At 43.1% G+C, this 72089-nt stretch overlaps 1 protein-coding gene across 1 annotated transcript; it reads left to right on the top strand.

Annotated features, from left to right (window-relative positions):
* Positions 1 to 2248: 2248 nt before the first annotated feature.
* TMEM178B (transmembrane protein 178B) lies at positions 2249 to 59817 on the top strand. The gene is made up of 5 exons (XM_030200926.1): positions 2249 to 2471; positions 3087 to 3248; positions 50022 to 50135; positions 52254 to 52391; positions 58028 to 59817. Exons 1-5 carry the CDS (start codon positions 2249 to 2251, stop codon positions 58270 to 58272), a joined length of 882 nt encoding a protein of 293 aa, XP_030056786.1. The 3' UTR covers positions 58273 to 59817.
* Positions 59818 to 72089: the final 12272 nt, after the last annotated feature.

Consider the following 72089-nt stretch of genomic DNA (forward strand, 5'->3'; position numbering starts at 1 on the left):
CGGGGGGCAGGGCCGTGGGAAGGGAATAAGGGCTCTGCTTCCTCCAAGGCTTAGGGCATCGTCTGATCCTCGGAGGCATTTTTGCCTTCCCTCCCACCCTCGCATGTACGGGATGTGAGGAGGCTTATATGTGTGGTGTTTTAGATGTTGTTTTTCAGGAATGGCATTGGAGTTTGTTGCAGCGGCAAAAACCTGAGCTACAGGAGCAATGGCTCATGGGGGGGCTGAGCCAGGTCATTAAGATGGGTCGGGTGACCCGGAATAATGTGTGGAGGTCCACACGGGCCGGGGCTCTTGCTGTGAAGGCGGAGTCGCAAAGGCGAAGAGTTGCGGTGACAGCCGGAAGAGGAAGTTGCTGCTTTGCTATCATGGTGAGCGGCGGAGGGGGCAACTGTTGGTGTTTTTGTTATGACAACTGTAGCTCGGGGGTGGGGGTTATCCTATACGGATGTTAATTGGAAGTTTAAATGTTAATAAATCAAGCTGCGGCCTATGGTTATCCCACAATTGTGTGCAAAGAGTTATTGATTGAAAGAGTACAGGTGGGAGGTGGGGTCATGCCTGGTAGAACGGGTCCCTGCTCCAAGGTTTATAGGCATTGCCAAGCTTTCTCTTGTTCTTTCCCTCCCCTGTTTTTCCCTTTTTCTGGACATTGTAATCTTTCCCTCCACCATTTCCCTCTTGTGTCCTATTCTTTTGCATGCTATTTTGTGTAATCCCTGTTTTTTCTTCCCCGGTATATCAAATATAATTGAACTTGAACTTGACAATCATTGGCTTTTTAACAAGCAATTATTGCTGCTAATTAGATTTAATTGGGACTTACCTGTGTAAAGGTAGGTGTGGGATATGCGCCTAAAATTTATGCACAGTGCAAAAAAGGGGTCGCAGTAATGGGAAGGTCATGGGCATTTTGGGGCAGATCAGGGGTGTGGTTTTGAGTTACACATGTAGTTGTAGACTAACAGTGCTCCATGAATAAATATAGACACAGACATTTGCACCGCTTTTTCGTTGGTGCAAATGGCCATGCCTAAATTTATGTGCGACCTGCCCAAGTAAGTGTTAATTCTATAAACTGCACCAAATTTCAGGTGTTGCTTATAGAACACCACTTATGGGGGGAGGTGGCGCCAATTTTTTAGGTGACATATATATATATAATCTAGCCCTTTATGTTTATTGATTTGATGTACCACCCAAACAAGACAGTGTAACATGGCATGTTAGTTCACACACTGAACCCCATTCTGTATTCAGTGCCCAATAACGCGCATATACTCCGCGTAACCTTGTGGCAGAGCCTGCGGTAGCATTCTGCATCCAGCCTTCTGTTGTAAGAAAAGGTTGATGACTCTCTTTTTCTTTTGTTGACTAAAAAAAAAACAATTTTCATTATTTTTTAAAAGTTTGGTCTAGGTCGGTAAGTTGTTTTTTTTTAAATATTTGTTATTTAACTTTCATATATATATATACCTATCACATAGGTTGAATGATTTGGGAGATGATATGTACACAGACAGATAAATGCATGAGCATCTTTGGACATTTTTGAAACTGGCAAATGCATAGGGGTTAAAATTAGCTGCCTAGTTTACTCACTGAGTATATGAAACTGACCCCGAGCGTTCAGGGCTTTGATGTTCTCACTCCTTCACATTTCAGCTGACGTCCCTATTCTGTTTCTGTTTTACACGGACAGATGGGAGCATTAGCAGAATCATTTATTTCAGCCTTTGTTATGGGCTTCGTGTTGCTAGGGAACAATTTGGTTTCCTATTTGGGATGAGTTTTCAATTCTCTATTTAAAACAACAACAACAAAAAATCTGTTTACATTCTAAGCAAGCTTGCAGTTCTTGTTTGTCTGTAAAAAGCAAAGGTCTTGGGCTGTGGGAGCTGATCTCGGATAGCAGCAGCCGTTCCTTCTGTAAACCCCCAGTCTGCCCCCTCCTCATCCTCTCAGTCAGCCTCAGGAGGACAAGAAGGGAACTGCATCGCTGCCGCCGCCGCCCTCTCTCCCCCTCCCTTCCCAGCTTAGCTTTTTCTCCTGGAGGAAACGGAGCTCTGGAATCATGCACAGGAGAATCCTTCTGTTCCTGCACGGGAGTCCTGCTAGAGGGTCTTAAGCCCTTCCTGTGATCTTAGTGCTACCCAGCCCTGCTGGCCTTTCTGTGCCGGGCACTGAGCTGCCTGCATGGGCTGTGAGAGGTGGCGGCTGAGGGAGCTGGAAGAGGCTGAAACAGAAGATGGCTGCCATGAAGCTGCTTACCAGCACAGGGCTCTTTCTGGCCTTCTCTGCTTTGGGACTGCTAGCCATGGCCATTTGCACGGATTATTGGTATGAGACAGATGCCCGAAGGCACCGAGAACGCTGCAAAAACTATGCCAACAAAAGGAATGATCCTGGCTATATTTACATCACAAACCACAACCTGCCCCTCCGAATGCCTCCACGGGATAGGAGCATGAGCCCAACACAAGAGGACAGCCTGAACCTAGCCAAGGAGAACAGTCTTAATCCTAACAAGGAGAGCAGCCTCAGTCTGTCTAACGAAGACAGTCTGAAACCTTTTAGTGAGGATAGCCTGAGCCTGGCCAAGGGAAATAGCCTAAACCCTTCCAAGGAGAATGACATGAGCCTAGCCAAGGGGAATAGCCTAAACCCTTCCAAAGAGGATGGCCTGAGCCTGGCCAAAGGGAATAGCCTAAACCCTTCCAAGGAGGGTGGCCTGAGTCTGGCCAAGGGAAATAGCCTAAACCCTTCCAAGGAGGGTGACCTGAGTCTGGTCAAGGAAAATAATCTTAGTCCTTCTATTGGGGACAGTCTGAACCTAGCCAAGGGGAATAGTCTAAGCCCTTCTAGGGAGTATAGATTAAGCCCAACCATGGGGGACAGCTTGAGCCTGTGGAAAGAAAAGAGTCTGAGCCTAGCCATGGAAGACAGTCTATCCAGAGAGATCAGCCTGAAACAGGACAGAGTGAATGATTTAAGGCTAATTGTGGCAGTGAGTCCGAGCCCAGTTAGGATGACTCTATCTGTGGAGGGCATGCCGGGTTCAGGGAGCACTGGGAGGCTAAGCCCAGCTTGGGGAGCTGTTCTGCCACGAGCCAAGCGCTACCTTATGCATGCCAGCTCTGCTCTGGAGTCCCACTGCAGTCGTCAGTACAACTCTACCATCTCTGGGCTCTGGAGAAAGTGTCATCGCCTAGGCTTCGACCAGGATACCGAGGAGCTCATCACTAAAGGTTAGTGCAAGAGACTGCAGACGAGGGAAGAGGGAGAAAGATAGGGAGAACAGGGAAGGGTGTGTGGGGTAAAGATGGAAAGGGCATCAGGACTTCAATATTTTGCTCCTTTAGCTGCAGTAACACATGGGAAAAGAGGGGAATCATGTACACATCAGAAGGTAAATATATACTCCTGAACTGATCAGACTCCGTCTTGCCCTTTAGAGGCAGCAGGGGTTCATTCTAGCTGCTATTATGTCTTAATGCTCAATTTGGTCAGGAGGAGATCCAGCGAAGCAGCAAATCCCTGGAATTTTGCCCACCACCTTCTGATTTTTGTGCTGAAAGGGGTTAGGTTTGTGTGAGATGTCGCCACCTTAGCTGTACCAACCAGCTGATTTTGTTATTCAATGTTATTCAGTGCTTTCTTTTAAAATAATCTTGAGATGGAGGCAGCAAGGGTGATCAGGCCATAAAATGTCTGCTTTGGAATCGGAGGTTCTTGGGTTCGCTCTTTTCCATTCTTTCACTTCAGTTTTGGTGCCGGAGGAAGGAGCTAGGGAGAGCTTTGGCTCTGTGCCTCGATGGCTCCTCATTTGGCAGTTGAACGAGTCAAAATTCAAGAAACTTTCTTGGCATGACAATATTGTACCTGTGTTGTCAAAATAATATATTAAGGACCAGATGTAGTAAGCATTTTCTCATAGGTGGTAAAGAGCTAGTATTACAAAGTTCAACAAAGAAAGCTAGGTTCTGGTTATGCTTCATTTTGTCTGTCAGGTCAGGCTGGCTGTCTGACTGGATGGCGGGTCGGGACATATTTTGCTGCTCACTACCATTTCTCCTGTTTCTATGAGGGATTGTGGCTTTTCCTGCTCTTTCTTGTGTGGGAAATCTTATTTTCATTGTCAGGTTTGGAAAACGTGTCTGTCTCTTATCTTGCTATGCAGAAGGGAAAGCATGTGTTTCTATTTCTCCAGTGTTGCATTACATACAGTCTGGTTTCTTGTGGTTTCCATTTCAATTTTTATCTGCACATTCTAGTTCTAATATCTGGTCTCTTCTGCAATTGGTGAGGATCTGTGTTTTGCATGACTTAGGTGAGGAATTCTGCTAGCAGGCCAGCTTGTTTTGTTTTCCAATCTGCACCTCCCAATAGGAGATGTGTTAGTATTCTAGGGCCTGTTATAATATATGTGGCACTGTGTTGTCATAGATAGGGTTGTTGTTGTTGTTTGTGTCCTGGATGTCAGTGCAGTTAATATAAAGGGGGTTTGCAGCCTGTGTGCTGAATATTTATTATTTTTGCTGGGGGGGGGGGGGTGTTGTTTAATTTACTCAATGCCTGGAAGGGAGTTTTTGTTGCTGTTACTAAAGTTATACTAGAAAGCTGGTTTCCAAAATGTGTGCCCTATTTTCAGCCAAACTTAGAAGATAAGTGGTCCTTTTACTAAGGTGTGATGAGCGGTTAATGTGCGAATTTGAATGTGCTAACCACTACCCCACAAATCTAACGACTGTTAGCGCATCATCATACCAGTTAGCATGCGCAAATTCGTGCATTCACCGCATGCTGAGGAACCTAGTTTTGGGAGTATAATTGGCACCTTTGAAAACTGATAAGGGCTGAGTTCCTAAATTAATTATCCTAGTTCACGAAATTTAGGGACCTAATATGTGGGTGGATATACAAATGGCCTTAGAACAGGGGAAAAAATTAGGAGCTTATTTTTAGCATTAGAAAAATAGACCTAAATTTAAGTGAATTTCTGAAAAAGGAAGCCCAATTTTTTTTTTTGGGGGGGGGGGGGATTGAAGAATTTAAGGTACTTAGTTTCTACTGGGGTACTGTCACATGCTGTATAGGTTTATGCTAATCATATGCCCCAAACATTACTCCCATGTTGGATAATTCATTGAATGATGCTACTGAATTGTTAAGAGGTTTATTTTATTAGGTGGCTCAAACTATTCATAGATTTCATTTTTTTTGTTTGTTTGTTCAGGAGAACATCTGTAGTCACGTTCTTGATTATTTAGGTAAAAATAGTGTGGTTACAATGTTATTCAATTTGAAAGATTGACAAACAAATAAACAATAAGGTGATACATTTTTTATTGGACTAACAATACATTTCTTGACTAGTTTTTGAGAGTTGACTCTCCCTTCTGCTGTTTTTGGAACTGAGAAAGAGAACATCAGCTTCCAAAAGCTAGTCAAGAAATGTGTTAAGGGGTTGTTTTATTAAACTGTAGTAAGGGTTTGCACTTTCTACATGGTAGCAGCCCCAAATATAGTGTGGGAAGTGCAAAGCCAATGTGGCAAATGCAGGGAGCCTGCCCAACATTTGCCCTCCATGTAATGCACGTCCCATGCAGGCACTATATGTAAAGTGGGTGAAGATCCAGGACCAAGGTAATTAATAAATATTACAGTTGCAGCCATGGCGGCATACCTCTGCCAGAACCCCCCACTCCCTCCACCTGATGGTGATGGTTGCCCTTTCCCCTTCCTATGACTGCCCATGATCTCCCTATACTACAGACTCCCCCCACCCAATGCCCTGGACATACATAGCCTGATCCCTGACATCCCAGTCCTACCCCTACAAGAAAACCCCGCTTCCCTGGTCATCCTTCCTTATATGGATGGATGACCCCCTAGTGGTAGTACCACAAGACTACCACTAGGGCAGGTATCATTTTGGAGGACATCACCAACCAGGGCAGCAGTGAAAAGGATCTCCTGCCACCTGGTTGCCCTGAATTACCATTGCAAGACCCCTGGGTGAGACCCGAGGGATCATGGGTGGGAGTAGGGTAGGGTTCAAGGAGTAGGGTTTTCACGGGGAGAGGGACTTGGACATGGTCTATCTTGATGTATCTTAATTGTTAACTTGGGTCTGTATTAACATTTTAACATGAGGTAAAACCTGCACTAGCTACTTAATGCAACTTGGTGAAAGAGCCCCTAAGTTAGTCCAATAAAAAAAACATCACCTTATTTTTTAACAGAGATTTCCAAATACATGAGGGAGGTCTTTTACTAAGGCACACTGGTGTTTTTAGCGCACGCTAAAAATAGGTGCGCACTAAACACTAAAGATGCCCATCTTTAGCATTTAGTGCACACCTATTTTTAACGCGTGCTAAAAGCGCCAGTGTGCCTAAGTAATAGACCTCCCAAGTGAATAAACAAGAGAGCAATCACAGAACCCCTACTGAAAATTACCAAAAGAGAAAAAATTATACATGTATACAAAAACATGATTTGTGAACAGTACATAGCAGGAGAGAAAAGAAAAGGAATAAAATTCTTTATAAGGCAAAACATATTTTCTGTAAACTTTTATTTCTGTTGATTATTTAGATGACATTTTAATTATTTTAATTTTTTTCTTTTTATAGTTATCAATAGAAATCAAACAAAATAAAACATGGAAAAGAAAATAAGATGATACCTTTTTTATTGGACATAACTTAATACATTTCTTGATTAGCTAATCAAGAAATGTATTAAGTTATGTCCAATAAAAAAGGTATCATCTTATTTTATTTTCCATGTTTTATTTTGTTTGATTTCTGTTGATAACCTTTAAGAGTGGACTAACACGGCTACCACACCTTTCTTTTTATGGAAAATCATTTTTTGTTGTCTTTTTCCAATTCACCCGCTTATAATTTTCAGTATTTCACTAGGTTTAGACTTACTTGCAAACCTTCTGGAGTAGAAGAAAAATTAGAAGATCGTCTGCCCACTGGCATTTGATGTCTAGTCATTTGTTTTCAGTATTGTAGCAGAGGATCTCTCTGGGAGTGCTGGGAGAAACCCAAGAAGATGTTAAAGTGGCTAGAACTGAAAAATGCTGTCCATGGTACTGAAACAGCACTTTGCTTATTTTCTAAGCTTGTTTAGGATGAGGGATTTAAAATAGCAGGGCCAAGGACCATTAAATACAGAGGTAAGGATCCTTAAGACCGGGTCTGACATTCATTCTGAGAAATGTCAGGGCTGCCCTTAACTCCTTTCTGCAGCTTACCAGCACTGTTCATTTGTGCTATATGGATTCCTCTTCTTTGAAACCCTCCTCACTGTGAAAGAGAGCAAAAGAAGAGTAAGGAGATCCAACATAGGTCCAGGAGTCTTTAAAAAGTGTCTTGAGAGATTTAGTACAGCACCAGGAGACCAGAGAAAGGGAGAAGACTTAGGAGAAAAAAAGAAAGGCACAGGAGACCAACAGAAGGCTATAAACACAGAGCACAGGTAGTGAACATCAAGCACAGAATCAGAAACACTGATGAAGGATGAACTTAATATAAGACTAACTAAATTGGGTCAAACCATAAAGATTCATATAACCCAGTATGCTGTCTCCAACAGTGGTAAGAAGCAGGTGCTCAGAGGAAGTGTACACAAATTAGGAGACATATAAGCTTGTTTATCTTATGTTAGACCTTTTCCAGTTTCTAGCAGTCATGATTTAGAGATGCTCAAAACCCCACATGATCTCCTTGATTGTTTTGTTAAATAATCTGTGAGTTTCTATCATCCATAAATTTGTCTATTCCCTCTTTAATCCAGCTATTTTATTTGCCTTCACAATACTCTGTGTCCTGAGTTCCACATGTTAAATCTACATGTTTAATTTTGTTTTTGTATGTGATACTTGGAACATAAGAACATAAGAGTAGCTATACTAGGTCAGACCAATGGTCCATATAGCCCAGTATCCTGTTTCCAACAGTGGCCAATCCAGATCACAAATACCCGACAAAAACCAAAATCTTGGCAACATTCCATGCTACAAATCCCAGGGCATGCAGTTGGTTCCCCATATCTGAATCAATAGCAGACTATGGACGTTTCCTCCAGGAACTTGTCCAAACCGTTATCAAACCCAGATATGCTAACTGCTGCTACTACATCCTCCAAAAACATGTTCCAGAGCTTAACTATACGTTGAGTGAAAAATATTTCCTCCTATTTGTTTTAAAATTATTTCCATGTAATTTCATTGAATGTCCCCTAGTCTTTGTACTTTTGGAACAAGTAAAACATTGATTTCTTTCTACTCATTCTACACCACTCAGGATTTTGTAGACCTCAATCATATCTCTTTTCAGCTGTCTCTTTTCCAAGCTGAAGAGCCCTAACCTCTTTAGCCTCCCCTTATATGAGAGGAGTTCCATCCCCTCTAACATTTTGGTTGCTTTTCTTTGAACCTTTTCTAATTCCGCTATATCTTGTTTGGGATACGATGACCATAATTGAATGCAATACTCAAGCTGAGGTTGCACCATGGAGGGATACAGAGGCATAGTAGTATTTTCAGTCTTATTCACCATTCCTTTCCTAATAATTCCTAGCATCCTGTTTGCTTTTATGGCTGTCGCCACATACTGAGCAGTGTGAACCTTCTGCTAAATGGTGTTAAGGGTGTTAAGTCCTTCACTCACCACTGATAAGTGCAAGATTCGCTTATATGCATGGTTTAAGACCGCTCCCCTATAGGAAAGACTCCGCATAAGCGCACACATGGAATATGGAAGCCAATTGGCACGTGACAAAGAGGTGATAAATTTGAAATCTCATTGGTTACCTGCCACAGGCGGTAACCAATGAGAGTTAATTTGTTAGAATAAGCGAAAGAAAGTTGTTAGAGTGTACAATGGAGTCATTGTCGTCGCGCAACTGTAAGACTTTAACACTGGCCGAACGAATAGAAGTTCTTTAAAAATTAGAAAACAAACAAAGTCAAGCATCAGCTTCTGGAAGACTGGCAAAACAATACAAATCCACATTGGAAACGTAAATGGGTGGGAAAAGCTGAGGATGTAGAAGATGCTCTTCTTCTGTGGTTTTCTCAAGTCAGGAGCAGACAGTTTCCTGTCAGTGGTCCACTGCTTATGGGGAAAGCTAATCAGCTAGCTGAAAGTCTTGGACTAACTGAATTCAAAGCCACTGTTGGATGGTTGGAAAGATGGAAGGAGAGGAATCAACATAAAATTCAAGAAACAGCATGGTGAAAAACAAGACGCTGATGACTTTGGTACTGAAAATTGGGCTGTTTCAGTTCTTCCTACCATCTTGAACGAGTTTGCACCTCGTGACATTTTCAATGCTGATAAAACCGGTCTCTACTGGCGAGCGATTCCTGATGGAACACTCGCATTCAAACAAGCTGAAACTACAGGAAGTAAAACATCGAAGGACCGACTGACGATCCTCCTTTGCTGCAATATGGATAAGTACATAAGTACATAAGTAGTGCCATACTGGGAAAGACCAAAGGTCCATCTAGCCCAGCATCCTGTCACCGACAGTGGCCAATCCAGGTCAAGGGCACCTGGCACGCTCCCCAAATGTAAAAACATTCCAGACAAGTTATACCTAAAAATGCGGAATTTTTCCAAGTCCATTTAATAGCGGTCTATGGACTTGTCCTTTAGGAATCTATCTAACCCCTTTTTAAACTCCGTCAAGCTAACCGCCCGTACCACGTTCTCCGGCAACGAATTCCAGAGTCTAATTACACGTTGGGTGAAGAAAAAATTTTCTCCGATTCGTTTTAAATTTACCACACTGTAGCTTCAACTCATGCCCTCTAGTCCTAGTATTTTTGGATAGCGTGAACAGTCGCTTCACATCCACCCGATCCATTCCACTCATTATTTTATACACTTCTATCATATCTCCCCTCAGCCGTCTCTTCTCCAAGCTGAAAAGCCCTAGCCTTCTCAGCCTCTCTTCATAGGAAAGTCATCCCATCCCCACTATCATTTTCGTCGCCCTTCGCTGTACCTTTTCCAATTCTACTATATCTTTTTTGAGATACGGAGACCAGTACTGAACACAATACTCCAGGTGCGGTCGCACCATGGAGCGATACAACGGCATTATAACATCCGCACACCTGGACTCCATACCCTTCCTAATAACACCCAACATTCTATTCGCTTTCCTAGCCGCAGCAGCACACTGAGCAGAAGGTTTCAGCGTATCATCGACGACGACACCCAGATCCCTTTCTTGATCCGTAACTCCTAACGCGGAACCTTGCAAGACGTGAGAAGTTGGAACCACTCGTCATTGGAAAAAACAAACAGCCCCGTTGCTTCAAGAATGTTAAGCGACTTCCTGTGTCATACAAGGCTACGCAAATTCATGGATGACTGGGGAAATTTGGAAGCAGTGGCTAAAGAAGTTAGACACTAGAATGCAGGCACAAAAGCGTCAGATTTTGTTGCTTTGTGATAATTGTGCTGCACACAGTGATGATGTCAGGCTGACTAACGTCAAGGTGGTCTTCCTGCCACCAAACACTACCTCTCTGATTCAACCTATGGATCAGGGCATAATAGCCAATTTCAGAAAACATTATCGGGGTCTTGTGCTATGTCATCTGATGAGCGTTATAGATGACCAGACTGGCAAGGATAAACATGCTGTTGAACTGGCTCATAATCTATCACTGTTGGATTCCCTACATATGCAGAAAGAAGCCTGAAATCATGTTACACAGGTAACCATTGTGAACTGCTACAAGCGGGCAAGCTTTGTTAAGGATGTGGAGAGGAACGAAACAGATGCAGCTGTTGCAAATGCGTCAGATGAACAGGGTATTGACATCCCAGCCAGTGTTACTGAAGAGGAGTTTCATTACTACGTAGCTGTTGATTATGATCTACAAACAGCTGCCGACAACACTGATGTCGAGATATGTGCCTACACGCAGGCAACGGCTGATGTTGAAACAGATGATGAAATGAGCAGCGAGGCACATGCTGACGAAATTCAACATCCTCCTGTTACTTTTGCAAGAGCGCTGGAGAGTCTCACCACTGTGCGGGCCTATCTGTAGGCCACTATGACAGTTTTTAACCGTCTGGCAAACGTAGTCTATGGAACTCACAGACAAAAGAGTATACAGAGGACTATGACTGATTATTTCAAGTAACCCTAACGTCAGTTAACGGAGACTGTATACTGTACGTATGATAAACAGTACATGTGTTTTTGTCAGATTTCAAGCTTCTTTGGGTCACAATGGTTAAGTGCACGCTCCGGTTAACTGCATGTATTTCTTTGGTCCCAGACCCTTGCACTTAAGCAGATTGCACTGTATTGGTATAAAGGCATATTGACATTTGGGGCCAATATTCAGACCGCGGTCAGCTCTGTGCCTGGATATTCAATGCTGGGCCATTTCTGGTAACCAGCATTTAATATCCATATTATTTTTGGCTGGTTTCAACATAGCTAGCCAATCCAATATCCAGCACTAGCAGGTTATGTTTAAACCAGCCAAAGATATACCTGCTATTTGCTGGCAATGTACTGAAAATTTGCAGATAGCCGGTTATATCATACATACATTTTTCCTGTAGATTCCTTCTTAATAATTTCTAAAATTCCATCATCCCTTTTGACCACTTCTGCACATTGGGCTATTGTTTTTAGAAAACTATTCACATTGACTTCAAAATCTCTTTCCTGAGTGCATAATTGAAGTCTGGATTGTTTTTTCCCATGTGCATTATTTTGCACTTATCTGTGTTGAAACTCTTTTGCTGCTTTATTGACCACTCAGCTTTCTATGATCCTTTATAGTTCTTTGGCAGCAGCTCTAGTTATTTATTTTATTTGTGGGTTTTTCTAATTCACTTTTCATGTTGATATTCAAAGTGGAGAACAGAAGAACAATTATGTATAAAATTAATGACCAAATGTAATTACATGAAGCATCTACATACGTTAGAGCTAGGAAACTTTGGGCCTCAAATGTCACAATCCAGTTGGGTTTTAAATAAATCCATGCTGAATATCTGGAATATGCATTTTTCATTCTCTTCATTGTACACAAATGGATCTAATCTATATTCATTGTAGATATACTAAAACCCATCCATCTTGTGGCATTTGAAGGCTGGTACTACTTAGTCTGACTTTAATTCTATAATATGTCAAGATACTTTTTGTAGTTTGTTTGTCAGGCCTGTGGGTAGAAGATACTGTGAATGCACATGCCAAGGAACATGGTATTGAATGGCCATGTAAGCTGAAAACAATTAAGATAAGCAGGTTGGCATAGCCAAGGATAGGGGGCATTTGATAGCTGTACAGGCTGGAAGGAGGCCTATGTACTGGCCTTCCACTTGCATGGCCAAAAGTCAGTAAAGGGGGAAATGGGTTGATGTGGCCAAAAGACAGTTGCCTATGGAGGCCAGAAGACAAAGCAAGCATCTCTGATACCTGAATTGACCTGGGCTGGCTGGAGGAAGGATGCAGCAACAACAGTAGAGAAATAGGGATGGTGGTGAAGTGGGCAGTAGAGAGAGATTACGGAGAGGAGGGAGAGCATACTGGTTTGAGTCTTTTGAGGAGGGAATTATTTATTTACTAAAATGTATATACCACCTGTTTAAAGAAAAACCCTATGGGCAATGTAAAACAAAATTGCAATATGCATGTAACCAATAAACAGTATACAACATCACAATGGCAATAAGAGCAAAGAATATCTCAGACAAATATTAAAGTTAAATAAAAGTATATAACAATACTTCATTTATTTTTGTTACATTTGTACCCTGTGCTTTCCCACTCATGGCAGGCTCAATGTGGCAGGTGATGGAGGGTTAAGTGACTTGCCCAGAGTCACAAGGAGCTGCCTGTGGTGGGAATTGAACTCAGTTCCCCAGGACCAAAGTCCACCACCCTAACCACTAGGCCACTCCTCCTCATTTGAGGTGAGAGTTATCAATGTGGACTATTGTTAAGACATGTTATTTTACTGTTAACCATAGTTATTAGTATCTAGATCTCATTGCATAAAATGGAACCTATACTAAAATAGCACCAATCAGTGGTAAAATAACACATCATAATGCTATCCTTCATTGATAACTATGCCCCTTCAGGGTTGGCTTAACCTGTGGACCAGGTGAGACCCTGGCCCAGAGCGCTGGAGATAAAGAGGGGCATAATCGAAAGGGACGCCCAAGTTTTGCTGAGGATATCCTCTCAAAACATCCTGATGGAGGGGCGGGGAAACCTGTATTATCGAAACAAGATGGACGTCCATCTTTCGTTTTGATAATACGGTCGGGGATGCCCAAATCCTGAAATTTAGGTCGCCTTTAGAGATGGTCGTCCCTAGACTTGATCGTTTCTGATTTTTAGCGATAATGGAAACCAAGGATGCCCATTTCAGAAACGAACAAATGCAAGCCCTTTGGTCATGGGAGGAGCCAGCATTCGTAGTGCACTGGTCCACCTCACATGCCAGGACACCAACCGGGAATCCTAGGGGGCACTGCAGTGGACTTCAGAAATTGCTCCCAGGTACATAGCTCCCTTACCTTGTGTGCTGAGCCCCCAACCCCCCCAAACCCACTACCCACAACTGTAGACCACTACCATAGCCCTTACGGGTGAAAGGGGCACCTAGATGTGGGTACAGTGGGTTTCTGGTGGGTTTTGGAGGGCTCACATTTACCACCACAAGTGTAACAGGTAGGGGGAGGATGGGCCTGGGTCCACCTGTCTCCCCTCAGCTTGAAGAAGAGACGGCTGAGGGGAGACATGATAGAGGTATATAAAATAATGAGTGGAGTGGAACAGGTGGATGTGAAGCGTCTGTTCACGCTTTCCAAAAATACTAGGACTAGGGGGCATGCGATTAAACTACAGTGTAGTAAATTTAAAACAAATCGGAGAAAGGTTTTCTTCACCCAACGTGTAATTAAACTCTGGAATTCATTGCCAGAAAATGTGGTGAAGGCGGTTAGCTTAGCAGAGTTTAAAAAGGGGTTGGACGGTTTCCTAAAGGACAAGTCCATAAACCGCTACTAAACGGACTTGGAAAAATCCCAAATCCCAGGAATAACATGCATAGAATGTTTGTACGTTTGGGAAGCTTGCCAGGGTTAGTGACCACTGGGGGAGTAAAGGGAGATTATCCCCAATTCTCTCCGGTGGTCATCTGGTCAGTTCGGTCACCTTTTTGTGCCTTGGTCGTAAGAAAAACAGGACCAGGTAAAGTCATCCAAGTGCTGGTCAGGGATGCCCTTTTTTTTCCATTATGGGTAGAGGATGTCCATGTGTTAGGCATGCCCAAGTCCCACCTTCGCTACGCCTCCGACATGCCCCTGTGAACATTTGTCGTCCCTGCGACGGAAAGCAGTTGGGGACACCCAAATTCGGCTTTCGATTATACCAATTTGGGCGACCCTAGGATAAGGACACCTATCTTCCAATTTGTGTCGAAAGATGGGCGTCCTTCTCTTTCGAAAATGAGCCTGATAGTGCACCAAATGTCTGAGCCTGTGATGTCACTGGTCTTATAGGTTAAGCTGGCCCAAAGCTTACCTGGCAACATTGCTTGTGCAGGGAAAAAAGAAAAGCCAGCAACCCCCTTCCTCCATCCACCTTTAAAGGTAGTTTTCTTCTCCCAAACACAGACAGCGTTTCACCTAACCCTACCCGCATCAGCCCCGGTGTCTTCCTTCTGCTGCTCCCTGGCCCCTCTTTTGACATAGCTTCCTGTTTCCACAGGGGCACGGAAGGGGGAAAGGGGCTGATTCAGGTAGCATTAGATGAAACACTGTCAGTATTCAGGAGGAGGAAACTGCCTTTAAAAGTAGGCCAGGAGGAGGATGGCCTGGGGGCATGTGCAAATGGGGGGGGGGCACACCAATGGGAGCCACCAAACCAAAAGTTGGCTCAGGGTTCCATGGTCCCTTGAGCCAGCCCTGTATTCCTTAGTCATTTGTACAAATCCTATTCTGAAAAAAGCTATTTTAAATAATCAGGTTTTACACATCTCCCTTCTTTGTTCATGAAGTCCAGAAAAACAGGGTAACAGTTCCTTTTTTCTTACATTTGTACCCTGTGCTTTCCCACTCATAGCAGGTTCAGTGTGACTTACATATTATATACAGGTACTTATTTGTACCTGGGGCAATGGAGGGTTAAGTGACTTGCCCAGAGTCACAAGAAGCTGCCTGTGTCTGCAGTGGGAATTGAACCCAGTTCCCCAGGACCAAAGTCCACTGCTCTAACCACTAGGCCACTCCTCCACTGTGTGGAGCCTAAGAGAAGTGATTGTGAGGTATCCTCAGATGAACATAAAGAATGGGTGGGCTGGCAAAGGCTCAATCTCTTTCTTGGATATTGAGGACCCATAACAAATAATATTTTTAAATTATCAATAAAATCTTTATTTTAAAAAATTCTTGGGAACTACTGGCAGACAATGCAAATTTTTGAAAGCTCAGGAAACATAGTCATGAAGTTTTAACCACAAATCTACTCAGGACACTATATTTTGTACAGATGGTAATTAAATCAAGCAGTGAAGATGTAGCCTAATAGTTAAAGTAATAGACTGAGAACCAGGAAAGGCCAGTTCAAACCTTTTTGTGATCTTGGGTAAGTCACTTAACCCTCCATTGCCTCAAGTACAAATTTAGGGGGTCTGATACTAAACATTAGTGCGCACTCATAGAATTACTGTGCCCTAAATGCTGGGCATCCTGTTTTATACCTACTACTACTACTACAAATCATTTCTACAGCGCTACCAGTCATACGCAGCGCTTCACAATTGAACATGAAGAAAAGACAGTCCCTGCTCAAAAGAGCTTACAATCTAAATCAGGACAGACAGACAGGACAAATAAGGGATAAGGGTAGGACAGACAGGACACATAGGAAAAGGGGACTATTGAAGAGAGGAAGACAAGATAAAGGTTACGAGCAGGTGACAAGTTAGGAATTAAAAGCAGCATCAAACAGGTAAGCCTTTAGCCCGGATTTGAAGGCGGCCAGGGATGGAGCTTGACGTAATGGCTCAGGAAGTCTATTCCAGGCATAAGGTGCGGCACGATAAAAGGAAGGGATACCTATGGGCCACATGAAACTTAGCGTATGCTAATGTCCATTAGTGTATGCTAACCTTTAGTAATAGGGCCCCTTAGGTTGAAAGTCTATAAAACTGGCACCAGTTTTTAGGTACCCCAATGCCATGCACTTAGCGCCAATTCTACAGTGGCATCTAGGTACCAAGATTCCATTATAGAGTGATAGTATAAGACAGCATTGGCATATCATGAGAACATAAGAATAGCCATACCGGGCCAGACCAATGGTCCATCTAGCTCACTACCCTGTTTCCAACACTGGCCAATCCAGTTAGGCACCTACAGTTACGCCAAGTCAATGACAGTTGTAACTTTTGGCACCTAATTGTGCCCTGAAGTGCATGTAACTCATAGCGTTCTGTAAGTAATGCGCATATCTCAGAGAAATGCCCATGACCTACTCATACTCCACCCACATTTATGCCCCCTGTGTACTTATTTCTAAGCGACGTTGGAGGGTACGTGATAGAATAGATCCTAGCACGTATGTGCATAATTGTGTGCAGAAGTGCTGGTATATAACGCACACACATAATTGGCTCCTATTTTGCGGGGCCACTTTATAGAGTTGCTTTTTCAGATTTTAAACCCTTGAAATACCTTCTGTACCTGAATATAACTCATCTTGAGCTACAACTGAAAAGGACTACGGTAAGGTGGTATACTTGGGCTTAGAAGAAGGGAAAAGGATTTTAGATTTAGCTCCTGCTTAACTGGCCCGTAATTAGGATGTAGATTACTGTGCAAAGATTACAACCATTTTTTTCACATGCCAAAAATATGTTCAGAACATAAAATAATTGAATATCAAGGGGCCCTTTTACTAAGCTGCATAGGTGCGTATGTGCGTCCTACACACGTCAGTTTTAAACTACCACCTGACTACTGCGTGGCCCAGGCGGTAATTTCATTTTTTATGCGTATCCACTATGCGCGCCAGAAATTGTCTGGCATGTGGCGCTAACCGGCGGTAATCACCATTGTATGTGCGTAGACCATTACCACCTGGCTAATGTGTGAGAATTTACCGTTAGGTCTCAGACCCAAAATGGATGTGCACCAGCTTTTATTTTGCCGCACATCCATTTTTGGCAAAAGAAAAGGCCTTTTTTGTAGGTGCATTGAAAAATGGACCTGCGCATGTCCAATAAATGAGTCTACACCAGTACAAGCCATTTTTCAGCGCACCTTAGTAAAAGGACCCCTTATCTCATACTCAGAGCAGCTCAGTGTTTTTGAGAATTTAAGACTAGTTTTCGATGGGTAACAGCTGGTAAAGTTTTTGAAACAGTTTTAACAATAGGCCTTAAAAATAAAATTAAAAATGGTTAAAATCAAAATAACAAAGCACAATATAAAAACCAATGAATCAAACAAATAACAATCATACAAAATATCAACTGTGGCTTTAGTTTTGATTGTCTGAAACAATTTTATGTCATCTGCAAATGTTGACATTTCACTGAGATTAAGCACATCTGGCATCAAGGAGGAGGAGGAGAAGGAAATTTGGATACTGGAGAAAAGCGAAGAACAACCAGAAATATGTAACCTGTGGAGACGGGAAAAGCCCCTTTCACTTCAGCATGGGACATGGATTCAGTGACAGGAGAGAAAGAGACTCAGGGGTGTGTCTTGGTATCCTGATCCACTGAGTCTTGTTAAATATCACCATTGTTGAAAAAGGAGCTGATTTCATTGGAAGGCGTTGTGGCATTATCACATTCCAGTGAAGGGCTGCAACTGCCTCTAGCAGTGGATCAGAAACCATTAGGCAATTTAGTAATTTTAATTCCGTACTTACTTTACCTCTTGCTCCCCCTCCCCCACCCCCTTGGCCCCAGGGATGGCATGAAAGCATGGTGATGAAAAATAAATCTCCTGGCTGCATTTCTAGCTCTATTCCATTTCCTGAATTCCAACCACCACAAGAAAATTATTCTAACCATGATGCCCATAGTGATGGAAAGGCAGTACAAAGAGCCACCATGGTATTGATAGAAGGCAGAGCACAAAGTCCAGCAGCACAGGAACTAAGGACCCCTTTTACAAAAGTGCACTAGCATTTTTAGCGCACTCTAAAAATTAGTGTGCGCTAACTGTGTAGATGCCCATAGGGATATTATGGGCTTCTACATGGTTAGCATGCTTTAAAATGTTAGCACATCTTTGTAACAGATCCCCTAAAAGAGGTACAGAGGAGATAGAAGGGAAGAGACAAGAGTGTGTTCCAGTGTATAAGAGATGAATCTGGATTGTACCCTGATTGGTATAAGGGCTGTATTAGTCCTGGAGAAAATTGGATTACTTTCAGATTATGATATATTCTCTTAGATCCTCAAAAATTATCTAAAGATGCAGTTATTACATCATATAATAAATTCTTCTTAAGATGTTGAAAGGACCTTTCTGGTCTCAAAAGCTCTTTTTGGATATCTTTAGCTAATACTTAAGCTAGTGTAATAAAATGTGTCTCAGCCTGTGGAGAATTTTGAATATTATAAAAGATAAGCCCCATTCTGACTGGTGATTTCATTTCACTGGTTCCTGAAGAAAAGGAGCTAGTTCGTGAGGTGCAATATATCAAAGGAGCCTACAGGAATTTTGGAGACTATCCTTTCTATCAAAACAAATATTAAGAAATGGGGCTGGAATGGTGTCCTTTAAGATTATGGGGCAATAAATTTACCATCTTCAAAAGAGGGGACTTTATTATTCAAAGAATGATGAAATTTTGGAACTTTTGCCATAAAAAGTAGTTATGACTACTCTACCAGATCAATTCAAAATTAAATAGGGACAAAAATAATGGTGAGTATAATAGTATATGTACACACACATACTAATAATTAAAAAAGTGCTAATCCAGCAATTCTAAACTGATCACCATATCTGGGATTGAGAAGGAATTTGTTACACTGTTGCAGAACTGGCTAGGGAGGCAGAAGATTTTTTTTATCTTCCTCTAAAAAGTTATTATGTATAAGCAGTTATTAGGTAATCAGAAGATGGCTAGACCTATTACAGCTACTATTTCTGATCATTTCTTTAGTGCTGCTAGTGACATGCAGCACCGTAAGAGACACTCCCTGCTCAACAGAGTTTACAATCTGTTCAGGACAAAAAAGGGATTAGGGAGTTACATTTACTATATGGATGATTAAAACAAGATGGATATTGAACAGCTGAATAAGGGGTTATGAGTTAAAAGTAGCCTCAGAAAGGTGGCCTTTTAGCTGGATTTGAATTGGTCTAGGGCAGCCATTCCCAACCCACATGAGTTGAACAATTAAAGGCAGTACAGAGATGGGTTTTCCTTCTACTTTTTGGAGAAAAGCACCAATTGTATTATGGTGTACCCTAACGCAGTTGGTTTTCAAACCAGACTCATAAATGTAGAAGGTACTCAAGCAGTTTTTACTGTACATAGGACAGGAAAAGGTATCTAGGGCTCGTCTGTTATACTAAACAGGAAACCTCTTCCATGTAAATTTGTAAGCCCTTCTAGTGGAATCTTTCCTGGAAACCAGAAATACCTGTGACACACTGTCAAGCAAGTTCAAAGGAATCATTTTTATCCTCTCAACATCCACACTGTGAGGATGAGGGACTGAATATAGGGGTGCAAGAGAAACCCTTGAGCTTGCATGTTCAGTAATGTGGAATTTTTCAGTTTTTGGGTCTTCTGGAAAGTTCTAGGGAACCACTCTTACCTCGTCCAATGTGAGGTGGTGATAATCAAGGTTCCCCTATCCTGTATGAGTTTCAGGAGAGTTATCAGTATGAGGGGTGTCAGAGGATACACATAAAGAAGACCACACCACCACCACCACCATCACCAATCTAGGAGGAAGGCATCTAAGGCTAGTCTACCATGTGCCCCTTATCCTAGAACAAAACTGAAGTACCATTTTTCTGAGAAGTGGTGAAAAGATCTATTCAGGCAGTGCCCCACTCTCCAATAATATTTTGAGAGTGGGGCACTGCCTGAATAGATCTTTTCTATCTTCATCCTATCTTCATCCTATCTTCATCCAAGGACCTCACCTGTGATCTTGGAGCACAACTCAGCTTGCCTGTCAAGGAGTTGTCCTTTCCTGCTAGGTAGGGAGCTCTAAGAGTAATGGTCTAGCTCCTCATTCTGTCAGTTTCACAATACAAGAAGTACAGTTTTGTTGATTAGACCATTTATTCACAAATTTGTTTGTTGGTCAATCACATTTCCGACCCATTTATCTTTGTACTCTTATGATACTGCACCATGGTCCATCTGCATATATTATTTTTGTACTTTTTGTCTCTTGCACCACATGTTGGTTTGCTCTGATATTGACTTTATTGCTACACTTCTCCATATTGTTATATGTTCTATTATTATTTTCATTAGGACCTCTGATGAAGGCCAGAGGTGCCAAAACTCAGCCTGTGTTGGGTAGTGTTGTCAAGTACATCCCGTATGTTGGATTTGAAGAGTGTGTTTTGGGCATACCTTTCTGACTTTGTGAATAAATTGAGCCTTTTGGACAACCTGGAACTTTTGTCTTGGTGTCTTCCACCCTTTTTGTTTGATTGTTCACTTGCTGTGGAAGTGCTTGTTTCCTTTTTTTCTGTTTGTGTGACCCTTTTTTGGATTTCTACCACTATCAGGGGCATTTTCGAAAGAGAAGGGCGCCCATCTTTCGACAGAAATTGGGAGATGGGCGTCCTTCTCTCAGGGTCACCCAAATCGGCATAATCAAAAGCTGATTTTGGGTGCCCTCAACTGCAGTCTGTCGCAAGGACGACCAAAGTTCACGGGGGCATGTCGGAGGCTTAGCGAAGGCGGGACTGGGGCGTGCTTAAAAGATGGGCATCCTCGGCTGATAATGGAAAACAGAAGGGCGTCCCTGACGAGCATTTGGCCGACTTTACTTGGTCCCTTTTTTTTCACAACCAAGCCTAGAAAAGGTGCCCGATCTGACCAGATGACCACCGGAGGGAATCGGGGATGACCTCCTCTTACTTCCCCAGTGGTCACCAACCCCTTCCCACCCAAAACAAAATTTAAAAACATTTTTTCCAGTCTTTATGCCAGCCTCAAATGTTATACCCAGCTCCATTACAGCAGTATGCAGGTCCCTGGAGCAGTTTTTAGTGGGTGCAGTGTACTTCAGGCAGACGGACCCAGGCCCATCCCCCCTACCTGTTACACTTGTGGTGGTAAATGTGAGCCCTCCAAAACCCACCAGAAACCCACTGTACCTACATGTAGATGCCCCCCTTCACCCATAAGAGCTATGGTAGTGTTGTACAGTTGTGGGGAGTGGGTTTTGGGGGAACTCAGCACACAAGGTTAAGGAGCTATGCACCTGGGAGCAATTTGTGAAGTCCACTGCAGTGCCCCCTAGGGTGCCTTGTTGGTGTCCTGGCAAGTGAGGGGGACCAGTGCACTACGAATGCTGGCTCCTCCCATGATCAAATGCCTTGGATTTGGTCGTTTTTGAGATGGGCATCCTCGGTTTCCATTATCGGCGAAAACCGAGGTCGCCCATCTCTAAGGTCGACCATCTCAACATTTAGGTTGACCATCTCTAAGGTCGACCTAAATGTTGAGATTTGGGCGACCCCGACCATATTATGGAAATGAAAGATGGACGCCCATCTTGTTTTGATACTATGGGATGCCCTGCTCCTTCGCGGGGACATCCTCAGAGATGGGCGCCCTTAGAGATGGTCGTCCCCATTTGATTATCCCCCTCCACAGAAACTAGATTGGTGGTCATTGCCTTTGGTAGCAAGGCTGCTGTCTGAATCATATCTAGCAGAGCTCCAATAAATTCCAATTGTGGTGACAAGCTATTTTATAACAAACTAGTAAATCTGCCACATGGATGGTTGTGTACACTGATCCTTCTACTCCTTTAGATTCGCTGTTTACCAGTCAATTGTCCAATTAGGGAAACTTGTGCATTCCCAGTCTGTGGAGATATGCCACTATGACCACAAGGCATTTTGTGAATATCCAAGGAGCATTCGCAAGGCCAAAAGGCAGTACACAGTACTGGTAGTAGTGTTTTTTATGATGAATCTGAGTGACTGGGACATACAGTGGTGGAAATAAGTATTTGATCCCTTGCTGATTTTGTAAGTTTGCCCACTGACAAAGACATGAGCAGCCCATAATTGAAAGGTAGGTTATTGGTAACAGTGAGAGATAGCACATCACAAATTAAATCCGGAAAATCACATTGTGGAAAGTATATGAATTTATTTGCATTCTGCAGAGGGAAATAAGTATTTGATCCCCCACCAACCAGTAAGAGATCTGGCCCCTACAGACCAGGTAGATGCTCCAAATCAACTCGTTACCTGCATGACAGACAGCTGTCGGCAATGGTCACCTGTATGAAAGACACCTGTCCACAGACTCAGTGAATCAGTCAGACTCTAACCTCTACAAAATGGCCAAGAGCAAGGAGCTGTCTAAGGATGTCAGGGACAAGATCATACACCTGCACAAGGCTGGAATGGGCTACAAAACCATCAGTAAGACGCTGGGCGAGAAGGAGACAACTGTTGGTGCCATAGTAAGAAAATGGAAGAAGTACAAAATGACTGTCAATCGACAAAGATCTGGGGCTCCACGCAAAATCTCACCTCGTGGGGTATCCTTGATCATGAGGAAGGTTAGAAATCAGCCTACAACTACAAGGGGGGAACTTGTCAATGATCTCAAGGCAGCTGGGACCACTGTCACCACGAAAACCATTGGTAACACATTACGACATAATGGATTGCAATCCTGCAGTGCCCGCAAGGTCCCCCTGCTCCGGAAGGCACATGTGACGGCCCGTCTGAAGTTTGCCAGTGAACACCTGGATGATGCCGAGAGTGATTGGGAGAAGGTGCTGTGGTCAGATGAGACAAAAATTGAGCTCTTTGGCATGAACTCAACTCGCCGTGTTTGGAGGAAGAGAAATGCTGCCTATGACCCAAAGAACACCGTCCCCACTGTCAAGCATGGAGGTGGAAATGTTATGTTTTGGGGGTGTTTCTCTGCTAAGGGCACAGGACTACTTCACCGCATCAATGGGAGAATGGATGGGGCCATGTACCGTACAATTCTGAGTGACAACCTCCTTCTCTCCGCCAGGGCCTTAAAAATGGGTCGTGGCTAGGTCTTCCAGCACGACAATGACCCAAAACATACAGCCAAGGCAACAAAGGAGTGGCTCAGGAAGAAGCACATTAGGGTCATGGAGTGGCCTAGCCAGTCACCAGACCTTAATCCCATTGAAAACTTATGGAGGGAGCTGAAGCTGCGAGTTGCCAAGCGACAGCCCAGAACTCTTAATGATTTAGAGATGATCTGCAAAGAGGAGTGGACCAAAATTCCTCCTGACATGTGTGCAAACCTCATCATCAACTACAGAAGACGTCTGACCGCTGTGCTTGCCAACAAGGGTTTTGCCACCAAGTATTAGGTCTTGTTTGCCAGAGGGATTAAATACTTATTTCCCTCTGCAGAATGCAAATAAATTCATATACTTTCCACAATGTGATTTTCCGGATTTAATTTGTGATGTGCTGTCTCTCACTGTTACCAATAACCTACCCTTCAATTATGGGCTGCTCATGTCTTTGTCAGTGGGCAAACTTACAAAATCAGCAAGGGATCAAATACTTATTTCCACCACTGTACCTCTTTATGGGTATGTCCTTTAAGTCCAGAAAACATAACTACTCTCCCTTTTGGGGCTAGGGTATAACCATTCTGAACTTTTCTCATACTAAAACTTGTTCTGGGCTCTTAGGTCTAGGATGGGACAGAATTCCCCTCCCCCACAGAAGTAGAGGAGTAGCCTAATGGTTATTGCAGTGGGCTGGGAACCTGGGGAAATGGGTTCAATTCCCACTGTAGCTGCTTGTGACTCTGGGCAAATTACTGAAACCTCCATTGCCCCAGGTACAAAAGCTTAGATCAGTGGTTCTCAAACTTGATTCTGGAGGCACCCCAGCCAGTCAGGGTTTCAGGATATCCACAAAGAATATTCATGAAAGAGAGCTGCATGAAGTGGAGGCAGTGCATGCAAATATCTCTCATGAATATTCATTATGGATATCCTGAAAACCTGGATGGCTGGGGTGCCTCCAGGACCAGGTTCAGGAATCACTGCCAGACTGTGAGCCCCCACCACTGACAGAGAATGTACCTGCGTATAATAAAATATAAACTGCTTTGGTTGTACCACAGAAATTGAAAGACGGGGCGCATCCAAATGGCAGATGAAATTTAATGTGAACAAATGCAGTGATGCACATTGGAAAGAATAATCCAAATCATAGTTACCTGATGCTAGGGTCTACCTTAGGAGTCAGCACACAAGAAAAAGATCTAGGTGTCATTGTAGACAATACCCTGAAGTCTTCTGTTCAGTGTTTGGCGACAGCCAAAAAAGCAAACAGGATGCTAAAAATTATTAGGAAAGGGATGCAAAATAAGACTAAGAATATTATAATGCCTCTGTATCACTCCATGGTACAATCTCACCTTGAATATTGCAATCAATTCTGGTCGTCATATCTGAAAAGAGATGTAGCGGAATTAGAAAAGGTTCAAAGAAGAGCGACCAAAATGATAAAAGAGATGGAACTCATCCCATATGAGAAAAGGCTAAAGAGATTAGGGGTGTTCAGCTTGGAAAAGAGACAGCTGAGGGGGGATATGATTGAGGTCTACAAAATCCTGAGTGGTATAGATTGAGTAGAAGTGAATTGTTTTTTTACTCTTTCAAAAAGTACAAAGACCAAGGGACACTCAATGAAGTTACATGGAAATACTTTTAAAACGAATAGGAGGCAATATTTTTTCACTTTTCTAATAGTTAAGTTCTGGAACTTGTTGCCAGAGGATGTGATAACAGCGGTTAGCGTATCTGGGTTTAAAAAAGGTTTGGATAAGTTCCTGGATGAAAAGTCCATTTTCTGCTGTTGAGATAGACATGGGGAAGCCACTGTTTGCCCTGGGATTGGTAACATGAAATGTAGCTACTATTTGGGATTCCGGAATCTTGCTACTATTTGGGATTCTTGTGACCTGGATTGGCCACTGTTGGAAACAGGATACTGGGCTGGATAGACCATTGGTCTGACCCAGTATGGCTATTCTTATGTTCTTATGATCAATCCTTGGGGTACACCTAGTCCCATCAAGTTTTCAGATATACACAATAAATATGCATGAGATAGATTTGCATGCCAATAATCATATTATTGTTGACCAAGTTAAATACTCTTTTTCTCCAGTTGTTAAAATATTGGGAATTCTTTTAGATCAATCCTTTTCATTAGAACTTCAAGTTAATTCTATGGTTAAATTTCCTTTTTTCTTATGAGGAATTTGAGAAGAATTAGAAATTTTATTGAAATTGAACAATATATATAACTTGTTCAAGCTATACTTTTGTCAAAATTAAATTACTGTAACTTGATTTTTATAGGGACTTCTAGGTATAATCTTCAGTGCTTACAGACAATTCAATATACTGAAGTCAGATTGATTTTACATAAATATGATACGATTTCTAAATTTTATAATTTTATATGGACCTCCATTGGCTTCCTATGGAGGCCAGGATTTTGTTTAAATTTTCTTGTACACTATTTCACGTTCTACATGGTAACTGTCCTGAAACTTTACTGTTTCATTTTGAATTTTCTAGTTCCTCTAGGAGTAGAAGAACTATAAATTGTTCTCCTTTTGCCATTCCTTCAGTTAAGGGTGTTAAGGGGATCTTTCACTAAGCCGCGGTAGCATTTGTAGCTTGCAGTAGAAATCAGCTGGCAGTAATATATTGGGCATCTCGGCAGTTACTGCTAACTGATTTCTACTGTGAGCTAAAAACATTACTGTGGTTTATTAAAAGACCCCCCTAAGAGATTTAAGGTCTGCGATATGCTTCTTGCTTATCAAACCCCCAAAACTTGGCGGTCATGTGCTACTTGTTTTTTGAATAATTTAGAGTATGCACATTTTGGAAAGATTCTCAAAACTGCACTTTTTAAAGATTTTCCTGCTATTTCTGATTAAATTCTTGTTTCTTTTTAACTTTTATTAAGAGGATGTTGTGATCTTAATTTTATTGTAAACCACTTTCAACCGAATTGGTTTTAGTGGTATATAAATTGTAATCCATAATTGATTGTTTGCACCTAATTGATTAATTAGCTTATGTGTGCATCACTACTACTACTTATCATTTCTAAAGTGCTACTAGACGTACACAGCGCTGTACACTTGAACACAAAGAGACAGTCCCTGCTCGACAGAGCTTACAATCTAATTAGGACAGACAACAGGACACTTGTGGTGGAAATTGAAAGCCCTCCAAAGTTCACCATAAACCTACTGCCCTCTTCACTCATTATGACTATTGTAGCGGTGCACAGTTGGGGGTAGTGGGTTTTGGGGGGGGCTCAGCAGACAAGATAGGGGAGCAATGGTGAGATGAGTACCTGGGAGCATTTATTTGAAGTCTTCTGCAGTACCCCCTAGGGTGCCCTATTGTTATCCTGGAATGTCTATGTGGCCAGCCTACTAAGAATGCTGGCTCCTCCTACATCACAATGGCTTGATTTTGTACATTTTTCACTTGGACTTTTTTTTTTTAATGGACCAAAAAGATAAATGCACAGAGTACAAAAACATCTAGCAAATAGCTATTTTTTTTTAAAGGATAGACATTTTTCTGTTTTGAAAATGGCTATATTCCCTACTTGAATTTTGATTGTTTTTAACAAAACGTCCGAAGTTGAACTTAGACGTCATATCGAAAATGCCCCTCTATGCTTTTTTTTTATCAAAGGATGGACGTATACAAAATAACTTATAAAGTATCCATAAAACATTGAGGAATATGTGCATTGGAGGGTCGAAGCATGATCTAACAGCCCCCCAAAACTGCCTCATTTGAAGCGAGAATTCAATTTAAGCTGTCATGTTTTCTCAATAAATTTTTATATGGGTTAGTACCATTATATTTTTATGATCATTTTAAGATACTACTACTATTTATTATTTCTACAGCGCTACAAGGCATACGCAGCGCTGTACACCAAACACAAAAAGACAGTCCCTGCTCAAAGAGCTTACAATCTAGATAAGACAGGTAAACAGACAGAACAATTAAGGGTAAGGGAATAATAGGTGAGGTTAAGGACAGGGCAAGTGAGAAGTGGTTAGGAGTCAAAAGCAGTGGTAAAGAGGTGGGCTTTAAGTTTGGACTTGAAAACGGCAAAAGACGGGGCCAGACGCACAGGCTCGGGAAGTCTATTCCAGGCGTGGGGTACAGCAAGACAAAAGGAACGGAGTCTAGAATTAGCAGTAGAGGAGAAGGGGATGGATAAGAGAGATTTATCTACAGAACGGAGTACACGAGGGGGGGGGGGTGGTAAAGTTACTAAAAATTGCAGAAAAGGGAACATTATTTTTTTTCCTTTCCATAAGCAAAAGGTATAAAAAGGTTAAAAATATTTGAATCCCATTTAGCCTTCCAGACTGTGAAATTTGGTAAGGAGATCTCAGTCATGATTAGGACTTCAAACTCCTATGTAGGTTTTTGATGTAATTTAAAAACCTTTCTTTTTCAACAATGTGTCTTAAATTCTGTGTAATTCTGTTTGAAGGTTCACGATGTATGCTTACTGTGACCTACACTCTGATTGCAAGTATATTGATTGTCATGTATCTGTGTAATTCCTGGAGTTGACCAGTCTCTTCTAATATGAGCCACTCTGAACTGCAAGACCTTAGTGGGTTATAAGCTCTGTTTATTATTATTATTTTTTTAAATTATTATTACTGGGCCAGGCATCTGTTTTCCAGACTAGAGTTCTACAGAGGCTGTGTTCACATCTGCTAGGAACTGGGGATATGGTCTGTTAGAGATAAGTACGCAAACAGGATGAAGCCTGTACGTAACTCTAGCAGGAACCAAGAAGTAGTAGAGGATGGCATCTACTGGCCAGACTTAGGTGGCACCTGTTGGCTTCTTTGTTCGTTCGTTTGTTTGTCTTCCCTTAGTCTGCTTAATCCTTTGCCTGCTATGTTTGCTTCCTGGCTCTTGAGCTCTGTTTCTGCCAAGTTCTGTTCCTGTTGTGTGTTTGAGCCAGGTTCTGCTCCTGCTTTATGTTTGAGCTAGTTCTGTCCCAGTTCCCTGCTAAGCCAAGTCTCTTTCAGTATCCTGTTCCAGCCAAACCAAGTACCTTTCAGTATCCTGCTCCAGCCAAGCCAAGCCCCTTTCAGAATCCTGTTCCAGTCAAGCCAAGCCAAGTATGTTTCAGAATCCTGTTCCAGCCAAGCCAAGCCTATTCCAGAATCCAGTTCCAGCCAAGCCTGTTCCAGAATCTGGTTCCAGTCAAGTCAAGCCCGTTCCTGAATCCTGTTTGAGAATCCTGAATCCAGTTCCAGCCAAGCCTGTTTGAGAATCCTGAATCCTGTTTGAGAATCCTGAATCCTGTTCCAGCCAAGCCTGTTTGAGAATTCTGTTCCAGCCAAGCCTGTTTGAGAACCCTGAATCCTGTTCCAGCCAAGCCTGTTTGAGAATCCTGAATCCTGTTTGAGAATCCTGAATCCTGTTCCAGCCAAGCTTGTTTGAGAATTCTGTTCCAGCCAAGCCTGTTTGAGAATCCTGAATCCTGTTCCTGCCTTGTTTATTGTCTTGCTTCTGTTATTCTTGTTGCCTAGCTCCTACCCTGTCTTGCCTGTCTAGTTGTGCTCTGTCTTGTCTCTTTCAGTCTATGCCTGTCTGGATCCAGTCCTTGCCTTGTCCTTGTCTTGCCCTTTTCTGGACCCAGTTTTAATCTACTTCCGTGTTTTGCCTTGTCTTGCATTTCTGGGTCCCAGTCCCAGTTTTAATCCAGTTCCAAGTCTTGCCTTGTCCTGTCTGGGTTCCAGTTCTGGCCCTTTGCCTTCTTTTCCTTGCCTCATCTGGGTCCGGTTCTTGTGTTGTCCATTGTGTTTAGTTACTTCTGTCCTGCCTTGTTGAGTCTGTTAGTTTATCCTAGTCCAGTCTGTTCTGATTCCTGCCTGTGCCAGCCCTGGTGATTTGTCTGCCAAAGCTCCGGCTTTGGTCCATGGGCTCACCATTCCTGACAGTTGTGACACTGTGGTCTGCTACCTGTAGCTAAGGAGTATTGCTGCAATGGCAGGGCTAACTGGAGGTTATAAAGTAAAGGAAAACACCATGGGTAATTATACAGGTCAACATTTTTGCACATACCTCCTACTAGGACTGAATTTAGTGGGTAATTCTATTACTAGGTGCCTGGTAGGAGTCCATGCATAGGTGCCTAATTTCCTTTATAGAATATTAGCATAACTGTGAAATACAAGTTAGGCATGAGGGCTTACACTAGCCACAGAACTGGCATGAGCGTGTTTGCCTAAGTTACATGCATCACCAGAACTTATAGTATTCTGTAAGATAATGTGCATAAGTGTGAGTCCTTCCTATGTTCCGCCTAGATTCTATGTGCCCACCTACTTGTGAAATATGTGCATATTTACAAATAAGGCATAGGTGAAGTTTTGCAATTTACTTGCATATGTGCACACATACACTCATATATATTACCACTGTAATCAGCACCTAACTGTTACATACTTTATAGAATAACACTCTTAGAGTCCCTTTTACTAAGCTCCGGTAGGAACAAATCAACACTACCACCGGGACAGCGCGAGTGCCCGGCGATAATTCTGAAGTTGGCGCTCACTGTTTCTGCTGTAGAAAATAATTTTCTATTTTCTACCACTTGGGCATTCCCGTCGGTAATTGGCAGCGCAGCCACATTGCCATGCACTGCCTGATTACTGCACAAATAGAGCATTAGCCCTTACCGCCATGTAAATAGGTGGCAGTAAGGGCTCAGGCAGTTAATAGCCATGCACTACTTTTAATATTAGCGCACGGCCATTTATTGCCCCATTTTAAAAAATGGCCTTTTTACCTGCCACAGTAAAAATTGGCCCAGTGTGTGCCAATTTCAAGCATTCAAACTAGTGTGGGCCACATTTTATTACAGCTTAGTGTAGAAAGCTTTAGGGGAGGAGGGAATGATAGCAAAATTTCTGTAAACCTTTCACCTTGTGTACCCTCCATTAACTCATAGCCCCTAGATAAGTCTAATAATCAAAATCTTGGGGTAAAGGTTAACAGTTTTGATCACCCTAAGACCATCCTTACTAAAATGATTCTATGGAAAAGTATTGAAGTGAAAAAGTGTGTGGTGATGTTTCTCTGAGTCAGTGTAGCAGTCAAGACCTATTGTTTTGCTTTGATTGCGGTTATTTTTTGCCACTACCTAGAAGCTTTGGCCCTAGGCAGTTGCCTAGTTTACCTAATGATTAAGCCAGCCCTGTGCCCCTCCTTTCCACAGACTGCCATAAGTACATAAGTATTGCCATACTGGGATAGACCAAAGGTCCATCAAGCCCAGCATCCTGTTTCCAACAGTGGCCAATCCAGGTCGCAAATACCTGGCAAGATCCCAAAAAAGTACAAAACATTTTATGCTGCTTATCCCAGAAATAAGCAGTGGATTTTTCCCAAGTCTATTTTAATAGTCTGTGGACTTTTCCTTTAGGAAGCTGTCTAAACCTTTTTTAAACTCTGTTAAGCTAACTGCCTTTACCACATTCTCTGGCAACAAATTCCAGAGTTTAATTACATGTTGAGTGAAGAAACATTTTCTCCAATTTGTTTTAAATTTACTACATTGTAGCTTCATTGCATGCCCCCTAGTCCTAGTATTTTTGGAAAGAGTAAACAGATGCTTCATATCTACCCGTTACACTCCATTCATTATTTTATAGACCTCTATCATATCTCCCCCTCAGCCATCTCTTCTCCAAGCTGAAGAGCCCTAGCCACTTTAGCCTTTCCTCATAGGGAAGTTGTCCCTTCCCCTTTATCATTTTCGTTGCCCTTCTCTGCACCTTTTCTAATTCCACTATATCTTTTTTGAGATGCGGTGACCAGAATTGAACACAATATTCGAGGTGCGGTTGCACCATGGAGTGATAGAAAGGCATTATAACGTCCTCATTTTTGTTTTCATTCCTTTCCTAATAATACCTAATCAGTTCCACCTTCAATCCCCGAGAGCCCATCCTACATGTTGCTGCCCTTTTAGGGCTCTGTTTCAATGATGTTGTCATTAATGTACAGTAAGTGTAGGGACAAAGGCAGCCTGCACTCACAGGTTCCTCTCCATCCTGGCTTCCAGTGCTGCAGTGCAGCCTTTTAGATATGGGGGAAGGGGTACTGAAGGATTTGGAGGGATGGTATAATACTGTTGCTGGAAGAGCCTAGAGGCAGTGTTACTCAGAATCCATCACAGTTTGTGTAAAAGGTTCATGATGTTGTAGCCCAATACGGATCTGCTCTGAGCTGGAAGCCCAAAGAAGCAGGGCTGTCCCCCAAAAACTGCAACTAGTTTTGGTATTTTATTTTTAATTTGAACTGTTTTTATTGAATCACACAAAGCATATCCATAAAATATATTCATTAATAATCTATTCCATACTCCACAACCTTTTGCCATATTGCAACCATAAGTGATCTGCATCCTTTCCATTCCTTCCATCTCATATCTATGCAAGTCTTGTACAGTATTCCATTCTTTCTACATACCCCAACTTTATGCCTCTGCTAGTGTCTCAAACAGTGACCAGCTCATGAAAAGTCTCCATATATGATCATAGTAGAGTAACTTCTGCTGCTTGAAAACTCATCTGGTGAATATGTAAAATCTCATTATTAGGAGACAATCTCACATCTAGCAGCCACTAAGGGGCCCTTTTACTAAGCGGTGGTAAGCCCACTATGGGCTGCGCAATCCGGAGCTACTGCTGGCCCAACACAAGCATTGGTGGTAGTTCCACCCCCAACATGAAGCATGTCCGGTGCTAATGGAAATATTCAAAAAATATTTCTGCAGGGGGTTACCCGGTGGTAATTGGGCAGCATCACATGCTACCTGGTTACCACTGGGTTAGCATAGAAGCCTTTACCGCCACCTCAATGGGTGGCAATAAGTGTTGCCCCCTCCCGCATGGCCATGCGGTAAAATGAGCAATCTTACCACATAGCCACGTCTTTTTTCAGCCTTTCTACCCACTGCGGTAAAGAGGGTCTCAGCACATGGCAAAAACGGCCCTTGTTGCTAGCACAGGGCCCTTTTTACCGCAGCTTAGTAAAAGGGTCCCTTTATACAGCATTATACATTTCCTGGTATAGGAATCCATGTCCCCTGGATTCAGGTATAGTAGAATACTTTAGGATCTTTGACCAATTTTCACTTGGTGGTTTTGTCCAAGAAGGTATGGACCACTGGGCATTCTGACCAGATGTCAATGAAACAACCCCTCTAGCCACAGTCCCTCCAGCAGCAGTAACTCATTAGTATATATCTTTTGTAGTCAGCTGGAGTGAGGGAAGAGCAACAGAGCAATTTGCTCCCATTTTCTGTAAGGTTGGTGGATACAGAGAATAAGATTTTTTTTTTTGTTACATTTGTACCCTGCACTTTCCCACTCATGGCAGGCTCAATGCAGCTTACATGGGGCAATGGAGGGTTAAGTGACTTGCCCAGAGTCACAAGGAGCTGCCTGTGCCTGAAGTGGGAATTGAACTCAGTTCCTCAGTTCCCCAGGACCAAAGTCCACCACCCTAACCACTAGGCCCTCCACTGAATCTAAAGGAAATGAATCTAAAGATCAGCTCCCAAACCTTCTTCTCCAAAATTAGTGTTATATCCTTTCCCTTGCTAAAATATGGGATGGTTTCCTTATAAGGGGAGGCATTAAGGTAGGAGTATATTCTGGAGAACACATCTATATTCTTCTGACACTTATCATAAAAGACCTCCCAAGGTCATACAGGACTTGTCTCTGGCACAAGCAGTATCAGATATGCAAAAAAATTACATTTATCTTTATTGGGGATTTCATATTTTTCTCAATGCTCTTCAAAAAAGAACATGGTGCTTTCTGCGCCTGATTGTCCAAGGGTAATGGTATGGTTTATGGTGTATTAGAATTGACTATGCTGCCAAACTTCTACAAATCTCAGCAGAAAAAACGCCATTAATTATAGAAAAGCCTAACACAAACCCACACATAACCAAACAGACATAATAAACATCCTGCAGGCATTGGGAGAAATCCCTCGGGTAGAGAAAAACAATTAAAATTGTAAACCAAATGCTTTACCAAAGAAATAAGTCTTCTGAAAAAAATTACTTTAAAGATTCTTCTGCACAAATCAGTTTGGGGAGAGCATTCCAAAATGATGGAACTGGCCCAAAAAAAATGGATTAGTTCATATTGATGCCCAATGAGCACGGGAAGCAGAAGGAATCATCATCCTGTGGGCTGAGAGAAAGTCCAATGACCTCCCTGGCACATAGCAGTGCTCAATGGAGAAAGATAAATAAAAGTAACCTGTGCAAGTAGCTTAAATCAGCATGGCTATGACAAAAGCAATATAATGTACACTGTTCACACTCTTCCACGCGTCCCGGAAGGCAGGTCCGGGGGGGGGGGGGGGGGGGGGGGCGCCCGCCAACTGATAGTCTGCAGGGGGGCACCAGAGACCCTAGGCACGGCCCTGCACATAAGATATTGATAAGTCAGCTAAATAAGATGTTTTATGATTTTTTTAAACCTCTATGTGCCCACACTAACAATTTTAAAGGCACCCAAATTGGACAGATAACCAATGGAAATGCAGATATAAAGGAGTCTGTTGCCATTTTTTTAAAAGCCCTGTAAATGAACTTCAGTTAGAATATCGTAATAAATCTAACAGGCACATTAGCAGTCCAGCATTTCTGATTAAGCCGTCTAAAGCCCAGCCATGAGTTTAATGTGAGGGTTGTACAATACCCACCAAGGGCACAATGACCTGGGTAACCAGCAGAAGTAGCTCAGCAGAGCCTTTCTCACTGTGTGTTACTCTATTATTATTGTATTCTAAATTGTAAATACTTATAAATAGGTAGTAATGGTGTAACCTTGCAGCAGCAGTACATCACAAACTTGAGAGCTGATGCAGTGACCTTGTGTTAGAGCCGTTTAATAGCTCAGTGCACAGTTTCCTAACATAAGCCTAATGCAAATATTTTGCTCCCCAATGCACTAAGCAAATAGTATGCAAATAGGCTGAGTGCAAAAATTGAGTGTTAACATGGGAAAGCATGTCAGTTCACATGCACACAGGTCTGCACTAGATATGTTTTGTGCACAAAGAAATTGTGTCAGCACTCATTGGATTGCATGCCCATAGATCTACATTTGAGCAGTTGGGCAACTGCCTGCATCCAGCACAGAACAGCATTCCAGCATATGAGCTGATATATGCTCATGGAATCTGATAAGTGCCAATACCCATTTGTCAACAGTCCAGCACTTTTCTCTTTCCTCAGCACACCTCCCCTCAGTTCTGTCTCTCTCGTTTTTTTAATCTGCTCTTCATGGAAGCCAGAAAAAAGTTGCAGATCCATATGCTCACAGGAAGGCATGAAATTCTCACTAATGCTACCACAGAAGAACACAGAAACCTTGAACTCCTCCTCAGTGGCATAGCAAGGGTGGGGCGATGGGGGCGGTCCGCCCCGGGTGTCAGCGGGTGGGGGGGTGCTCTGCGCCCGCTGCTCCCACCCTGTCCTCTCTTTAAAAAAAAAAATCGAAGTGCCGGAGTGGCAGGCAGCGCCTCCCGTCTGCCCTGCTTCTAAAAATCTCTTCAACGTGGTCATCGGGCCTTCCCACATTCAGTCCCGCCCACCTCTAAGGTAACTTCCTATTACCGCGAGGGCGGGCGGGACTGAATGTGGGAAGGCCCGACGACCACGTTGAAGAGATTTTTAGTAGCAGGGCAGACGGGAGGCGCTGCCTGCCACTCCGGCGCTTCGATTTTTTTTTTAAAGAGAGGACAGGGTGGGAGCAGGCGAACGGAGGTGCCTGGTAGGTGTGTCAGGTCGAGTCGGGTTGGGGAGGGGTGGGGAAGCTCAGAGGGGAGAAGGGGATTGGGGAGGGGTGGGGAGCTCAGAGGGGAGAAGGGGATTGGAGAGGGGTGGGGTGCTGAAAGGGGATTGGGGAGGGATGGGGGAGCTCAGAGGGGAGAAGGGGATTGGGGAGCTCAGATGGGTGCTCAAAGGGGATTGGGGAGGGTGGGGGAGCTCAGATGGGTACTCAGAGGGGAGAAGGGGAATGGGGAGGGGAGTGCTCAGATGGGAGAAGGGGTCTGAAGCTGGAACTGGGGTCTGACAAGGGGGCAGGAGGGAAAATGGTGGGAGAACGGGTCTGGGGCTGAAAAGGGGGGATGCAAGGCATATGGTGGATGAAGGGGGCTGGAACTAGGAGCTGAAAAGGAGGGTAATTGGGATAAGGGGGCTAGTACTGGAACTGGGGGCTGAAAAGGGGCAGGGGCTGAAACTGTGGGGACTAGGGGCTTTAAAGGGGACAGGGAGAACTGGCTGGGGCTGAAGCTCAGGACTGGTGAGAGAAAAGGGCTGGGATTGAAACTAGGGGCTGAAAAGGGGACAGGGAGAAGTGGCTGGGGGCTGAAGCTTGGGACTGATGGGAGAAAAGGGCTGGGACTGGTGGGATAGTGGGGCTGAAAAGGGGGGCAGGTGGGAGATGTGGGCTGGGGCTGGAACTAGGGGCAGGTGGAATAAGGGGGCTGAAAAGAGGGGGCAGAGAGAGAGGGGACAGACCCTGGATGGAAGGGGGGAGTGTAAGGGAGGGCAGACCCTGGATGGATGGGAGGGGGAGGGCAGACCCTGGATGGATGGGAGAGGGAGGGCAGACGGATTGAAGGGGCAGAGAGAAAGGGCAGATGGTGGGTGGAAGGGGGAGAGAGAAAGAGGACAGACTGGGGCAAATGGTGGATGGAAGGAGCAGAGATAGAGGGCAGATGTGGATGGAAGGAAGAGAGAGAGAGGACAGATGTTGATGGAAGGGGGAGAGAGATGGCAGACTGGGGCAGATGGTGGATGAAAGGGGCAGATGTGGATGGAAGGCGCAGAGAGAGAGGGCAGACAGTGGATGGAAGGGACATTAGAGAGGGCAGACACTGGATGGCAGAGAGAGAGCGAAGACAGATGCTGGATGGAAGGAAGACAGTGAAAAGAAGATGAGGAAAGCAGAAACCAGAGACAACAAACTGTAAATATATATTTTTATTATTTTGCTTTAGGATATAGTATTGTAGCCGTGTTTAATAAATGTTTATAAATAGAACATGTAAATAAGGTAATCTTTTTATTGGACTAATTTTAATACATTTTGACTTAACTTTCAGAGAACAAAACCCCCTTCCTCAGGTCAGGATAGGATACTGTAACAGCACTATACTGTATTGACCTGAGGAAGGAGATTTTGGCCTCTGGAAGCTAAATGTATTAGTCCAATAAAATGGTATTTTATTTTCTGTATTTGTTTTATTTCTATTTGTTAATTTGTAAAGTGGTGATTGGTATTTGTTAGTTTTTTCAAATTTACATCTGCTGTCTTTATATTTTGCACAGTACACCAGGGGACATTTTCTGTTTCTGTGGTGTTGCATTGTATGCAGAGTCTGGCATTGGGGGTTCAGTTTAATTTTTGTCTAAATAGAAAGTTTATTATTACTTATTCTATAGTGGATTAGGGTGTATCTGTGTTTGTGAAAAAGACATGGCTTTCAATTGGCATTGACTGTGCAGGATCGACGAGCTGTACTATTCTGTCTGGTTTCGTTTTACAATAGGTGAATTGATGTTCTAGTGCTCACTGTAGTGTTTAAGATGCTTTCCTTTTCCTTGTGTGACTCGTAGAAATGACTGCTTATGGTATGGTAGAATTGCTGTATAGGTCCTGAGTGTTTTGTATTCTCGGTATGCCTAGTACTGGATTTGGGGGGGGGGGGGGGGGGTGTTAAAAAATGACCGGCCCAGGGTGTCAACTACCCTAGCTACGCCACTGCTCCTCCTCAGACAGCCCATTAAAGTCTCAGCTTTGCACCAAGTCTGCACTTTTCTGAATCTGCACTAAATAGTTAATAGCTTCTTAGCATGATCTAACTATGCTGTGTGTGGGCTAATGTGTGCAAAATTTATTTCTACAGAAGACACACACAAAATTGTGTGCAAAAGCCACGCTAACCTGTGAACAAAAACCCAGGACACATTACTACCTCAGACCCCTAGTCTACGGGCAATCATTATGAATGTTAGGGGAAATATCAACAGCCTTTCCTCTGTCATTTCCTGTTGTTAGTAAGTGAAATTGGGCAGGGTTTCATTAGCCAACAACAAGTTTGACAATGACAGAGTCGCTCCCCAAGATTTCAAGCCTCCCCTTCTGGTACCGCTCCTCGTGACCACCCCTTCCAACCCCTCCCCCCATGCGGGACCAGGGTGAAAGGTTGCAGCTGCCATATTGAATGCAACCGTGGCTATGGACAGGAATGAATGAGCATCGCTCCTGTCCCAACTATACCCCACTGGACCTCCAGGGATTTAGGTAAGCTTGGGGGCCTGCAGGGAGTGTGGGGGAGTCCTGTATGGAGGGGGGTCAGAGGAGGGCCTTCTATCATGAAGGGTAGGGGACCATGAGAAGGGGGCCAGAATATTTTCATATTGTCATGTCTCCTGTGTCGACACAAGGAGGGAACCCAAACAAAATGAAAGTTCAGAAATGACACAAAATGAAAGTTTTCTGGCTGCCCATCCCTAATCAGCACCTCATCCCTGTCCCTTAAGCATAAGTACTCTCATTCCTACCTTCAAGTAGCAGCATCCTCTCCCCATAACTGAGCAGAATTATCCTCCCACCTCAGAGCATCAGCACCATCTTTGAGTTGCAGCATCCATGCCCCATCCCAGTGCATCAGTGTACAGTCACCCCAGTCACTGAGTGGTAACATCTTCACTCCCTTTACTAAGTCACAGCATGTCCTCACCCCTGTCACCGAATGATGAATGAAAATTCTATAAACAAATGTTTAATCTGTTGGCGAACAACTGATTTGACCAATAGCCTTTCTCCTTCCTGACTGAATGCACATGAGGGTTAGAAATGGGTCAAAACTAGACTGATCAAGCATACTAATAAAGTATAATGTATACAGCCAAAAAATCATCTTAATGATGAGAAACTTTGCTCTACCCATGATGTTGTACATAGTTAACTATAAAATCTTTATGTGCTGGAATTACATGGTTACTCTACACATCATACTATAGTAAATGACAGCAGATAAAGACCAAATTGGCATATCAAGTCTGCACAACTGAGATTGTTTTGAATTAGATGAGCATATAAATTCCTATATGTAGCCCAACACTGGCTCACCACTCTCCCTTCACCCACCCTTTTCCTACCACTGCCCTTTATATTTGTACTAAACATGACCAAAATCTGGTTATTCTTCATGACCTCCATTTGAATAGATATTGAATAAGCCATTTCAAATCTGGTCATCTTCAGCTTTGATTCTTACAAGATCAATAATTAATCCAGCATCCCAGAACCTTCTATGTTCTCTTACTAAGTTTCATAAAAAAAAGTCCACAGCTCCAAAATTGGAAAAGCTGTTGTCCACAACATCCAGCCAATCTAGGCTCATTGAAGTTTAGGCTATAAACATGGTCACTCCATGAAGGTTACCCCAGCCTCCAACACAGCTACCACTGTTAGGGGTGTGACCACTGCTCTGTGCAGACTATTCAGGTACCTTCTGATAACTCCAATGCAGTCACACTACTGTTGATGAGGACTGTAGCCTCCACTCTGTGCAGGTTACTCCAGTTCCTTCTTGGAATCACTGCTGTTGTAGGTTGTAAATGCTGCTCCATTCAGGTTATTCTGGTGCTTCTTTACCATCCTGAGCAAACAAACATACAAGATCCACACTTAATATAACACTCAGCCTTCCTTCACCGCCTACATCCTACAACCAAGGTTTGCAATAGTCCAAATTGTTATCAAAACCAGCAAGTCTATTTCCCAAGTGTCTGGAGCCTAGGTCCCTGTGGATATACTGGATGCTATCTGGTCGCTACCAACTTGCTTCTTTCTGGGGAGAAGTAATGTGCTGATACCAATCCTGGCTTGCTGTATCATAAGTACATAAGTAATGCCATACTGGGAAAAGACCAAGGGTCCATCGAGCCCAGCATCCTGTCCACGACAGCGGCCAATCCAGGCCAAGGGCACCTGGCAAGCTTCCCAACGTACAAACATTCTATACACGTTATTCCCGGAATTGTGGATTTTTCCCAAGTCTATTTAGTAGCGGTTTATGGACTTGTCCTTTAGGAAACCGTCCCACCCCTTTTTAAACTCTGCTAAGCTAACTGCCTTCACAACTTTCTCCGGCAACAAATTCCAGAGTTTAATTATACGTTGGGTGAAGAAACATTTTCTCCGATTTGTTTTAAATTTACTACACTGTAGTTTCATCGCATGCCTCCTAGTCCTAGTATTTTTGGAAAGCGTGAACAGACGCTTCACATCCACCTGTTCCACTCCACTCATTATTTTATATACCTCTATCATGTCTCCCCTCAGCCGTCTCTTCTCCAAGCTGAATAGCCCTAACCTCCTTAATCTTTCTTCATAGGGAAGTCCTCCCATCCCCGCTATCATTTTAGTCGCCCTTCGCTGCACCTTTTCCAATTCTACTATATCTTTCTTGAGATGCGGCGACCAGAATTGAACACAATACTCAAGGTGCGGTCGCACCATGGAGTGATACAACGGCATTATAACATCCTCACACCTGTTTTCCATACCTTTCCTAATAATACCCAACATTCTATTCGCTTTCCTAGCCGCAGCAGCACACTGAGCAGAAGGTTTCAGTGTATTATCAACTATGACACCCAGATCCCTTTCTTGGTCCGTAACTCCTAACGTGGAACCTTGCATGACGTAGCTATAATTCGGGTTCTTTTTTCCCACATGCATCACCTTGCACTTGCTCACATTAAATGTCATCTGCCATTTAGCCGCCCAGTCTCCCAGTCTCGTAAGGTCCTCTTGTAATTTTTTACAATCCTGTCGCGATTTAACAACTTTGAATAACTTTGTGTCATCAGCAAATTTAATTACCTCACTAGTTACTCCCATCTCTAAGTCATTTATAAATATGTTAAAAAGCAGTGGTCCCAGCACAGACCACTGGGGAACCCCACTAACTACCCTTCTCCATTGAGAATACTGACCATTTAACCCTACTCTCTGTTTTCTATCTTTTAACCAGTTTTTAATCCACAAAGTCCTGGATTTCAAGCATGCTGACTTTAGTAAAATGGGGGAATACCTGAGGAAGGAGCTGATGGGCTGGGGCAACATATGAGAAGTGGAAGGGCAGTGGTCCAGGCTGAAAGAAGCTATAAATATGGCCACAAACCTTTATGTAAGGAGAGTAAATAAAAGCAAGAGAAAAAGGAAACCGATATGGTTCTCCAGGCAAGTGGCTGAGAAAATAAAGGCTAAAGAGTTGGCGTTCATGAAATATAGAAAAACTCAAGAAGAGGAATACCGGATGAAACTGAAAGAAGCCAAGAGAGAGATAAGTCTGGTGAAAGTGCAAGCGGAAGAACAAATGGCTAGAAATGTAAAGAGGGGCGACAAAAATTTCTTCAAGTATATTAGTGAGAGGAGGAAGACTAAAAATGGAATTGTGAGACTGAAAGATGCTGTGAACTGCTATGTGGATAATGATGAAGGAAAAGCACATTTGATCCCTTCCTGTGCAGAAGGAAGGGATCCTCAGGAGCTTAGCCTAGAATGGGTGGCAGAGCTGGTGGTTGGGAGGCGGGACTAGTGCTAGGCAGACATATACGGTCTGTGCTGGGGCTGGTGGTTGGGAGGCGGGACTAGTGCTGGGCAGACATACGGTCTGGGCTGGTGGTTGGGCGGCGGGGATAGTGCTGGGCAGACTTATATGGTCTGTGCCAGAGCCGGTGGTGGGAGGCAGGGATAGTGCTGGGCAGACTTATACGGTCTGTGCCAGAGCTGGTGGTTGGGAGGCGGGGTTGGTGGTTGGGAGGCAGGGATAGGGCTGGCCAGACTTATACGGTCTGTGCACTGAAGAGGACAGTACAAATAAAAAAGTAGCACATATGAATTTATCTTCTTGGGCAGACTGGATGGACCGTGCAGGTCTTTTTCTGCCGTCATCTACTATGTTACTATAACCACTTTTGTTCTGTTTTCACTGAAGAAAATCCTGGAGAAGGACCATGATTGACTGGCAAAAGTACATATGAGAATGGAACAGATAAAGCACCATTCACGGAAGCAAGAGTGTATGAACAACTTGAAAATCTAAAGGTGGACGGGATCCACCCCAGGATATTGAGGGAGCTCAGAAAAGTTCTTCCAGGTCCTCTTAAAGATTTATTTAATAAATACTTGGAGACGTGAGAGGTTCCATGGGATTGGAGAACAGCAGATGTGGTCCCTCTTCACAAAAATGGTGATAGGGAAGAAGCTGGAAACTACAGGCCGGTAAGCCTCACTTCGCTTATTGGAAAAGCAGTTTTAGTGGGTGCAGTGCACTTCAGACAGGCGGACCCAGCGCCATCCCCCCCTACCTGTTGCACTTGTGGTGGTAAATGTGAGCCCTCCAAAACCAACCTGAAACCCACTGTACCCACATGTAGGTGCCCCCCCTTCACCCCTTAAGTCTAGGGTAGTGGTGCCCCCCTTCACCCTTAGGGCTATGGTAGTGGTGTACAGTTGTGGGGAGTGGGTTTTGGGGAGGGGGGGTTGGTGGGCTCAGCACCGAAAGTAAGGAAGCTTTGCACCTGGGAGCAATTTTTGAAGTCCACTGCAGTGCCCCCTAGGGTGCCCGGTTGGTGTCCTGGCATGTGAGGGGGACCAGTGCACTACGAATGCTGGCTCCTCCCATGACGAAATGCCTTGGATTTGGTTGTTTTTGAGATCGGTGTCCTTGGTTTCTATTATGGCCGAAAACCGGGAACGACCATCTCTAAGGTCGACCATCTCAACATTTAGGTCAATCATCTCTAAGGTCGACCTAAATATTGAGATTCGGGCATCCCTGACCGTATTATCGAAACGAAAGATGGACGCCCATCTTGTTTCGATAACACGAGTTTCCCTGCCCCTTCACCGGGACGTCCTTAGAGATGGGCGCCCTTAGAGATGGGCGTCCCCATTCGATTATGCCCCTCTTTGTCTCATTAATCCATGCTTTTGAATATGCTCTGTAATTTTGTTCTTAATAATAGTCTCTACCATTTTGCCCAGCAGCGATGTCAAACTCACCGGTCTATAATTTCCTGGATCTCCTCTGGAACCTTTTTAAAAAATCGGCGTTACATTGGCCACCCTCCAATCTTCCGGTACCATGCTCAATTTTAAGGATAAATTACACATTACTAACAATAGCTCTGCAAGTTCATTTTTCAGTTCTGTCAGTACTCTGGGATGAATACCATCCAGTCCAGGAGATTTGTTACTCTTCAATTTGTAGAACTGCCCAATTACATCCTCCAGGTTTATAGAGAATTCATTCAGTTTCTCCAACTTGTCAGCTTCGAATACCATTTCTGGCACCAGTATCTCACCCAAATCTTCCTCGGTGAAGACCAAAGCAAAGAATTCATTTAATCTCTCTGCTATGGCTTTGTCTTCCCTGATCGTCCCTTTTACTCCTCGATCATCTAGCGGTCCAACCGATTCTTTTGCCGGCTTCCTGCTTTTAATATACCTAAAAAAACAATTTACTATGTGTTTTTGCCCTAACGCAATCTTTTTCGAAGTCCCTCTTAGCCTTCCTTATAGCGCTTTGCATTTGACTTGACATTCCTTATGCCGTTTCTTATTATTTTCAGTCGGTTCCTTCTTCCATTTTCTGAAGGATTTTCTTTTAGCTCTAATAGCTTCCATCACTTCACGTTTAACCATGTCGGCTGTAGTTTGGTCTTCCGTCCTCCTTTTTTAATACATGGAATATATTTGGCCTGGGCTTCCAGGATGGTGTTTTTGCACAGCATCCATGGCTGAGGCCCCCTTTTACCACAGTTGGTCAAAGGGAAGTCTCGCTTTCATACAGGAAATGGCTGGGCGACAAATAAAGCTCTTGCTTTGCGGCTATTTCGGGAGGGAGCCCTTACCGCCATTGAGATGGCAGTAAGGGCTTCCAATTTAATCCAGCGCTAACCAGGCAGCACGCAGCCCTGCCTAATTATTGCCGGGTACACTCTGTCGCTACAAAAATTAATGAATTTTTGTAGCGCCAGAAATGACGGTACACTAGGGATGAGAAGTACTACAGGACGTCTGCGATAGCCCGGCAGTACTTCCTGTACAGTGAGCGGTAAGCTTATCGCCTCTTAGTAAAAGGAGACCTAAGTGACTTGCCCCAAGTCACAAGGAGTTGCAGTGGGAATTGAACCCAGGTTGCCAGGATCAAAGCTTGCTGCACTAACCATTAGGCTACTCCAAAAAATAATGAGATAATAGGCAAATTAAATTCTAGTAATAGTAATAATATGATATAATGTCAGAAATATGCACATTAAAATAGCACAGAAAAATATTAATGTAATAGAAATATGATAATGGTGTGTAGAATATAAATGATACACCATAATAGGCAGCATGGTAGAACATTGATATACATATGATACTTATAAAGTCAGCACAATATAATGTAACATTTTAATAGATAAGGTGGGTAAGACAAAGAGGCTAGGATAAATAAGTGGGTGAATGAGCAATTTCCAAATGTTATTAAAGGCTTTCCTTTCCTGGGATAAAGCCTGAGATGCCATGATATTGACCTAGATGAAGATCAGGCACAGTAATCAGGAAGAACCTCTTCATCAAACAGTACAAGCAGAAAAAAGTAGAGGATGGCCAAAGGACAATCCAACACTGGAGATGGTGCTTAAAGGATGCTTTATTTGCTGCTTGAACAAAAGGAACTGACACGGTCCGTGTTTTGGCGTCACAAAACACTTGCCTCAAGGGTTACAATATATATATTTATATTTTTTTTTGAGCGGACTCCTTCGGGTAGCGCTGTTTGTTCAGCATTTTTCCTGAGTGGATGCCTTCAGGCTGCTTTGTTCATTCAGCAAATCTTTTTGAACACTATTGTGACCCCTGAGAAAGTCATTTTGTCACGTCGAAAAATGGACCATGCCAGGTCCTTTTGTTCAAGCAGCAAATAAAGCGTTCTTTAAGCACCATCTCCTGTGTTGGATTGTCATTTGGCCAGCCTCTACTTTTTTCTGATTGTCCTATATGAGCCACACTTTCCCTTTCTTAGGTATCACAGTAATGAATACTAGCTTCATAGAATCAGGGAGAACTCCTCTCCATCCATCCATGTCCAGCAACTCTCCATTCTCCCCTGCCCTCTCCTCCATCCATCCCCAGCAAATTTCCTCTCTCCCCTTTTCCCTCCATCCATCCATGTCCAGCAATTCTCCTCCTTCCCCTGCCCTCCGCTCCGTCCAGCAACTCTCCATTCTCCCCTGCCCTCTCCTCCATCCATCCATCCATCTCCAGCAAATTTTCTCTCTCCCCTTTTCCCTCCATCTATCCATGTCCAGCAATTCTCTTCCTTCCCCTGCCCTCCGCTCCATCCAGCAACTCTCCATTCTCCCCTGCCCTCTCCTCCATCCATCCATCTCCAGCAAATTTCCTCTCTCCCCTTTTCCCTCCATCTATCCATGTCCAGCAATTTTCCTCCTTCCCCTGCCCTCCTCTCCATCCATACATGTCCAGCAACTCTCCATTCTCCCCTGCCTTCTCCTCCATCCATCTCCAGCAAATTTCCTCTCTCCCCTGCCCCCTCCATCAATCCCTGTTCCAGCAATTCTCCTCTCTCCCCTGCCCATCCTGTTTATTTCAATCCCCTTCCCCATTCTATCTGGCGTCTCCCCCGCCCCCCCTCAAAAGAACGACAACGTGGATGCAGCAGCTCACAGGTTTGCTTGCCCTGTGTTTTGAGTGAACGGCGATGGCTGCGCGGAGGAGTGGAAACCAAATCGCTTCTTTCTTTCTTTACAATGGACTAGATGGGCGGGCTGGCTGGCTCACTTCTACTCCCGAAGTTGCAGCGTAAAAGCAAGCAGCGAGACAGTCTCGACTCCGTCCTTCGCTTCCTGCCCTCTCTCTGTGCCGTCCTGCCTTCCTCTGATGTAATTTCCTTTCAGGTGGGCGGGACGCTGAGAGGGCAGGAAGCAAAGGACAGAGTCGAGACTAGCTCGCTGCTTGCTGCTTTTACGCCCGCTCGCCGCTGCAGGCAAAAAAAACGAAGTCGTCATCGTCGTGGAAGGTGAGGGTCGCAAAAGACTGGGCGGGCCCGGGCCAAGATTGGGTGGGCCTGGGCCCACCCAGGCCCACCCGTAGCTACGCCCCTGCTAGAGACCCAGGAATCAGCTTTCCCCTCAGAATTGCCTTTGTCACACACTTCCCTCTGTGAATCCTCCCCATTGTCATTTATTTCCATGTTTTCTCCTATGGCTTCTCCCACATAGTTCCTTAGATGACCCTATGTTGTATTAGCTATCATTTAACTTCTTATCCTCCCCCTCCCCTCTGGGTACTTGTAAGAGAATTGAAAACAGGGCATGGTTCTTCTACATCAGGGATCCAACATCTGATCAGCATACTGAGCAAAATTCAAATCTACTAAAATCAAATCTATTATTTATTTATTTTATTTATTTGTTACATTTGTATCCCACCTTTTCCCACTTATTGGTAGGCTCAAAGTGGCTTACATAGTTCCGGAGAGGTGGTTACAGACTTCGGTGTGAACAAATGCAGTATAGGGGTACTATTACAGTGACAAGTACAGTAAAGAAGTATCGGTAAATAGGTTGGGGTGATTCAGACAAGTATAAACTCTTTCATCTGGGTTAAGCTACATATAGGGGTAATTCCCAAAAGGTCACCTAAATTTAAGTGCCAAGATGATGTACTCTAAGCAGAAACTCTATAATGCATGTTATGCATTTATTTTATAATTTGTTTGTTTGTGATTTGTATTATATGGGGTTTCCAAAATAGATTTATAGCTGTGACTACAGTGTTATTGAGTCTGCAAAGAGGTGGAAAAATGTGGGATACAAATGCAATAAATAAATAAATATTGTTATTTTTATGCAATTATATATGTTCATTATGTAATCCACTTAGAATCATTGAGATCATGCGGAATATAAGATTTTTACAATCTAATATAATAATTTGCTCCTCCAACATTCCAATGTGTCTCACTGGGATCGTAACCACCTGCTGACATCACTCCTCCAACGTTCTCCTCCAACGTTCTAATGTGTGTCACTGGGATTGTAACCACCCGCTGACGTCACTCCTCCAACGTTCTCCGTCCCCCTCCCTCCCAGTTCCATGGGACCCTGGAACTGGGAGGGACAGAGGGAGGGGGGACCCTGGAAATGGGAGGGAGGGAGGGGGACACTGGAACTCGGAGGGAGGTGGAGGGGGCAGGGGAGAGATGCTGCACATGGATGGATGGAGGGGGCAGGGCACAGAAGACATTGCCTGCATATGGATGAATGCAGGGGAGAGAGCATAATGCAGGGGAGGGAGGGGACCCTGAAACTTGGAGGGAGGCATGGAGGGGACAACCCTGGAACTCAGAGGCAGGGAGGGGACGACCTTGGAACTCGGAGGCAGGGAGGGAGGGGACGACCCTGGAACTCGGAGGCAGGGAGGGGGACAACAACCCTGGAACTCGGAGGGAGGGAGGGAGGGGGGGAAGACCCTGGAACTCAGAGGGCGGGAAGGAGGGGGGACCCTGGAACTGGGAGGGAGGGGGGCCCTGGCACACACTCTCATGCTCACACACACACACTCTCTCTCACAGACACTCTTGCACCCAGACTCACTCTCTCTCTGTCACACACACACACTCGCACAATCACTCTCTCAAACATACACACTCCAAGGAAAACCTTGCTAGCGCCCGTTTCATTTGTGTCAGAAACGGGCCTTTTTTACTAGTAATTAATAAACTGCTGTTATAGAAGACTAGCGTAAGTAGACAGTTATACACCTAACTTAGCTGCAAGCACTCATGCTAGCTCAATGGCCGGTGTAAATGCTCGCCTCTAACTGTAGACAGTTACCTCTATATAGCGCACCTAATGTTCCATGCTGAAATCTAAGCGTATGCCATAATAACGTACATAGCTTAATTGGCATAACAAGCTAATCAGAGTTGATAACAGCCACCTAACAAGCAATAATGAGCACTAATTGGCATTAGAATTTACAAGCATAACTCGCTAAGCGTATTCTGTAATTAACTGACTAAATTCTAATGTGTGCAGTTCAAAAGGGGTGTGGTCATTGCCAAGGAACTGAGCATTTTGTGGGCATTCCAAAATTTACACGCGTCGTTACAGAATATGACCAAGTGTTTGTAAATCTATGTGCAGGGATTTATGGCATGTTTTCTTTAGTGTGCATGGAGGCACGTAGTTTTAGGCGCTGGGATATCAACTAAGCGTATTCTATATACCGCACCTAAATATTATAGAATACACTTAGGTGGAAATGTTTTCTGCATGGATTTTTTAAGCACCATATATAGAATCTGGCCCTTAGTGTGCAACTGCTAGTATTCTATAACCCACACACGTAAGTGCCCCTGACCCACCCAGGCCTCTCCCAGGACCACACCCTCTTGCAATTGTGAGCTATAGATTTTGGTGCACATTTTGTAGAATATCAACCAATGGCAGTTTCATTTGTAACAACTAATTAGTGCCAATTAGCACCAATTAACAGCAATTATAGCCAATTATTGCTTGTTAACATCAATTAACAGTTCTTTATTAAATTATGTGCTTAATTGCTACTCTTCTATAACTTGCACATGCAACTTTGTATGCTACGAGTAAAGTTGTGCATCAGGGGTGGACTGACCATTCAGGCAACCTGACAGTGACCAGTGCAGATAGGGGGCCCAGTACCTCCTCCCCAAATGTCTGACATCTCTCTCCCCTCCGTCCTCAGGTCCAGCACTCCCTCTCTCCATTTACCTTGAAAGTCCCTTTCTCCATACAGGGCCCCAGCAGTTTACCACTGGCAGGAACCTTCTTTCTGTCGCATCCCACCCCTTTCCGATGTAACTTCCTGCTTCCACAAGGGTGGGCCATGGCACAGAGGTTCTGGTCAGCAGCAGACAGCCAGAGCCCTGTATGGAGAAATGGACTTTTGAAGTAAATGCAAGGGAAGAGAGCCATATCAAGGGACAGAGAGGGGAAGATATTGGCCTTGGGGAGGGGGGTGAGATGTTGGACCTGGGGAATGGAGAGAGGGGGCAGAGATGGTAGAGCAGCGGAGGGGGGCAAAGATGGTGCATCAAGGTGAGGGAGAAAGAATGATAGGGAAAGATTTTGCATTTGGGGAGGAAGGGGGGAAAGGTGTTGGATTTGGGGAGGGGGAGAGATATGGGACACAGGGGTGGGAGGCCCAAATCCCTGTCAGTCTACCCCTGTTGTGCATGCAACCTTATAGAATCAGGGGGCTAGAGATCAACATCTGAACAGCTCTCATAGTGGAGGCAGGTGCCATGGTAACTCCTCAAGAGCTGTTCGTGCACAGGGTAAGGGTAATATTGCAGTCACTGTTCATTGATACTATGCCTCTGCTGTTTTTTTAAATGAACAGAAATTTACTTATAGAAACTTGCTGATCCATGTTTTGTGAGTCTTTTACAAAGGCACGGTAGCGTTTTTAGTGCATGCTAATGATTAGCGTGCGCTAAATGTTAGAGATGCCCATAGGAATATACAGACATCTCTAGCATTTAGCGCACGCTTATTTTTAGTGCACGCTAAAAATGCTTTTGCGCCTTTGTAAAAGAATCCCTGAGTATGGTAAATAAGTTATTATCCTTGGATACTCTTGCTATGATAAACCTACCTCTCCCCCCCCCCCCCCCCCCCCCCCCAATCCTGTTCTCCTGCTTTACTATAAGAATCACCATACTGCATCAGACCAATGGTCCATCAAACCCAGTATCCTGTTTCCATGTCCAGATCACAAGCATTTGGCAGGATCCCAAAAGGTAGATAGATTCCGTGCTGCTGACCCTCGGGGATAAGCTGTGGCTTTCCCCAGGTCTCCCTTAATAACAGCCTATTGACCTTTTTCTCCAGGAGCTTGTCCAAACCTTTCTAAAACTCATCTGCACTAACTGATTTTACCACATCCTCCAGCAACAAGTTCCAAAGCTTGAGTGAATCTGTGTGTTCATTCCAGGCTTTATTGAATTCAGTTATCACTGTCTTCATTCCATGCATGTACTATCATTCCTGTGAAGAAATATTTTTTAGATGTTAATACCAAGTGTCTCTCCAGAGCCTTATACTGTGTATTTCTACATAACAGAAATGAATAAATTTAGAAACCAGGTAAGAAAATCTGTGAGACAAGCACTGTCTTTGGTCAGCAGATGACCTTCCAACCATAAATGTACATAGTACATTGAGTGCTGCATTATTAGAGCTGTCATTAAATGCAGTGAGAAGGTTTTCATGTCATTACCATCTTGACTTGTCCCAGCAAGGACTTAATTTTAGTTTGGGGGCACATTGCCTGGTTTTGATAGGATTTATCACCCTTCGGTTGTACGGAAGTCAGCACTTGTAGGGTTTCTCTCTAGGGGAGTTAAGTACACAAGCTCTGAGACCTTTATCTCCTGGGAAGGGCAGGTATGATATAGTTTGGATCTGGGCACTATTCTCTGTTTCTGTGGAAGAGAGAGAGGAGCACTACGTTCAAATGATTTGTGACCACCTGTATCTGTGTTTCAGGGATTATTGAACGATGCATACCTGTGAAATATCACTACACCTCCTCTTCTCTGCCACGGAATCTGCCCATCAATGTCACCAAGACAATCCGGCAGGATGAGTGGCATGCTCTGCGTAAGTAATTGTAGCAAGCTCAATTTTTTTTATCCATTCCCTCCCGCTGTTTAGTCACTGGTACCCTCCACATGCTCCGTGTCCCTCGGACACATGCTTCCCTTCAGCCACTGACCACTCCTACCCTTCTCCCACAACACAGACACACACACACTTTTCCCTAGTCACTACTCCTCCAAAACACACATACATACGCACATATATTTGCCAACTTCTGATAAATTAACATCCCATAGATTCTCAGACTCCCTAGTCACTGCCCCCCCCATACACATATACACTCACACACACATTCTCCAACTTCTGAGTAATTAGTCTCCCACAATAGATTCATCTCCCTAGTCACATATATAAACAGACATAAGTACACATATTCTCCTACTACTGAGTCATTAACCTCCCACAATATACTCTGCATCTCCCTAGTCTCTAGGCCACTCCACCGCACCCCCCAAAACACACACACATACATTCTCCAACTTCTGATGTCTCCCACAATCGATCCTCCATTCTTGCCCCCCCCCCCCCCCAACATATACACACACTGGTTTAAAGCATTTCTGTTATCACTGCCTTTTAAGAGGGAATTATCTACATTTATACCCTTATGTAGTAATCTTCAGTCTCAAGAACAATTTAATTTGAATGTCCCTTCACCACATGTGGCTCAAAAAAGCTAGCTCTGGGATTAGGATGGTGACTGTCATTGGTCCAGATCTTTGGAATATTCTGCTAGCTGAGATAAAATCTGACTTAGAAAACTACTTAAAACTTGGCTGTTTGGGAAAGCTTTTTAATGTTTTTTCTTATAGTCTGGGTTTTGATTTATGTCTGTTCTTTTAGAATGTCAATTTGAATTGTTTATATTTGTTTTTATGCTGTGTTTTAGAGTATAGATTTGATTTAAATGTTTGGTTTTAAGGTAGCATCTGACGAAATGAACTTCAGTGATGAAAAGCTCATGCCTCAATTAATTGATTTTAAGAATATTGACTGATTTCTTTATGCATTTTTTTAACTGTCTTGTTTTAACTTACAATTTCAAATGTTTTTATTATAAGTTACCCAGAACCACTGGAGATGTAGGTGTAGATATTTTAAATAAATTCTTTACTGCCCCATATTCTCTCCCCCCCCCCCCCCCCCCCCCCCCCCCCCCGCCATACATTTTCCATCTCCCAGTCACTTTACCCTTCACCGCCCCTCCCCCTCAAACCTAGCAGTTAGAGCAGTGGGCTGAGGACCAAGGAAGAGCCTATATGCTAATTTAGGCCTCCTTTTATCAAGCCGCGCAGCAATGCCGATGGAACCCATTCAAAGTGATTGGGCTTTGTTGGCATTATCGCACCAGCAGACACTAGCGCAGCTTGATAAAAGGGGGCCTCAATGCATGTTGGCAAATCATGTACCTGAGTCAATGGAGGCTGAAGTGATTCACCACAGGTCACCAGGAGCATCAGTGAGAGAAGCAGACATGGGGAATGTCACTGCTTGCCCTGGGATCCATAGCATGGAATGTTGCTACTATTTGAGTTTCTGCCAAGTACTTGTGACCTGCTTTGACCACTGTTGGGAAACAGGATACTGGGCTAGGTGGACCATTGGTCAGACTCAACAAGGCTATTCTTATGTTCTGAACCCTGACTTCCCTGGTTTTAGATAGATGTAAAACAAGTATAATATTTAATAGATTAGGGTAATTTATATAATCTATTTGGGCAAATAGGCTATTTAAAAATTTCCCCCTTTTCCTATGGATAAAATAGTTCCCTATGGTTCTTTGAGTTAAGTGTGACTGCCAGGTCCTATTATTTTACTGTGACTGGAGCTGCTCTTTGCTGTCCTCATTGGAAACTACCACCCTAGGCGACCTTCAAGCTTGCTTAATGGTGAAGCCAATCCTGCTTTTGCAAAACCAAGTGTTTTGCTTTTTCTTGTCCACACTCCCCCCTCATTTCCCCTTCTCTCTGTTTCCCATTTTTCTTTTCTCTCTTTTTGTCTATCCCTGTTTAATTTGTTCCTCTCCCCCATACTCTTTTTATAGGCTACTCTTCTCACATTTGTAGTTGAATTTCTATGTGCTTTCCTTTTTACCTGTTTTCTTGCACTCTTGGACAGACCTGCGCAGAATGACAGCTGGCTTCCTTGGCATGGCAGTGTCCATTATCCTCTTTGGCTGGATTGTTGGTGTCCTGGGTTGCTGTAAGCAGCATGATCTCATGCAGTATGTGGCAGGTTTGCTCTTCCTTATGGGAGGTGAGATAAGCTTTCTTTCATCCCCTCCTTTAGTACTATTTTATTTTTATATGCAATCATATAATTCCATTGAAAAACACATGAATGTAAGGAAATACTGCCAATCAATCACTGGAATGGGGAAAAACAATTGACACAGGGGTTCTTCAACTCCAGTCCTCTGGACATACCAGGCCAGTCAGATTTTCACGATATCCTCAGTGATTATGCATGAGCAGTGGCGTACCGAGGGCGGGGCGATGGGGGCAGTTTCCCCCCTTGTCCACGCCACTGGAGGGGTGCAGAAAGCAGCCACATGACTGTCAGCTCCACTGGTTCCTTGCTCCCTCTGCCCCGGAACAGGCTACTTCTTGTTCCGGGGCAGAGGGAGAAGGGAACCAGCGGAACAGACAGCCGTGCGGCTGTGCCCAGCAGGTAAGAATGCACCGGGGGTGGGGGGGGTGTTGATGCACCGGGGGAGGTGTTGTGCTGCACCTGGGGGGGGGGGGACGGACGCCACTGCACCCGGTGGGGGGGGGGGGCACAGCGGCAATCCGCCCTGGGTGGCAGCCGACCAAGGATCACTTCTGTGCATGAGATAAATTTGCATGCACTGCCTCCATTGAATGAAAATTTATCTCATGCATACTCATTCTAGATATCATGAAACTTTGACTGGCTAGGTGTGTCCCAAGGACTGGATTGAGAACCCTTGATATAGACAGAGTCAGGAAATAATAGTAAGAAAGGAAAAGGAAGTAATAGCTTCAAATGTCGGTTCACTATGGGGGACAGATAGGAGCAATGCCTTTCTAGCATTGATCTTAAATATCCCCAGAGCTGCAAAGTTACCCAGTTCCAAGAGGAAGATTTAAGGTCAGTCCTGGATTTTCAACAACTTCATCCAGTAGCATTATGGGACCTTGCTGTGCTGATTTCAATGGTTAGAATCAGGGACTTGTAGGTATTTCTATATCGATAGCAATTATTCTGGACTCGTTTGCTAAGGATATAAGACTACCTAATTGGCCCTTAGGTTCCTGTCAGGCTGACTCCCACTGAAACAAATAATGCCAAAGTGGAAATATATTTTTATTATAGATATAAAAATAACAATATGGCAAAATGCAAAGCACTACCAAAAATATACTGATTATTACACCAATAAATATATGAAAAAAAAATATATATATAAGTAATTATACAACTATAATATCCTGAGAAATGATTACCAACAGCAGCAGTATTAGACTATCAACCACAGGTCCTGTTGTAACCAATCATTTGCAGGCAAAGACAGAAGCTAACTAAACCCTGAGCTTTAAGAAGAAAAATCCTGAATCTCACCCTTGAGGCCCCCCCCCTAGGTTCTGAGTCCAAGGGGTTAATGAATCGGTTCCTTCTGTTCAGGCTCCAGCAGATTTCCTGCGAGTCCTTGTAGATCAAGTGTTTGTCCAAAGTCTCTATTCTGTGCAGCTGGTTACTCAGTCTCTAGGGAAGCCACCAGCCTGTGGCTGAACTTGACCTTGTCAGCTCTCAGCACAAGGAATCACAGTTCACAGGTGTGTAGGAAAAATTTGTCTCTCACTCCTCTGAGAAAGAACCATACCAGGCAATCTTCTTCTTGTCCCTTCTCACATGCCCCATATTGACATACCTCTGTGTCAGGTGACACATATGGACCAATCACCAGCAGAGTACCTCTGTCCAGCAGATGTTCATGGTCATGACAATGAGACCTTGTGAGCTTCCAGAAACAATCTGTTATCAGTCACAAGCCTGATGGTAGCAAACTCCCCTCCATGGTTCACAGATATTCATGGAGACTCTGTCTTTGCAAGGCCCGCTCCTACACACTTTCCCAGGAGATAAGGTGGATGACTATTGGATATACACATGTGCTTGATGATGTCACTAGTATAACTATTAATCCACTCAAGCTTAAGATCGTGTTAGAAAATCACAACACAACTTCACATCAGCTGTGTAATTCTAGTGTGGGACACTCACACCCTTATGTAGTCAAATTAATCTAATTTAATGGAGAAAAAAGCTTCAGTGTCGCCACCCAGCCAGCCCGACGTAGTCAGCTATAAGGCGTAGGCTCGGCCTGCCATCATATAGCTTAAAAAACTCCATTTATATATTTTAAACTAATCCCCATAAAGGGGCCTATTTTCGCTGTACTTATCAGCTATCCAATCTGTGTGTCTCCACTCTTTCTAAATTATTCAGACAATCTTGATACAAAATTCAGTTCTGTTAAATGAGATCAATCAAGGGACACCATTAGAAATCACTTAGCTCATCCACACGTTGTAGTGTTCTAATCATTCCGGTGTTCTCCACTCCTCAACACGACAGGGAGCCCCCGGTTTCGCGATTGCTGCATCAGGGGTTTAAATTGTATCTCTTATTGTATCAACGATTCTCTCCAATGATATATCAACAGTTCTCATCCAATCTGCTGTATCCCGGCATCGCTGCTAGTATAACTATGCCAAGAAGTAGTTTTCCTTGAAGAAAGCTGGTTTCTGTTGAATTCAGGCCTAAGGCTGCAGAATCCATATTAGATCAGGAAAAGATGGTTCAGGCCTACCTAGCAAAGGTGAGACAGCAGGAAAAGACCCCTACAGACTACAAATCCCACACTGCTTTGGGATGTAAGTTCAAAACCTAGGACTGGCTAAAAAGACTCACTTCTGGAACTAGGTAATTATGCAGCTCTGTATCCCCGATAGTTCCTTATAAATTCATAAGGGAGTTTCTATTCCATCCTGCTGAACTGAGATTTTTCACTCTAGCTTTGTTCCTGAGCCTCTATTATGCTTTCCTCAGTTGGTGTGGGATTGCCACTCTGACCTTGCTTCCAGATTCCTATGATGGCTCACACAGTAGGAGTGCATGTTTCCACTCTAGCAGAGATGCCAACTTACCCAGTTCCAGGCTGGAAATATTTTAGCCAGTCCCAATTTTGAACTTACATCCCAAAGCAGTATGAGATTTACAGTGCTTTATGGCATGCATCCAAGGGTACTGAAAGAACTCAAACATGAAATTGCTGATCTGCTGTTAGTAGTCTGTAATCTGTCATGAAAATTGTACATAGCACCTGAAGATTGGAGGGTGGGGTGGCCAATGTAACGCCCAATTTTTAAAGAGGGGTTATATTGCACTAGGATGGGGGTAGTCAGAAATGCAGGACTATCTTATTTATTTATTGGGATTTATTGACTGCCTTTATGAAGAGATTCACCCAAGGCAGTGTACAGCAGGTATTGTTTAACATAAAACTTACAATTTTGTTAGCAGTATAACAATAGTAAAATAACCAAGAATAAACATGAATACAATAAATGAGGTAAACTTGAAAACAGTAAAATGAAACCTAATAATAGAATTACCGTGAAACAGTATCAAAAATATACACATTTAACAGCACTGGAATTCAAATACCAGAGATGTAATACAATGTTAGTATAATACTAATGATACACTTAATAAGCATGCATTAGAACATTCAACTAACATAGATATGATGCTAAAGATTTTCTATAATATGGCTTACCATATAGCTGAGGGGCCAAGATATATGATGGGAACAAGATGCGTGGTATAAAGTCAGTTGGGATAATTTGATGCTTAGCTAAACTCAAGGCAAGTTCATTATATAGTTAAGCATTCTCTAGCCTGGAACTAGGTAACTTGTTATATCTGCTCTAGTCTTGTTCCTATGCCACCAGAGTGGATTCTACTGCAGGAGTGGGATAATCTCTACCATATCTTGACATCTGGATACATATGATGACATAAAACCAGGCACAGTTCGATTCAGCCTTTTAACCATGACCTTGGTAATCTGCTCGGTTAGTAAGGAAAAAGTTTTATAACAGTGAGACAGTATGCATAATAGGGAGACTAATATTAAAGAGAAATATCCCACTGAAGTCTGTGTTAGGCTTGCCAGTTGGTGTTATGTCCTAAGCAGAATAATAGTCCTACTCTATCCTATTGCATTCATAGACTTGTAATTCTGATTTTTCTAGGGAAATCAGTGGGACAATCGGAACTACAAACCCATGAATGCAAAGAGGTAGAACTAGGAGTGGCTCAATCTATTCTTTATTAACTAGAGCCAGGTGGCACCCTTATATGGAAGTCATGTGTAAGACCATAATGCTAGTCTTTTTTTTTAATCACTCTCAATAAACCTTTAAGATGCCCCTTTTTCAATTTGATTAGCAATATATTTAATTTCTGAAGAGGTATCAGTGTTCAAAGTTTCTGGTCTAGTAGGGATTATATGAGAGTCCACTGAGGTGGAGGAACACCGAAATCCCACAACAAAACAACAGAAATAAAAAAGGAGTGGGAAATAGACCAGGCTGACCAGATACAGACTTCAGTCGATTGTAGATAATTTATTGGTGAAGACTCGACACAGTACCGTGTTTCGGCTGATAGCCTGCATCAGGAGTCTAATAGAATGTTGTAGCAACTGATTATATTTTATTGTCAAATAAAACAGAATATATAAAAAAAACAAAATACAGCATAATCCTTTGGACAAACCAGTAAAATCAAAATATGAAACAACCAAAATAAAATGAAGAAGGAACTGACCTTTAGGATAAACTATATGAGCCACATCAAATGGTCAATAATAAATACAAGAGGATGGAAGAATGTGGCCTAAAAGAAATCAATAGAAATCAAACAAAATAAAACATGGAAAAGAAAATAAGATGATACCTTTTTTATTGGACATAACTTAATACATTTCTTGATTAGCTTTCGAAGGTTGCCCTTCTTCGTCAGATCGGAAATAAGCAAATGGGTAGCAGATAGTATATATAAGAGAAACATATATACTAACTGCTACCACATTTGCTTATTTCCGATCTGATGAAGAAGGGCAACCTTCGAAAGCTAATCAAGAAATGTATTAAGTTATGTCCAATAAAAAAGGTATCATCTTATTTTCTTTTCCACGTTTTATTTTGTTTGATTTCTATTGATAACCTTTAATAGTGGACTAACATGGCTACCACACCTCTCTGCCTAAAAGAAATAAATACATCTATTGTAAAACATATGGGTAATAAAATGTGCACGATGTAACAGATATAGATGTTTGTGCAATGGTACTTTATTTTTACATATGGTTTTAATAAAGTACCATTTCACAAACATCTATATGTTATATTAATACATCTATTATTATTATTTCAATATTTTTTATCCTAAAGGTCAGTTCCTTCTTCATTTTATTTTGGTTGTTTCATATTTTGATTTTACTGTTTTGTCCAAAGGACTATGCTGTATTTTGTTTTCTTATATATTCTGTTTTATTTGTTGTAGCAACTTATTATATTTTGATGTCATTCTATTAGACTCCTGATGCAGGCTACCAGCCTAAACATGGTACTGTGTTGAGTCTTCACCAATAAATTATCTACAATTGAATCAACTGAAGTCTCCTCGTTTGTCTCTGGTCAGCCCGGTCTGTTTCTACCAGGGATTATCCCACTGTTGCTCCAGTTCTTGGCAGGATCTACATGGTCTTGCCGTAAGGAACCCTACAGTCAAGTTCCAGATGGACACAAATGATTGACCTTATTTTGAGAAAAGCAATAACACTGACACCTTTCTTACAGGTACATGCTGTATAATATCCTTGTGCACCTGTGTTGCTGGAATAAACTTTGAACTTTCTCGCCAACCTCAGCAAGTCTATGGACTCCCAGAGGATATTAGTCATGGCTATGGGTGGTCTATGTTCTGTGCTTGGGGTGGCCTAGGACTCACACTGCTGGCTGGATTCCTCTGCACGCTGGCTCCTTCTCTTAATAGCCCTCGTACTGCTGTGCAGAAACCCAGACAAGAGAATGGGGCTGTGTGACCACCAGTAAGACCCCACGACCAAAAGGGAAGAGAAGGAAGGGAAACTCCATCAAGCACAAACCTGGAACAGCAACGTTTGACACCAGCATGGATATGGTTTTTATTCATCCATTGAAATTTGTGCCACATTAGTGAAAGAAACAAAAATATAAGAAAAAAAATTGCATAGGGACATTCATGCAGAGAAAGGGACCCAGCCAAAGGACCAAAATGTTTATAAGATGGCCAAGAATAAAAAAAACCTGGCGATTGGAAAAGCTCTTGAAAACTGTGGTCTTCTTGGCTGCACAGCTTCAGTACTACCAGCTCAGCAGCCAATTTGAACACCATGTCATAAGACAACTGCTTCCTGGCAGATCAGCCTCCAAGAAAGACATTGAACTACTTCACCATTTTGTAAAAAAATAAACTTTGGATTCTGGATGCTTGTATTATCCACGTTGTTGGTTTTTAACATTCTACTTTCAAGTGCAACAAAGTTGTCTTTTTCTTTTCTATACATGGAACTCATTTTTATTTTTTTTTATACTACCTACAGTCTCCTCTGGATCCAGATGGACTCTAGAATAAATACTCTATGTCTACGTGGAAGTGAGCCATTCTTGTACAGAGAAGAATACTGCATAGGGGATTAAAGCTTATGTGACCATGGATCCAGTATAGAGAAACGTTTTGTATCAGGAAGGGTCATTGTGATACTGGGTACAGCCTTGCACAAAGGAAAGTCTTCTGTGAGATTGCTTAAAATGTGTTCAATTAGGCATTACCTACAACAGGAGATCATTTTTATCTGGATTATGGTGCTTGTCAAGTGTCAAGCAGGAAGATGCTGCTGTGTGTGAACTGGTGTCTTTGAGAATATTGTTGAAAATTAGAACAAAGCAGAATATTGCCATTAATGAAAAACAGTGACACTCAGCCCATCCTATGCAGATGAAAATCTTTAGACACCATCTCATGAAATATGACATAAAACCCACCAGTTATAAAACCAGCTAGCACTACGTTTGAAGATATCAATTTTGGAAAAAAAAAAGAAATAGCTTAAATAATGGTTCATGAACCAGTGCATATTTGTGTATGCAGGTGTCTTTCTGCAACTTGAAGGCAGGGAAAAATTAGAAAACTTAAATATGGGCTCAGGAACAATAGATTAATCCTCTCAGTTTCTTTGATAATGTGAACAGATTCCTAGACATGGGAATCAGAGTGAAGACAATGTGTGTGAAGACATAATGAGGAACCGAGGATTCTAGCACTGGCAGATAATAATCAAAGTGAGCCAGAGACACCACTGCTGTGCCTCAGGGTTTGTTTTTATGTTTTCTCCTATTTAAATTATTTATAACTGACCTAAAACAAAAAGACTAATAGTAATGCAGCCAGTTTAGCTGATACCATGCTGTATTGGGTTATAAATACTAAAGATTATAATCCTTCTAGAAATGGATCTGGGTATCTTCGGGGATGACCAGATCAATAAGAAATGAAATTCAACATGGGCAGGTGCACACTGATGCTACAGGAATCAATGCACAGAATATGTAGGTTTTTTTAAGGGATTTCAAGGTAGGCTTGGGCAATCAAAGCTAAAAGGAAGCTGGGCAAATGCCATGCACTACATTAGATGTGTATTAAGCTATATGCAACCCTAGTTAGGCCACACCTGTAGCACAGCGTACAGTTTTGGGCCCCACACTTCAAGGATGGTATTGAGGAAGTACAAAAAAAAAAAAAAAGGACCAACTGTCCAGTTAGGAAAGGTTTATCAAGATAGGCCTCTTCCTTAAAAGAGAAAAGACTGACAGGATTATAAAATTAGATTACAGAAACATACAAGGTTCTTGCCATGACAGAAGTTAAGAAAGCAAGCGGATACTTGCAAACATGAGAAAGTAAATTTTGTCACTTATGGAAGGAGTTTGTTTATATTGAGAGTAGCAAGGCTCTTAAATCTGCTTCCAGAAGTTACCTTGGCTTCTCCTATGACCATGTCATATTTTAAGAGGAGATTGGACTCTGGGCTGGCCAGCTAGCTCAGTGGCTGGTGCTGTGCACTGCCACACACAGGAACTGGTTTTCCTTCCTGCACCAGGACTCTACTTGCCAGTTGGACAGGGCCAGAAATGTTGCAGAGCTAGAATTCACAACCCTTTGGGGAAGGAATCTCAGCCAGTGATCAATGTTCACACCTAGTAGCCAAACCTAAGGTTCTAGAGGGAGTCACATATTGTGGCCCATGGCCATGAGCTATCATTGAAATGGATGGGTGAAGTTAAATGGAGAATGTAAATATAAGAGTAATAATCCTCAAGTAGATGTGAATAAATGCTTGTGACATCATAGCTCAGTAGAGACTGGTTCTGATTGAACTTGAAGCCTAAAATCAAGATGAAAATGCAGAACCAAAAGAGAGAGTGATCAGGGATTGATGAGTTTGTGGGGGACAAAAAGTCCATGATATGATTAGATTTCAATTCATTTTTGATTAGTCTGCAACAATACTGGCTTCCCTTGAATCACCACTACAGAGCTACCAGAAACATAGTTGAAAAAGATTAAAATAGGTGGACTCTCTCTCTTCAACTTAATGTACTTAATGTATGCTATGTGTGACAAACATATAGCAGCTCTTCTCTCGTGTGTGTGTGTGTACATACACACACATCAAGACCTGTGTGTATTTTTTCCAGCAAGTGGTTCCCATATCAGGATTTACCTGCTGATATCTGGTATATATTGTGATGGTGGCCAGGTGCCTTTATACAGACTATTGATATCACAATGGTAGCTCTGGTTATGTTAAGAAACATAGGAGGCCTTTTACTAAAGACTAGCTCGAGTTATGTGCAGCAGGTCCCATAGGAATAAAATGGGACCTGCTGCAGATAACTCGAGCTAACCTTTAGTAAAAGGCTCCAAAACTGCTGAAACTCAACAGATATGTCCAGATTATGTAAAGATGTTTAATTTTTGCATCTTTATTCTGATCATATACACATGCCCCTGAAGAAGTACAGACAGCATGCGTAGCATTACCTGGCAGCCACAGAGGGGGAATACACCAACCAATATACATCAGTATACAGTACCAAAATCCATGTTTATTGGATGATGTCAAAACACAGATTATAATGCTTCAAATCATGGTGATATCAGTCCACATATTTTATATTAAAAGTAAGCAATCCTGCTCCATAGCATATGACCTGTTTCAAGTGTTTCTTCAATTCCATGTCCTTGATGAACGCATTTTATATTTTCACAAGATCTGACGTATTTACTGCCCCTTAACCTTTTCTAAGGCCAAAGCACCAGCATTACTTTACCCTGCCACAATAAGCTGGATCAAGTAAACTGAGGGTGGAATGACCTGGATCTTTGGATGGGCTGGGCCCTTGAGAGGACTTGATTGCTAAGCAAACTGAGTAGGAAGTGAATGAAAACTGGAAGGTAGAGCAGGTTTGAACACACTGGACAATCTGGGCAGGGGTTCTCAACCCAGTCCTCTGGACACACCAAGCCAGTCTGGTTTTCAAAATATCCACAATGCATATGCATGAAATAAATTTGCATGCACGGTTTCCATTTTATGCAAATCTAGGGCAGGAATATTCATTATGGGTTTCTTGAAAACCTGACTGGCTGGGTGTATCCCGGGTACTGTGTTAAGAAGATCTTTGTTAAGGGTTACCTTTATAAGCCTTTTTTTCCACATAAACTATTTTATGTGCTGAAGTTAATGCTTATAAAATTACCTGGGGTATATGCATGAATAGTATGCACTGACGGCCTATCTGCACACATTTTTTTCCAGAATAAGCAGGAGAATTCCTGGGGGAGCAGAGTTAGGATAGGGTTTTGATACAGAGATATTTGATAACCTGCACACAGTTCCTTCAATTTGTGCAAGGATCAGAGCAGTGGTAACTGCATCTTATTTTATAAAGGCAGATGGGCTTAGAAATAGGCCACACAACCCTCTGAGAGCCTGATCTTATGAGTCGTTTTCTGTTGTGCGTGTGAAATAAGTGTTTTGTGCACAAAAACAGGCACTCACAAAATTGCCCAATGGCACGCATGCATAAAAGTCTGCACTGCCCAACGCATAGTGAGCTAGATTCAGTAAATGGCGCTAAAAAAACGGAGTTGAAAAAAATCTGCATGGAGTTGCTGTTCTATAAATGGCATTCTGAATTGGGCGCAGCTAATAGAATAGTGATTTCCATGCCAAACTTTGGACACCTGGTGTAAATCCTGGTGCGTAATTTAGATGCAGATCCCCGATATTCAGTAATACTGTGCACATTTTTAGTGAATGCCCCTGACCTGGCCATGCCCCTCCCTTGGCCACACCCCCTTTCGAGTTACACACTATAAGATTTGTACGTAGCTCTGTATAAAATAGCACTTAGCAAAATGTCTCAGGATAGCGTGCAATGATGTATGTGCAAATTTGTGAGCCATTTATAGATTCTGGGGGACTATGTGCATTTACTCAAAATACATGTAGATGTTCTTGGGGCTGGAGATTGGGCAGAAATGGGATGGAATTGTGAGATACATATATATGGCATAAGATGCACCTCTATCCCTGCTGACTTAGGAAATTACGCATGGCTCAGAGCAGGTGCAACATTGTGCAGGTTTAAGCGAGGATGTGTTACAAAAGGTACATACTGTAGATGTGTATGTCACTTTTATAAAACAAGAACATGTGCACTTGTGTATCTTCACAACCTAGTTGCCCAGATCTAAAATTACCCTCCTAAAGGATAATGTATAACAGGTTGGCTAGTGAGAAGGGTAAGTAGCTGGCAGTTATGGGGCTATTTTAAAAAGACACTATAGGTGCCTATTGCATTCATTTTTGAAACATAGAATGTCCAAATTCCGATTTTGCAAAGGCAGGATTTGGACATCCAACACTGCTGTACATCCAAAAAGCAAGGGGAAATGTTGTGGGCATGTTCTGGCCAGAACTAGGGAGGACCCAAAATCAGGACGTCCAACAGCGATTACCAAAAGAAAACATCCCAGTCTAAAAAGGACATCCTTAGGTAAGCACATAAGCACCGCCATACTTGGAAAAGACCAATGGTCCATCAAGCCCAGCATCCTGTCTCCGACAGCGGCCAAACCAGGCTTCAAGAACCAGGCAACCCCCACCCCCCCAAAAAAAAAAAAAAAAAAAAAATATATATATATAATAATAATTTTTTTAATAATGTTCAATGGACTTTTCCTTCAGGAATCTGTCCAAACCCCCCTTAAACTCCGTAAGGCCAGCTGCTGTCACTACGTTCTCCGGCAACGAGTTCCAGAGTCCAACTAAACGCTGAGTAAAGAAAACTTTTCTCCTATTTGTTTTAAATCTACCATATTCTAGCTTCATCTTGTGTCCCCTGGTTCTATTGTTGTTTGAAAGTGTAAACAAACGCTTCACATCTGTCCGCTCTACTCCGCTCATTATCTTGTAGACTTCTATTATATCACCCCTCAGCCGCCTTTTCTCCAAGCTGAATAGCCCAAACATTCTTAGCCTTTCTTCATAGGGAAGTCGTTCCATCCCTTTTATCATTTTCGTCGCCCTTCTCTGCACCTTCTCCAATTCCTTTATATCTTTTTTGAGATGCGGCAACCAGAATTGGACACAATATTTGAGGTGCGGTCGCACCATGGAGCGATACAACAGCATTTTAACATCCTCGTGTTTGTTTTCCATCCCTTTCCTAATAATTCTCAACATTCTATGCGCTTTTTTAGCCGCCGCAGCACACTGAGAACTTTTCAACGTCTTATCAACAATGACTCCCAGATCCCTTTCTAGGTCTGTGATTCCTAACGCGGAACCTTGCATGACATAGCTGTAATTCGGGTTCCTCTAACCCACATGCATCACTTTGCACTTGTCAATATTGAACTTCATCTGCCACTTGGACGCCCAATCCCCCAGTCTTGCGAGGTCCCCCTGTAATCTTTCACACTCCTCCTGCGACTTGACGACCCTGAATAACTGTGTGTCATCTGCAAATTTAATTACCTCACTAGTTACTCCCATCTCTAAGTCATTTATAAATATGTTAAAAAGCAGCGGTCCCAGCACAGACCCCTGAGGGACCCCACTAACTACCCTTCTTCATTGAGAATACTGACCATTCAATCCTACTCTCTGCTTCCTATCTTTCAACCAGCTCTTAATCCAAAGTAATACCCTACCTCCGATCCTATGACTCTCCAGTTTACTCTGGAGTCTTTCAAGAGGCACTTTGTCAAACGTCTTCTGAAAATCCAGATACACAATATCCACCGGCTCCCCATTGTCCACATGTTTGTTCACCCCCTCAAAAAAATGCAGTAGATTGGTGAGGCAAGACTTCCCTTTACTAAATCCGTGCTCACTTTGTCTCATCAGCCCATGTTTTTGTATGTGCTCTGTAATTTTATTCTTAATAATAGCCTCTACCATTTTCCCGGCAGACCTACTTCTATCACTCTAGGGTTCAAAAATGTGCTCCGATTGAGCAGCTGGCCACTGGAGGGACTAAGGAATGACAACCTCTTTAATCCCTCAGTGGCTGCTGCCCCCCTCCCGCTCCCCTGAAAGTGCAGCTGGAAAGAAATACCAGGCATTCTGAACAGAGCAGCATGCACTAGGAGTAGCCTAGTGGTTAGTGCAGTGGACTGTAAACCAAGGGACCCTTGTTCATATCCCACTTCAATTCTTTTTTTTATTTTTTACATTACATACTGTACCTAAATATACAGTGGGGGAAATAAGTATTTGATCCCTTGCTGATTTTGTAAGTTTGCCCACTGACAAAGACATGAGCAGCCCATAATTGAAGGGTAGGTTATTGGTAACAGTGAGAGATAGCACATCACAAATTAAATCCGGAAAATCACATTGTGGAAAGTATATGAATTTATTTGCATTCTGCAGAGGGAAATAAGTATTTAATCCCTCTGGCAAACAAGACCTAATACTTGGTGGCAAAACCCTTGTTGGCAAGCACAGCGGTCAGACGTCTTCTGTAGTTGATGATGAGGTTTGCACACATGTCAGGAGGAATTTTGGTCCACTCCTCTTTGCAGATCATCTCTAAATCATTAAGAGTTCTGGGCTGTCGCTTGGCAACTCGCATCTTCAGCTCCCTCCATAAGTTTTCAATGGGATTAAGGTCTGGTGACTGGCTAGGCCACTCCATGACCCTAATGTGCTTCTTCCTGAGCCACTCCTTTGTTGCCTTGGCTGTATGTTTTGGGTCATTGTCGTGCTGGAAGACCCAGCCACGACCCATTTTTAAGGCCCTGGCGGAGGGAAGGAGGTTGTCACTCAGAATTGTACGGTACATGGCCCCATCCATTCTCCCATTGATGCGGTGAAGTAGTCCTGTGCCCTTAGCAGAGAAACACCCCCAAAACATAACATTTCCACCTCCATGCTTGACAGTGGGGACGGTGTTCTTTGGGTCATAGGCAGCATTTCTCTTCCTCCAAACATGGCGAGTTGAGTTCATGCCAAAGAGCTCAATTTTTGTCTCATCTGACCACAGCACCTTCTCCCAATCACTCTCGGCATCATCCAGGTGTTCACTGGCAAACTTCAGACGGGCCGTCACATGTGCCTTCCGGAGCAGGGGGACCTTGCGGGCACTGCAGGATTGCAATCCGTTATGTCGTAATGTGTTACCAATGGTTTTCGTGGTGACAGTGGTCCCAGCTGCCTTGAGATCATTGACAAGTTCCCCCCTTGTAGTTGTAGGCTGATTTCTAACCTTCCTCATGATCAAGGATACCCCACGAGGTGAGAATTTGCGTGGAGCCCCAGATCTTTGTCGATTGACAGTCATTTTGTACTTCTTCCATTTTCTTACTATGGCACCAACAGTTGTCTCCTTCTCGCCCAGCGTCTTACTGATGGTTTTGTAGCCCATTCCAGCCTTGTGCAGGTGTATGATCTTGTCCCTGACATCCTTAGACAGCTCCTTGCTCTTGGCCATTTTGTAGAGGTTAGAGTCTGACTGATTCACTGAGTCTGTGGACAGGTGTCTTTCATACAGGTGACCATTGCCGACAGCTGTCTGTCATGCAGGTAACGAGTTGATTTGGCGCATCTACCTGGTCTTTAGGGGCCAGATCTCTTACTGGTTGGTGGGGGATCAAATACTTATTTCCCTCTGCAGAATGCAAATAAATTCATATACTTTCCACAATGTGATTTTCCGGATTTAATTTGTGATGTGCTATCTCTCACTGTTACCAATAACCTACCCTTCAATTATGGGCTGCTCATGTCTTTGTCAGTGGGCAAACTTACAAAATCAGCAAGGGATCAAATACTTATTTCCCCCACTGTATAAGCCACCTGCAAGGCTATTGAAGTGTTGTACATTCAGCTGCAGTAGGTATTTCTGTTTCTGGAGGGCTCACAATTACAAAAAAAAAAAAAAAAAAAGGAGTTAAAGTGGGATTTGAATCTGGGTCCCATGGTTTACAGTTCACCGTACTAACTACTAGGCTTCCCCTCCGCTCTGCCTGGGCATCTGTGTGGCCATTTTCTAAGAATACTACATAGACATCCATGTCTCTTGTTACCCCCCCCTCCCCCCCCTCCAATTCATAATTTGGACATTCCAGTTTGTAAAATGGCTGCTCATGCTGGACATCCACCTCATATATTTTCGAACAGGAAATCTCTATGTATTTCTTGTTTGAAAATACACACGAGATGGATGTCTCTATTCTGACTATGTGTCTTTATAAAATATCCTCACAAAACTAGTAATCGGATAAAATGAGTCCACATTTACACCTTCTTGGAAATAAGTGCAAACGTGTACACATCAAGTACATGCATATACACATATTTTATAACATGCGTGCATCAAAATGCCACACAAAGTCTGGCAGGAATATTCCCCCAGGAATATGCATGGGTTGCAGAAAATCAAGTGCCTTCTCATCAGTGCATTTACTTTTACATCCATATACCATGGAGTAATTTTTATAAAAAGTCTTAATTGTAAGAGGAGGTGGCAGCAGGTGGCTTAGCTTGAGCTATGCTCTTAGTCATTTATCATTCTAGTACATTGATATCAAAATAGTAATTCCAGAGACAATTATAGGAAAAGAGCAACCTTGATGGTCTGTACCGTACTCTCCTTCAGCCTAACAGTTTTCTTTCTTTGCAGGGTCAGACATGGTATTTCAGAGGATAGTTTGTCAGATCAACAGATGCCTAGATTATACCATTCTCTCTCCCCTCTAGGTTAGCAGGTTACCTAGGACTGGCGACTCCCAGAACACAGACCATTTTTTCTCTTTCAGGCACAAGGGCTACCAGCCTTCCTGAGGTTGCTGGTTCCCCAATACACAGTCTTACTGTCTCCAGTTTAAGGATCAAAAGCCCTTCTCTTTCTACTGCCCCAAAGCTTGAACTCTTGCTATCAATGCTCTCTTTTCCCCAGGTACTATCTTTCATATCTACAGCAGATCACGTCTCAGATACCCATAGTTTCATGCCATCATTATTCTAATCTGCTAAAACAGGAAGTCAAGGAAGCCCCTAAATGTAGATTACAGGGTTTGAATGCGTATACTAATTTTATTTCCATTATTACATATAGTACAATTCAATTATTTTAGGATTTGGTTAACTTTGCAATCACTCTTACCTTCCCAGTATTTGTAAAAAAAAAAAAGGGGGGGGGGGGACAGGAGCAGGTTCTCCTTTTTAAACCGGATATCACCTAAATGACAGGAACTCTCCTCTCCCCCAAACTTATGGCTTTGCTCTCTACAATAATCTGGCTAATTAATCCTGCCCATCTTGTTTTCTAAACATTGCCTCACCAGTATTAAGGCATCATAAAATATACTGCAGTTTTCTATTGCAAGACAGTGGCACCTCTCAATCTAAAGACCTTACATGGCAGCTCCATCAGAACTTGAAATTTCATGTCCTTGAAATACAGACCAAATTCCGCTTAGGGGTTAGGTTTTTACCTAACCTGAAAGATCCTTCTGGGGAAAACAAAATCCTATCAACATAGCACATATACAAGAGCACGCTGCTGGGAAAATAAATATATTTGTAGACAAATATATTTCCCATAGACAGAACATGAGGAGAGCACAGGGCATCAGTGTAGGGAAGATAGCATATCAGACAAAGAAGCATAAGAGCAGCCAGCCCTAGGGCTCAGCTACCCTCTTGGTGTTTTTGATAATATTCAAGCAATGGAGCTGAGTTTACAGCTAGGTTAGTCCCTCCTTAGTCTTTTGGCTAGGAGCTATTGGGTTTGTGCTAGTAACATAGTAAATGACAGCAAATAAAGACCTCTACGGTCCATCCAGTCTGCCCAACAAGAAACTAATTTTACATGGTAAGACTTCCATTTCATAGCTTCCCACTGTTGCAGAATTTGTGGGATAGTTATGTCCATCAACCAGCAGATGGAGATAGAGAATCAAATACTGAGCTGAGAATGATATCTCTCTTGGCATCTAGTCCAGCTACTCAGTAGTTTCAGGTGGATGGACACACTTTTCAGCCTCTGAGTGCTTTGCTCTTAGTCCAGTTGGTTAACTGGTCCCCATTTGAGCTTTGCAGGTGGCTTGAGTCTGCAGAACCATTTCTGGAGGTCTTCAGAGCCCTGTCTCTGGTGCCCCGCAAATTTACTTCTTCCCTCTCTTTACCTCTCCCCTGTTTCCTGTGGAGAACTCCTTTTCCAGCAAAAAAAAAAAAAAAAAAAAAAAGAGAGAGAGAGAAGGAAAGAGGTCCTGAGCCTCTCTCATCTGTGGTAAACCTGGAGCAGCCGGCAGTGGGAAGCCTGACTAAAGTTTGACTTAGAACCACTTGCAGGGCTGCAAGTTCTACCTGGTGCAAGGGAAGGATCCCGACTCTCCGATTACAGTTGAAGGGAGGTAGTTAAGCAGTGTTCCCACTTTGGCATTGTGGTGTTGCAGTGTGTGCAAGCCAGGAATCCTGTGAGATAAGGAGGAAACAGTCAGTGGCAGAACATCTTCAGATTTGGTGCATCTGAAAATGCCAGGGTCTTCAGGCTCTCCGGCAGGGCTAGTGTGCAGTTTGACAGCATGGGAACAGGCACCATTTTGTCAGGGCCGACTGGCAGTGAGAAGCAGCCTCTATCTGATCACACAAGGAGCACAACTGCCATTTTACAGCCTCAGGTCCTGACAGAGCATTCAGCCGTATCAGGATCTTTGTTTTCTCTGTTTATATTGCTGTTATGCCAAGGCCTATTTACTGAAGCAGAGGCAGTCATTGCAAGGTGCCTCAGTTTCTCACCCCGCTGCCCCTCCGGCTCCTAAGCAATCTCATATAGACCTCCAGGAGTGGGCAGATGAGGCTATCTCTGCTTCTCCCTCCTTATCTAATGTGGGCTCAATCTATTCAGAAGACGCATCATTGAAGGAGCTGTCAGAGGAGGAAGATGATCCGAAAGTACCAAGGTCCTTTCATAAAGAGGAGCTCAGTACTCATTTTTGAGGCACTAGCAGTGCTTTCCATTGAGAAGCCTTCTGCTTCAATGTCAGGAGTTCTATCTTCGTTGATCATGAGTGGGCTCAGAGCTCCTTCTAAGGCCTACTCGATGCATCCAGACATTCAAGACCTGATTACAGCAGAATGGGTCTCACTAGATGCGAGGCTAAGACTGGTAAGAGCCATGGCTTGCCTCTACCCATTAGCTCCAGAGGAGAAAGATAAATTGCAGCTTCCTAGGGTGGACTCCTTGGTTATGGCGGTAACTAAGATGACCAACTTGCTAGTGGGAGAGGGCATTGCCCTAAAAACATCTACAGGATAGGAAGCTAGAAAGCTCACTGAAACAAGCCTTTGAAGTGGCCTCTTTAGGCCTTCAAGCAACAAATGTGCAGCTCGTTCATGGCAACAGCATGCCTGAAGTGGTATCAGCAGTCAGAAACACAAAACGGGTGCATTAATACCCAGCTAGAAGCAGGGTTGGCCTACTTGGTGGATGCTATTTATGACATTACAGGTATGACATGGAGGCAGTGTATGCAAATCAATCTCATGCATAGATTTATTGTGGAAATCCAGACAAAATGACTGGCACGAGGGTACTCCAGGACTGACTTGGGAAACACTGCCATAGAACATTAGTTCTCAACCTTTCTTCTATTGCAACACACTGTAAACTACAGTCTGCAGCTGAACAAAGAGCTCAAATATTTTGTCTGCGTTAATAATAGTTTATATTTACCTTGCATCACTTAACAGAATGCATTTTTAAATAAACTGTTATTAAAATAAAATTATTAAATTCACACTAGACTTCCTGTCAAAATCAAGAATTGTTTTTCCTGTTCTGGCATCTATACAGAGGAGACCTAGAATGTTTCCCTTTACAGTTTGCCATTCAAATCCTGGTATCACTTCAGTAATGGCAACACAAACTCTCCACTGCCAAGTTAACACAAAACTCTTTGTGTAGTAAACCTTTCACATCATAACAGCACTCATTCCGAGGTCACAAACACACCGTTAAAAAAGCAGAATTGCAGATATAGGTCACCAGTACATTTCCTATTGGAAAAGCCAAACAAATGGGACTCTCTCTATTCACAAAATACATGACAGTAAAGTCTCTCACAAACAGAACATAAACTAGAATGGACCAAAAATTTGAAATGTTAATCCTGAAGTCAGCTTCTATAAGCAGTACAACACAGGAGAAATAAAAATAAAAATGCATTTCATCCTGTATTAGGCAAAATACAAATATATTAAGAAATAGTGCCAAAACTGATATTTTCCAAAAACTAAACACCGAATTTAGTTTCTACCTAATCTCAATTCTGAAAATCAGTTTTCTGAAGGGGAGGACACTTGCTACAGGAGGAGAACCCTAGGGGTGATGAGACCACTACACCAACTTTATACCTTCTCTCTCATTCCACTTATGTTCACCCCTCTCTCTTAACCCCCACCCCTATGCATATCATCTTTCAACTTTCACTCTTCCTACCACCAGTTCCCCCTTTTAAAACTTACCCTCTCTACCCAAGAATCTGATTCAGCAGCAGAAAGTTATTTTGGGGGTGGGGGGGGGGGAACGGGGGTGTTCCCCAGGCAAACACCTCCTTCTCTGCAGCTAGCAATGACAGTAATCATGGCCACAGGGAGGGAGCAGAACCCCACATTTGTGGACCAGGCCAGCAGCAGTGATTATGGCCATAAGACAGGGAGCAAGATGCGGCATTTCTAGCGCAGGCTAGTAACAGTGATTGTGGTGGAGGAATAGGTAGGCAGGGCCATAGCAAGCATTGTATGAGCAGTGCAGCCACACAGACCACTAAGGATTTGGGGTGCCAAAACTGCAGCCCGCTCATTGATTCCCCTGCTTGTCTGTGATGCAGCGAGTGGGCAGGAGTGCTAGGGGACATATCACTTAGGGTGCATTTCCGGCTCAGGACACTCCTGCAGGTAGGTTCAGAATGCAGTCCTATTGCTTGTGTTGGTGGAGACGGAGGAAGCAGACCTACAACATTTCTAGCTTGGTCTGATGGCAACACTGATCATTGGGAAGGTGGAGGAAGCAGTACTAGGGTGCAGTTATGCTCTCCCCAACCTGCCAGCACTCTCATGGTTAAGGAAAGAATGGGCTTGCTGTCTGGGTCAAGTTTTTGGTGATACACCTCCCAGCTCTTCATGACACTCTAGTGTGTTCTAACACAGTGGTCAAAAATCACTGCCCTAGAGCAGTAATTCCCAAACCTGTCCTGAGGGATACCCAGCCAATCAGGTTTTCAGAATATCCACAAAGA

Source organism: Microcaecilia unicolor, chromosome 4, assembly GCF_901765095.1.
Source record: "Microcaecilia unicolor chromosome 4, aMicUni1.1, whole genome shotgun sequence".
NCBI classification, from domain to species: domain Eukaryota; kingdom Metazoa; phylum Chordata; class Amphibia; order Gymnophiona; family Siphonopidae; genus Microcaecilia; species Microcaecilia unicolor.

Excerpts from the sequence above, each read along its gene's own strand:
- TMEM178B (XM_030200926.1), top strand. The coding sequence starts at position 2,249 with ATGGCTGCCATGAAGCTGCTTACCAGCACAGGGCTCTTTCTGGCCTTC. Across the intron at positions 2,472-3,086 it reads TCCACGGGATAGGAGCATGA|CTTGGGGAGCTGTTCTGCCA; the intron begins GCCCAACACAAG and ends GGCTAAGCCCAG. Across the intron at positions 50,136-52,253 it reads GGATGAGTGGCATGCTCTGC|ACCTGCGCAGAATGACAGCT; the intron begins GTAAGTAATTGT and ends ACTCTTGGACAG.